The sequence below is a fragment of the Gossypium arboreum genome, chromosome 2 (genome assembly GCF_025698485.1).
Source record: "Gossypium arboreum isolate Shixiya-1 chromosome 2, ASM2569848v2, whole genome shotgun sequence".
Lineage (NCBI taxonomy): Eukaryota > Viridiplantae > Streptophyta > Magnoliopsida > Malvales > Malvaceae > Gossypium > Gossypium arboreum.
The window spans coordinates 86,109,178-86,181,266 of record NC_069071.1 but is presented as its reverse complement, the minus strand read 5'-3'; the positions used below and the strand labels follow the sequence as shown (position 1 = coordinate 86,181,266).

Below are 72,089 nucleotides of genomic sequence, written 5' to 3'. Positions count from 1 at the left end.
AAAAATCCATTTTAATTAGAACAAGAACAAAAACACAACAATTATTCATATTCATGATTACAACATAAACAAGAAATTTAAAGAGAAGGGGACTAGGAAGCAAATCTAGGATTTCTCTGAAGCTAGACTAGTGCACTCCTCTTCTTCTCTTATCGTTCTCTTGAACCGAAGCCTCCATGAAAAATTGAATGTTGCTATTCTAAGGTGGATGAAAGCTCTTTTTCAAGAGGGAAATCGGCAAGAGAATGGACAAGAAAAAGGGAAAACAAAGAAGGGAAATGAAAAGAGAAAATGAGTGTGAGAGAGAGAGATGTGTGAGAATGAATGGCCTATTGAATGAGAAGGGAAGAGGGGTATTTATAGGTGTGAATGGCTGCTAAAATTAGCAAATAAACTTCAACCATTAAATCTCCCTTGGCTGGCCACACATGGTGCAAAGTTTGAATGTTTCAGCTTTGTTATATTTAGCTTTGGGTAAAAAGATAAAGGCATAGAAAGTGGAGAGGTTTGAGTAGCATTTAAGAGCAGCTCATGGACTATTTTACAAGTAAGGAAATCAGCTAAAATCAGCTGATTGGATTAGTCATAGGGACAGTGTTGGGCTGCCAATGTGCTTGTTGGATTAGTCTTTTATACTTAGCATATTGGGCCACTTTCTCCTTCAAGTTTTATATTAATTTTTAACCCAATTAATTTTGGATAAAAATTAAATACAAAGTAAATAAAATAATCATTATTTGGACCATCTTTTGTAACAGTCCGATTTTGACCCTAGTCAGAATAGTGGTTTCGGGACCACAAATTCGAGTCTAAAAAAAAATTTAATATTATTTTCTGTGTCTGTGATATATGAATTTACATCTGCGAAATTTTTGTGATTAAATTTGTCTGTTTATGTGCCTAATTATGAAAAAAGATTAAATCGCGTAAAGTGTAAAAGTTGAGTGCTAAATGTTAAAGCACCTAATTGGCTTTGCTTTTAAAATATGGGTCCTTGCATGTCAAATTTACCATTTATGTTAATTGTGGACAAGTATGGACATGTTAGGTAAGCTTTAATGAATTATAACTAAAGGGTATTTTGGTTAATTGTAAATTAAACATATGTTAAATAATTATAACATAAAATGGTATTCATTTTTACCATTCTCTTGGCCGATTGAAGCAAGAAAATAGAATCAAATTGGGGTTTTGATATTTGGCTAGCTTAATCCTTGATTAAGGTATGAATTTTCTTACGTTTTTGATAATTTCTACGTTTCTGTGATTGTTGCTTCAAAGCCCATGTCTGAATTTCTGCTTCTATTAAAGATTTCATGAAATGCCATTGTTGATATCATGAGCGTTGTGATGTTTTTGAATGAATTATGAAGGCTTGGTAGATGGTTCATAAGTTTTGTCTTTGAGCTTTTGATGAAATCAAGCTATTTGGGTTAAATTTTGAAAATGAGGTTTTGAAGGACTAAATTGTGAATTGAACATGTTGTAGGGGCTTATATAGAAACCATGAAAATTCGGCTAGCCCTTGTTGTAAAGAAATTTTGCATATTGGTGATTTTGTGAAAAATGGACTAAATTGTCAAAGTGTAAAAATGTAAGTGCTAAAATGTAAAGTGCCCTAAATATGTGTATATGGATTAAATTGAATGAAATGAATGATTGAATGGTTGAATTTGTATTGTATTAGATCAAGAACAAAGAAAATCAGACTTAGATCTAGGAAACTCTAAAATAGTCGAATAGTCGACTCGTTCTATACGAAATCCGTCTGAGGTAAGTCAAATTACAATTACGTGTTAATTTGAATAAATTTTGCATATATAAACTGTAATCTATATTGGATAGCCTTGAGTGCCTGATGATTATCTTTGGAGTAAAGTATGATAATATGATAATATTTGAAAAGCTCTGTATGTTCCTAAGCAAAGTTGACATCTGTCTGAGACATCGTGTAAGATCGTGTCTGCGACACAGGCCTTGATTGAGATTTATGTATAAGATCATGTCTGGGACATCAGCATCATATCTGATTTTGTGTAAGACCCTATCTGGGACGAGGAATCGATATTGTACTACATGTAAAACCACGTCCAGGACGTCAGCATTGTACTTGTTTATGAGCATCTGTATCGTTTCTTACCCGTCTGATGATAGCGTACGAAATCTAATATTGAGTATATGAAATGTATAACCTATGCAGGCACGTTTGTATCGTACTAAATTTCTGAATATGAAAAACTCTGTCTCTATGAAATATGTTTAGAAATGAAGTATGAAATATATGCAAACAAAGGAGAATGATTAAGTTTATGAATTATTCTATGAAATGGTTATGAATATTTATGGTTGAATTGTACTTATATGCTTTAGCATTTAGACCAATTGTATGTGGCTTACTAAGCTCTTTGTAGCTTACTCTGTGTGTTTACTGTCTGTTTTACAGTTATATAGCTACTAAAGGCTTGGGGATAGTCGAGGACCGTCACGACACTATCGATCTCATTTGGTACTTTTGAAAGTGTACATATTTTAAAGTATGGCATGTATAGGCTAGAAGGTCTATGTACATAAGTTTTGATGTGTATATATTATGCCATAGGAGTTGGCTAGCAAATGAAATGTTGTATATAGTTTTGGTATTTGGTTGATGGTGCCAAATGATGTATGGTTGTAGTGTTTTATGAGCTAATATGTTTTTGTTATAATGAAGCACGTTTTGAGCATGGAATTGGTTGGAAATTTTGGTATGAATGTTGTATATTATTGGTTGTAGGATTGGACCCAAAAAGGGGTGGCATATTTGGCTTAAACCAAACCTGCTCGGTGCTACATGGTCAGGGGACACGGGCGTGCCTTGTGGCCGTGTAAGAAAAGCAGTATTCTCCTAAGAACCATACGGTCTTGACACACGGTCGTGTCATATAGCCGTGGGCTAAAGTCAGTAGCTAGCTAAGTATCATACAGCCATAGTACACGGGCGTGCCTATTGGCCATGTGAAAAAGTCAGTATAGGACCTATTTTTGGCACAGTTGGTTCACATGGGCGTGTCTAGTGCTCGTGTGTGACACATGGCCTAGTCGTATGGGCGTGTGACTTTAACAGTTTGAAAGAATTGGTTGAGTTCTGAAAATTCTAAATGTATTCATTTTAGTTCTGACCTTTCCTAAATGTATGTTTTAGGTCTCGTAAACCGTATTAATAAATGAATTGTTGATGAATGCCTCTGTATTAATGATATTTAATATATGTTATTTTGTATTGGTCTGAAATGTTCTGTCTGTCTGGTGATGCCTCGTAACCCTAATCCCATGTCGGTTACGGGTTAGAGGTGTTATATTTTATTGGTATCAGAGCTATGGTTTAGTTAGTTTTAGGACTACCATAGTGTATGTGAGTCTAGCTATACATGCTATATATCTGAATCTGCGATAGTCTGATGACTCCTGACATTGAAATGTGCTTTGATATAGCAAATGGATTCCGATAGAGCTGTAGCTGATGATGTAGAAAGTAATGCGCCTACTCCCGCGCAAGGGACGGTGCAAGCTGATTCTAGACCGATTACGAGTAGACGTGATGGTGAGGCTAAGCAAGCCTTCTATTAGATGATGAATGAATGGTTCACCTAATACATTAGAACTAATCCGACTGTACAACAACCTCCACCCCTGGTTAATCCTCCTCAAACTTCTGATATACCACGAGTGAATTTGGTACAGTTGAGTAGACCACCAGTTGATAAGATTAGAAAGTATGGGGCTAAAGAGTTCTGAGCTACAACAAATGATGATGCTGAAAGAGCCGAATTCTGGTTAGAGAATACAATACGAGTGTTTGATGAAATGTGTCTGTGTCCTGAGGAATGTGTTAAATGTGTTGTTTCACTTCTGAGAGATACGGCGCATAATTGGTGGAAAACTTTAATATCTGTAGTCCCGAGTGAACGAGTTACGTGGGATTTCTTTCAATCTAAATTTTGAAAGAAATATATTAGTCAGAGATTCATTGATCTGAAATGTAAAGAGTTTCTTGAGCTTAAACAGGGTCGTATGTCTGTTACTGAATACAAACGTGAATTTCTGAGATTGAGCCAGTATGTTCGGGAAAGTGTATCGAATGAAGCAATAATGTGAAAAAGATTTAAAGATGGACTAAACGAAGATATCTGTCTGTTAGTTGGGATTTTGGAAATTAAAGAAATGGTAGTGCTCGTTGAGCGAGCATGTAAAGCTGAAAAATTAAGTAAAGAGAAAAGAAAAGCTGATTCTGAAGCCAGAGATGTTAGAAAGAGATCTTCGAGTAGATCATTTCAGTCTGTGCCAAAGAAATTTCGAGATTATTATAGCCGCTCAAATGCTGATTTAGGACATTTGAATCGAGATCGAGCTAGTTCACATTCTAATTTCAGAACTCCTGCTACTTCTGTTGTAAGTTTCAGGAATGTCCGATCTGAGAGATTTGAATGTAAACACTGTGGTAAAAGACATCCAGGAAATTGTATATTGAATAACCGAGCCTATTTTTGATGTGGATCTTTGGATCATTTTGTAAGAGATTATTTCGAACCTGTTGAGCAAGTGAATGTATAGAATCCGAGACTGAGTAATACCTTAGCTAGAGGTAGACCTTCCAGAAATTCAAGAAATACAAGTGGTGGTCAAAGAGCTACTAGGGATATTGCTGTTAGATCTGAGGCCAGAGCACCTATCAAAGCCTATGCTATCTGAGCTCGTGATGAAGACTCGTCTCCCAACGTGATTACTGGTACTTTTAGTCTTTATGATACTTCTGTGTTTGCATTGATTGACCTTGGATCAACGCATTCTTATATTTGTATAAATTTGGTGCACAGTAAGACTTTGCCTATAGAGTCTACTGAATTCGTAATTAGAGTATCAAACCCCTTAGGCAAAAGTGTTTTGGTTGATAAAGTCTGCAAGAATTGCCTGTTTTTGATTCAAGATATCTGTTTTCCTTCTGATCTAATCCTTTTGCCTTTCGACGAATTTGATATAATTCTGGGAATGGACTGGTTGACTTTGTACGATGCTATTGTGAATTGCAAATGAAAAGTCATTGACTTAAGGTGTAGGAATGATGAGATAATTTGAATTGAGTCTAGTGTTCTGAATGGATTTCCAGCTGTGATATCTACAATGAAAGCACAAAGATATGTGAAGAAAGATTGCGAAGCCTACTTAGCTTATGTGTTAGATTCAAAAGTAAATGATAAGAAATTTGAATCAGTGCCTGTTGTCTGTGAATTCTCTGATGTGTTTCCTGAAGAACTACTAGGTTTGTCTTTGATTTGAGAAGTTGAGTTTGGCATTAAATTAGTACCTGGTACTACTCCGATTTCAATAGCTCCATATAGAATGGTTCCGACCGAGTTAAAGGAATTAAAATCTTAGTTGCAAGAATTGACTGATCGAGGGTTTGCTAGACCAAGTTTTTCACCATGGGGTGCTCCTGTACTATTTGTGAAAAAGAAAGATGGCACAATGATAATGTGTATTGATTATCGACAGCTTAATAAAGTGACTGTAAAGAACAAATACCCTCTGCCTAGAATTGATGATTTATTAGATCAGTTGAAAGGTGCTACTGTGTTTTCTAAGGTAGATCTGAGATCAGGTTACTACCAGTTTCGAGTAAAGGATTCTGATATTCTGAAAACTGCTTTTAGAACGAGGTACGGGTTTTATGAATTTTTAGTTATGCCTTTTGGTTTAACGAATGCACCTGTTGTATTTATGGATTTAATGAATAGAATTTTCAGACCGTAACTTGATCAATTTATTGTTGTATTCATTGATGACATATTGATTTATTCACGTGATGAATCTGAACATGCCACACATTTGAGAATAGTGCTACAAACTCTGCAAGATAAACAGTTGTATGCAAATTTGTAACACCCCGTACCCGAGACCGTTGCCGAAGTCGAACACGGGGTGCTAACAGACTTATTTCATTGTAAAACACAGTTCATTTAAAATTTCCAGACAAGCTGGCTAACTGCATCACTGTCACCTTAAAAATCATATCTCGAGTTCCAAAACTTGAAAACAAGTTCAGTAAATTTTTCCTGAAACTAGACTCATATGTCCATCTACAAATTTGTTTCTAGAATTTTTGGTTGGGCCAATTAGTACAGTTTATTAGTTAAAGTCTCCCCTATTTCAGGGTTTGACTGCTCTGACCTTCATGTATTACGACTTATATATCTCCCTGTACAGGGCTTCAATACTTCTTCCGTTTATTTCTAACGAAACTAGACTCAAAAAGGAATCTATAAATATATGGAATGACCTCTAATTATCTCTGGTTAATTTATAGTTAATTTCCAAAGTCAGATCAGGGGATCCAGAAATCGCTCTGGCCCTGTTGCACGAAAACTTAAATATCCCTTAAAATACAACTCATATGATCGTTTCGTTTCTTCCGTATGAAAGTAGATTCATCAAGGTTCGATTAAATAATTTATTCACTATTTAATTACATTCCCAATATTTTTAGTGATTTTTCAAATTTACGCCACTATCGCTGTCAAGATTCCGCTTTTAAGGTAGACTTTACCTATTTCATAGTTTCCATGATTCAACTAGCCCTTTAGCATATATAGCACAAATTATGATCATGATAAACCATTCCAATGGCCAATCATTGCCAAGCATATCCACACCTCTCAATAACCATATACATACAAAATGATTATAACACTATGCTTAAAATATATAAGCCATTTTCGCATGGCTATCCAAATATATATACAACACCAAAGTACTTGACTAATAACACAAGGGCAGTCCTATACATGCCATTTTCAGAGTTCAACCAAAAGTGTACCAAAAGGGCTTTGATAGTGTGGATGACTTCGACTTCGACAATCCCGAGTCCGATAGCTGACGAACCAAAATCTATAAAACAGAGAATCAAAGAAACGGAATAAGCATTTAATGCTTAGTAAGTTTTGAGCAATGAAATCATGCACAACTGAAGTATAGCATTCATACGACTAAACGAATAATTTCATATACACATATTCTCACAATCATACCTACTTCACATTTCCAACCCTTATATTCATACATAAGAAATCAACTTGACTAAAAGCCGGAAGCTTGTTAATCGATTGAGCAAATTCTATTTAGAAGGAATCAATTATCTCAATGCACATACGAAACATACCTCATCGTTGGGATTTTTCGAGCGTATTAATTGAAATTATTACAGCAAGATCGCTCATTCCCAAACCCAATTATCTTCGGGATTTAGCCGGATATAACCACTCGCACAAGGCCGTCGGGTCTTAGCCCGGATATGGTCACTAGCACAAATGCCTTCGGGACTTAGCCCGGATATAGTAACTCGCACAAATGCCTTCGGGACTTAGCCCGGAATTAGTAACTCGCACAAATGCCTTCGGGACTTAGCCCGGAATTAGTAACTCGCACAAATGCCTTCGGGACTTAGCCCGGAATTAATCACTAGCACAAATGTCTTCGGGACTTAACCCCGTTAGCATCCGAATATTCATGCACATATCAGTAAATCATGACACATCTTTATTTCATTTTCATAACTAGAATTCAAACACAAATCAATTATTAAGCATTCCCATTTTCGCTCAATAGCCACATACTGAACAAAGATGATTCGGTTTGCTTCATGACATGATTTCTATGCACATACGGCTACTCATCATACGTATAGACTAATTAACTCAACATATAATTCAAGTAGAATCATTATATCACCGTATATTTGTTATGATTATACGTCATGACTTAATCAAATCGTAAACTAAGTTTCATTACTCAAAACTTACCTCGGATGTTGTCGAACGATTTCGACTGACTATTCGATCACTTTTTCCTTCCCTTTATCGGATTTAGTTCCCCTTTGCTTTTGAGCTTAATTTAACAAATAAATTGATTTAATCATTTTGAACATCAAGGAGAAATTTAAGGTACTTAGCCCATGTATATTAGGCATTAGAGTCATATATGTACGAAATCATGAATCAAATCAACATATTAGCGCACACTCTCTTTTAGCCGATTATCTAAGCCAAGATAAAAGCATCAATATGCTTGCCTCTAACCGAATACATGCAACACCAATCTAACTCATGTGGCCGAATATGCATGTCTATGTTGAGGCCGATTATATGCTTAATACTTCCTACAAACATGGTTACTTGTATTGACTACATACGATTTTGTTTCAAGTTCAAAGCTCGGCTAAAACACATATATACACTAGTAATCAAATACTAACATTTGCACTTCACCTTAATAGCTAACTTAGCAACCCTTAATTTAACATATAATTGTTCATAACAAAATTAAAGCATCCTCTCCATTCCATCAATTCAAAACACATACATTACTCAATCATATTCAAAGTCACATTCGGCCTTAGCACACAACTTCTCTACTTCATCTAACATGAACAACAACTATATTTCTCTTCCACTTCCTACCATAGCCGAATGCTTCATGAAGTTGCTAAGACCTACCTTTTTCAAATTCCACACACACTCACATCCAATCCTTTTTGTTGAGTACTCAAACTCTATCATCTTCATACCTCATCAACACAACATCAAACACCAACCAAGAAGACAACACCCATGGCCGAGTATTATCTCCCTCACATAGCAAAGATTTAAACCATGGGCTAGGTAGAACTCAAGCTAACAACTAAAAATATACATGAACCTCATGGAGCAACATCAAACATACCTTAGCCTAGTTACATGCATGGCCGAACCTCTTCAACCTTTCTTCTTCCTTTCTCCTTAAAATTTTCGGCCAAAGATGTTAAAGGATGAACATTTTTTTTCTTTTCTTTGAATTTTCGGTCAAGAAGAACAAAAAGGATGAAGCCTCTTTTTTTTTTCTAGGTACGGCAAAGTGGGGGGAGCAAGGATGAAACAACTTTGGTTTCTCCTCCCACTCCCCTCATATTTTATTGTTCTTCCCACAACATGCTATCACAAATTGTTTATAATATGTTTTACCCATCACATTTTGTCTATCCTTAATGCTATGGCCGGCCATTACTAATTAGGTGGGGGAATTGACATGCAAGTCCACCCTTTTGATTTCATGCACTAATTGATCCTTATAGATTAACCTATCACATTTTAAAAGTGTCATACATAAGTCCTATTAGCTGAATTCACATGCAATCGACTACATCGAAGTTTAAAACTTTCACACATTCATATTCACATATTCTAGACAATAAATATCACATTCAAATACTTCGGTGACTCGGTTTAGCGGTCCCGAAACCACTTCCCGACTAGGGTCAATTTAGGGCTGTCACAAAAGTTTAGTAAATGTGAATTCTGGTTGTAAGAAGTTGGTTTTCTGGGTCATATTGTATCAGCTTCTGTTATCCGAGTTGATTTGAGTAAGATTTTAGCTATTCTGAATTGGAAACCTCTGAGGAATGTTTCTAAAGTTCGCAGTATTCTGGGACTTACTGGTTACTACAGATGATTTGTGAAAGATTTCTCTGCGATAGCAACTCCGTTGACAAAGTTACTTCAAACAGATGTAAAACTTGAATAGTCTGAAAAGTGTCAGAAAAGTTTTGATCGGTTAAAAACTCTGTTAACTGAAGCTCCGGTACTTGTGCAGCCTGAATCAGGTAAGGAATTCATTGTTTATAGTGATGCTTCATTGAATGGACTCGGTTGTGTTTTAATGCAAGAAGGAAAAGTTATACGGTATGCCTCGAGACAGCTGAAGCCGCATGAAAAAAATTATTCGACCCACGACTGTGAGTTAGCTGCTATTGTGTTTGCTTTGAAGATCTAGCGTCATTATCTGTTTGGTGAAAAATGTCACGTGTTTTCTGATCATAAAAGTCTAAAGTACTTAATGATGCAAAAAGACTTGAATCTGCGACAGATAAGATGGTTAGAACTGTTAAACGACTACGAACTTGTGATTGATTATCACCTAGGAAAAGCAAATGTGGTTGCTGATGCTTTGAGTCGAAAATCGTTATTTGCAATGAATGCTCCTTTAGTTCTATTTGATGATTGTTCAGTTTTAGCTGAATTAAAATCGAGACCTTTGTTTCTACAACAGATTATCGAAGCTCAGAAGATTGATAATGAGATTATGGCTAAACGAACTCAGTGTAATTCTGATTCTGATTCTAAATTTCGGATAGATGTTGATGACTGTTTGAGGTTCAGAAATAGACTTTGTGTTCCAAGAAATCCAGATTTGATTCAAATGATTTTGAGTGAAGCTCACAGTAGTAGATTTTCTTTACATCCGAGAAGTACGAAAATGTATAACGATTTGAAACAACTATATTGGTGGCCGAAAATGAAAAGAGATATTTCTGACTTTGTTTCAAGATGTTTGATCTATCAGCAAGTTAAAGCTGAGCATCAGGTGCCATCTGGGTTATTACAACCAATTATAATTCTGGAGTGAAAATGGGATCGTGTGACCATGGATTTTATTTCGGGTTTGCCCCTGTCTCCGAAAAAGAAAGACGCAATTTGGGTTGTAGTTGATCGTTTGATGAATCAGCTCATTTTATTCCGATTCGGTTTGATTATTCGCTTGATAAGCTAGCTGAGTTGTATATTTCTAATATTGAGATATTGCATGGTGTGCCATTGTCAATAGTGTCTGATAGAGACCCGAGATTTACTTCGCGATTCTAGAAGAAATTGCAAGATGCTATGGGTACTAAATTGCATTTTAGCACAGCTTTTCATCCACAAACGGATGGTCAATCTGAATGGATTATTTAGATACTTGAGGATATGTTGAGGTGTTGCATTCTCAAGTTTGAAGGTGTGTGGGAATAGTATCTACCTCTGATTGGATTTGCCTATAATAATAACTTTCAATCGAGTATGAAAATGGCACGGTACGAAGCCTTATACGGTAGAAAGTGTAGAGCTCTGTTATACTGGTCTGAGCTTAGTGAGAATAAGATTCACGGGGTTGATTTGATCAAAGAAACATAATAGAAAGTGAAAGTAATCCTAGATAGTTTGAAAGCTGCCTCTGATCGTCAGAAATCTTACGCAGATTTAAAACGAAAAGATATTGAATTTGAGATCGATGATAAAGTGTTTCTGAAAGTATCTCCGTGGAAGAAACTGATCCGATTTGGTAAAAAAGGGAAGTTGACTTCGAGGTTCATTGGACCGTATGAAATCACCGAGCGAGTTGGGCCGGTTGCTTATAGATTGAGGCTACCATCTGAGTTAGAAAAGATACATAATGTATTTCACGTATCGATACTTCGACGGTACAGATCTAATCCTTCGCATGTAATTTCTCCGTCTGATATTGAAATCTATTCTGATATGACTTATGAAGAAAAGCCGATTCGTATTCTATCTCATGAAATCAAAGAATTACATAATAAGAGAATTTCGTTAGTCTAAGTGCTGTGGCATAGACATGGAGTAGAAGAGGCTACATGAGAGCCTGAAGATTCAATGAGACAACAATATCCGAATCTGTTTAACGGTAAGATTTTTGGGGACGAAAATCCCTAAGGGGGGAGAATTGTAACAGTCCACTTTTGACCCTAGTCAGAATAGTGGTTTCGGGACCACAAATTCGAGTCTAAATGTAACACCCCGAATTTGGGCCTAGAAGTATTGGGCCTTGAGTGGGGGTCCGTAAGGAGGTTGTATATAGGTATTTAATTGTGCAATGAAATGAAACAATTAAATGTTTGCTATTAGTGGTTAATGGCTTTGAGAAGTGTTGGAGAAATCTTGGGTTCAAACTTGGGCTTTAGCAAAAATTTTGGTATTAAGTGAAAAAAAACCTGGATGCTTGGATGAGGGTTTTTAAATTATTGTGTTAAATAAATGACACAAGGAAGCTTGTAGTCTAGTGGTTGTGGTGTCATTAAGGTTGTATGGGAGCTTGGGTTCAAGCCTTGGCTCTTGCAATTTATTTTGTTTTTTTTTTTTAAAGGGAACCTGGACTTTGGCCTTTAGACCTTATAATTAATTGGAGATAAAATATGACACAAAAAGCCTTGTGGCTTAGTGGCAAGTAGCGTGTGGAGCATTTAAGAGGAGGCATAGGTTCGAATCCCATGGCAAGCAAGGAGCATTTATTTTGCTAACAGGGGGCGGCAAGAGTTGGTGTTGAATTTAAACTCTAATGTTGGAGGATCCCACATCGGGAAGCTAACATAAGAGTGGTTGTGAAGTCGGCTTTAAATAGAGGAACCATGAAGAGAGTAAATGTACCTTTCTTGGCTGATCCCTTTCATTGTATGGCGTGCTCGTTTGGGTTGGGCGTCACTAAGAGTGCTCTGAGTGTGGATTAACTCCAGGTCTCCTATCGGTGTGTATTTCTTACTACTCTAGTCAGTAGGATGGCTACTTGGTCGCGATGGGTCGAAAGGGTCATGTGGGCCTAATGGGCCTACAAGCCCAATTGGATAAGTTGTTTGATTGTGTAGTAAATTTGGGCTAGGCTAGGTGAATCTAATATTTGTGGCTAGATTTGGGCTAAAAGGGCCACACGAGCGTGTGGGCCCATTTAATGAGAATGGGCTTTAGAGCCATTAGTATTGTTATCCATGTTTAAAATACTTTGGTTTACAAAATTACCAAAATACCTGCTTTGTAAAATTACTAAAATACCCTTGGTTTATAAAATTACCAAAATACCCTAGTTTGTAAAATTACCAAAATACCCTAGTTTGTAAAATTATCAAAATACCCTAGTTTGTAAAATTACCAAAATACCCCTAATTTGTGAAATTACTGAAATACCTCGACACAGTAAAATTATTGAAATACCTCGACTTGTAAAATTACCAAAGTACCTCAATTTATTGAATTACCGCTTTTACCTCGATTTGTAAAATTACTGTTTTACCTCGATTTATAAATTCTTGTTTTACCCTCGGTTTACGTAATTACTATTTTACCATCGATTTATAGAATTATCGTTTTACCCTAATTTACATAATTACAATTTTACCCCAGATTTACATAATTATCGTTTTACCTCGATTTACGTAATTACTGCTTTTACCTCGATTTACGTAATTTCCATTTTACCCTCGATTTATAGAATTCTTGTTTTACCCTCGATTTACAAAATTACTGTTTTACCCTTGATTTACAAAATTACTATTTTACCCTCGATTTACAAAATTACTAAAATACCCTTGGTTTGTGAAATTACCGCAATACCCTCAATTTGTAAAACTACCAAAATACCTCGTATGGTAAAATGACGAATATGCCCCTATGTTCCGTATGACTGATGTGCTTAGGATTTACATATATTGATATTGGAATAGTTAAGTTTGAGTGATGGTGGTGGTTATCGAGGTGATTGATTATGGAAACGTTTCAACTTCAACCCGTAATGTGTGTACTAACCCTCGTAATAGCTTAGATTAATATTTCTTTGAAAAGTGAAAGCTTCATATTTTAGTGATTTGGGAATTAATATTTAGATCTATTTTCTCGCATGTTTAAGTTGGATTCACAGCGGATATGGGGTAGGAAGGTATTTGGAACGTTCTTCAACGAGTAGATCTCTTGGTAAGTATTCAACCTTCTTTCCATTTGTATCTTGTGGTTTAAGAAAAGTGAAAACCCTCTCATCGACTAAGGCTAAAAAGGTTTTTGGTGTTATTTGGTTTGTTGGTGCTAGTGAGGATTAAAGGCTACCGATCGAGGAGTGTGTGAAAAGCTTGGACCATCGGAGTGACTAAATCTAGTCATCAACTTCGGCAAAGGTATGAACCCAAGGGCCATTGTGGATGGTGGCAGAATGTGTAAGTGATGATAATAGGTAGTTTTCGGTTTGGTTTAATATTAACATGGTCTAATCTATAAGTGGTTGATTATAGGAGAAATCGCATAGGAGATCTCGTCAAGGAATATCGCAAATCAGGTGTGTAACGAACCCTTTTCATAGTTTAAAGCGATGAATGCCGAAAAGCCGAAATGCCGAAATTCTGGCATTTCGAGGACTTGTGAGCAAGCGAACGCTCACTAGTTAGTTAGAATTGATGAGATTATGATCGAAAACATTGGAAACGGTAAGAACGTGATTTTTGGCATTCACGGTAAGTTGGGCCTCGAGGGGCTGCAATAGGGCCCAATAGGCTTTCGGGCCCATTTGGGTAAAATTGGTAGAAAACGAAAATCTGTTAAATTGCATGATAAGACTGTTAAAACTGTTATGGAATATAGGCTAAGTGGGCCTAGACGACACCGTTATGGAATATAGGCTTAGTGGGCCTAGACGACAGAATTGGCTAAGTAGGGCCCATTAGGGGTTTTAGGCCCAATAACTCGATTTCGCTAAAAATGGGCCAGAATCACTGTTTGCACCCATGGATTGTTAGTAATCGTTAATGAACATAGAAACCCTAATTTTTGGTAAAATTACGAGATTACCCTTATAATATAAAATGACCGTTTTGCCCCTAGGTAAAATGACCATTATACCCCTAGGGTTTATGTATGATTTTAATACATGGGATTTTGATAAATATGGTATGTATGATATGCACATGAAATGTATGCTATGCACATGATATGTATGATATGCACATGAGGTAATCATAAATGCATTGGGTTGGGTTTTTATATGGATGGAGGAAGTGAAAAGGGCTTATGCCCTGATTATCAAAAGGGCTTATGCCCCAGCTTATCAAAAGGGCTTATACCCCGCTTATAAAAGGGCTTATGCCCTGATTATTGAAAGGGCTTTTGCCCGATTATTAAAAGAGGCTAGGCCTCGGTTATATGATAAAGCACTATCTTTGCCAAGGAGAGTTTGGCGGGGTGGGTCGAGTTAATCCCCACATGGTGTGTTGGTTGGTACGGTGGAGAGTAGCGGATGGTGGGTTGAGTAGTCTCCCAAATGGGTTGCATTCTTTCATTGAAATTATATGTGACATTGAAATGGGCCTAAGGGCCATACTGCTTTCTGATAAAGGCTTGACCAAGAATATGAAATATGAAAAGGCTTGCCCAAGAATATGAAATATGAAAAGGCTTGCCCAAGATTATGAAATATGAAATATGAAAAGGGCTACGCCCCAGTGCATGATTGAGATTGGATTTGGGCTTAGACCCAACAGTCGTTATTATTTTGGGCTCTGAAGGGCTTGTTGCACATCGAGTTTCCAAACTCACCCCCTTTCCTTAACCTTGCAGTGAGCCTTGATGTGGGGACTTGGGCGGGGGATTCAGAGTGGCCACGGTGATTGTCTTTGGACTTTTAAATAAGTGTTGCTTTTCATTTAATTTCCTTTAATTATTATTTATTTTTGGGTTGTAATAAGGCCAATTTTAACTTTCCTTTTATTTCTTTTGAATTATTTTAATTTTAATAACTTTAAAATTGGTTAATAATTATTCAAATGGGCTAGACTTAGGACGTGTTTTCAAAATTATACTTGTTTTCAAAATATCTCAACACCACGATTAATCAATTTATCAAAGACGTCCACTTAAACAAATTTAAACTCGATATAACAAAGTGTGGCTATGGTTGTGGGCATGTCTAGGATTGGATCCAATTAAAGAGCTTGGTACTTAAGCGACCTTCATGGCTCACCTCCTCTCTCTCGATACCTACCGGTGCCCGGCTTCCATACACTTTGTTAACTCAATAAAATGTATGGTTTTACAACACTAAAACGGAACGTGGGTTTTCAACTCCAATGTGGCACGTCAAATTCGGCCATAACGTCTGGGCCGGGTTTGGGGTGTTACACTAAAAAATATTTTAATATTATTTTTTGTGTTTGTGATATGTGAATTTACATCTGTGAAATTTTTGTGATTAAATTTGTCTGTTTCTGTGCTTAATTATGAAAAAGGATTAAATCGCATAAAGTGTAAAAGTAGAGTGCTAAATGTTAAAGCACCTAATTGGCTTGGCTTTTAAAATATGGGTCCTTGCATGTCAAATTTACCATTTATGTTAATGGTGGACAATTATGGGCATGTTAGGTAAGCTTTAATGAATTATAACTAAAGGGTATTTTGGTTAATTGTAAATTAAACATATGTTAAATAATTATAACATAAAATGGTATTCATCTTTACCATTCTCTTGGCCGATTGATGCAAGAAAAAAGAATCAAATTGGGTTTTGATATTCGGCTAGCTTAATCCTTGATTAAGGTATGAATTTTCGTCCGTTTTTGATAATTTCTACGTTTTTGTGATCGTTACTTCGTGTTCTTCAAAGCCTATGTCTGAATTTCTATTTCTGTTAAAGATTTCATGAAATGCCCATGTCTGAATTTCTATTTCTGTTAAAGATTTCATGAAATGCCATTGTTGATATCATGGGTGTTTTGATGTTTTTGAATGAATTATGAAGGCTTGGTAGATGGTTCATAAGTTTTGTCTTTAAGCTTTTGATGGAATTGAGCTATTTAGGTTAAATTTTGAAAATGAGGTTTTGAAAGACTAAATTGTGAATTGAACATGTTGTAGGGGCTTATATAGAAGCCATGAAAATTCGGCTAGCCCTTGTTGTAAAGAAATTTTGCATATTGGTGATTTTGTGAAAAATAGACTAAATTGTCAAAGTGTGAAAATGTAAGGGCTAAAATGTAAAGTTCCCTAAATATGTGTATATGGATTAAATTGAATGAAATGAATGATTGAATGGTTGAATTTGTATTGTATTAGATCAAGAACGAAGAAAATCGGACTTATATCGAGGAATGTCTAAAATAGTCGAATAGTCGACTCGTTCCGTACGAAATCCGTCTGAGGTAAGTCAAATTACAATTACGTGTTTATTTGAATAAATTTTGCATATATAAACTGTAATTTGTATTGGATGGCCTTGAGTGCTTGATGATTATCTTTGGAGTAAAGTATGATAATATGATAATATTTGAAAAGCTTTGTATGTTCCTAAGCAAACTTAACATCTATCTGAGACATCGTGTAAGACCGTGTCTGGGACACAGGCCTCGATTGAGATTTAAGTATAAGACCATGTCTGGGACATCGGCTTCGTATCTGATTTCGTGTAAGACCTTGTCTGGGACAGAGGCATTGATATTGTACTACATGTAAGACCACATCCGGGACATCGGCATTGTACTTGTTTATGAGCATCTGTATCATTTCTGACCTGTCTGATGATAGCGTACGAAATATGAGATTAAGTATATGAAATGTATAAATTATGCAGGTATGTTTGTATCGTACTAAATTTTTGAATATGAAAAACTTTGTCTTTATGAAATATGTATGGAAATGAAGTATAACATATATGCAAACAAAGGAGAATGATTAAGTTTATGAATTATTATGAAATGGTTATGAATCTATATGGTTGAATTGTACTTATATGCTTTAGCATTTAGACCAATTGTATTTGGCTTACTAAGCTCTTTGTAGCTTACTTTGTGTGTTTACTGTCTGTTTTACAGTTATCCTAGCTACTAAAGGCTCAGGGATAGTCGAGGATCGTCACCACACTATTGATCTCATTTTGGTACTTTTGAAAGTGTACATATTTTAAAGTATGGCATGTATAGGCTAGAAGGTCTGTGTATATAAGTTTTGATGTGTATATATTATGCCATAGGAGTTGGGTAGCAAATGAAATGTTGTATATAGTTTTGGTATTTGGTTGATGGTGTCAAATGATGTATGGTTGTAGTGTTTTATGAGCTAATATGTTTTTGTTATAATGAAGCACGTTTTGAGCATGGAATTGGTTGGAAATTTTGGTATGAATGTTGTATATTATTGCTTGTAGGATTGGACCTAAAAAGGGGTGATAAATTTGGCTTAAACCAAGCCTGCTTGGTGCCACACAGTCAGGGGACATGGGTGTGCCTTGTGGCCGTGTAAGAAAAGCAGTATTCTCCTAAGAACCACACGGTCTTGACACATGGGCATGTCATAGGGCCGTGGGCTAAAGTCAGTAGCTAGCTAAGTATTACACGATCATAGTACATGGGTATGCCTATTGGCTGTGTGAAAAAGTCAGTATAGGACCTATTTTTGGCGCAGCTAGTTTACATGGGCGTGTCTAGTGCCCGTGTGTGACACACGACCTAGTCGCACGGGCGTGTGACTTTAACAGTTTGAAAGAATTGATTAAGTTCTAAAAATTCTAGATGTATTCATTTTAGTTCCGACCTTTCTTAAATGTATGTTTTAGGCTTCATAGACCGTATTAATAAATGAATTGTTAATGAATGTCTCTGTATTAATGATATTTAACATATGATATTCTGTATTGGTCTGAAATGTTCTGTCTATCTGGTAATGTCTCGTAACCCTAATCCGATGTTGTTTACGGGTTAAGGGTGTTAAATCTTTGGCTGAAAAAAATTAATTATCCTTTCCCTTTGTGCCCTTGATGCAAAAATAACCCCAATGGTTCAAAACTTTCGAGGTGTCTGCTGAGCCAATTTTCACCTTTTGTGCAAAACTATTGAAAATAAACCAAATTTGTTAAAATTTATTATAAAAATAAATAAAATTAAATATTTTAATAATTTAAATGTAAATTAATTATTTTATAATTAAAGTATGAATTTAGACAAAAATTACTACGAAACTACATGAATTAGAGCTCAAAAGGTGCTAAAAAAATCTATATATTTTTATGTTTTTACACTCTCAAACTTAATTCATTGCTCGTCCCAAGTAATGCAAAAATTGAAAAGAGATATTGTTGGAAATCACCATTGAAAAATGTCTTTATAATCCATTTCCCCTACAATTATGAGTTTAGTGTAATTAGACTCAAGAACAAGAAATTTGAAATTATGCAACTCAAGTGTACATGTTAAAATTATTCTCAATCGTTATCATGATATCAAGAATAGACTAGATGCTTTCTCAATAAAGATATGCTCATTCTTACCAATTAATTTTTATTCCCTTTTTTGAGACTAAACTGCAATCATTAAGTTTCACTTATGTCTTCATATGTTGAACTTAGCAATTTCTCTCCACTAATGTAGGAAATATACAAATCTGAATCGAATTGTCTTTTAAATAGGTTGTAACATGATTGGGATAGGGGTAGGTAAAAGATAGATAAATTTAAGTTAAAAACCCTAGACTCATCTTGCATTGGACCTTCGGTACCTTCAATACACCAACTCATTTTTCTTTCACATGCTCTTTTGTACATCTATTTCTTTCGAGTACATATGCTTTCTTTTCAACTCCCTCAAACTTATTTTCAGATAATATTCTAGATAGATTGAGTCTAGTGTTTGGGAATATTTAGAGATAATTATAAGAGAAGTCATGGCTAAATATTGCAAATGTTCAAATAAAATTAGGCCATCTAGTCTCAAAGTTGTGTTTCAAGGGATAAATATTCATTAAGGTTGGCTTCAAAGGCTCAAACGATCCAAACAAAAGTTTGCCTAAGTCATTTTCAAAATTTCATGCTTCCTAGGATTTCGCCTCAAGAAATTACTAAGTCAATTCTAGAGACTTAAACTTTCATGCATGTCTAGCTCTACTAAAGAATTAAAAATTTTATTGTATTACTTACAAATTTCATTAAGAGTAACATTATGTCATAGTTCAGCTAACATAAAAATTATTGAGATAATAGAATTTTATATATATTAGAAGTTAGCATAATTAACAAAAATTTAAATTTGTGAACAAAATATAACTTAATCATAATTATAAGAATAATGTATCTTTGAAAAAAAATAATTTCAATTTTTGGGCCCCCTACTTAAGATGAACAATGTCCCCATTGTTAAAAATAATAGAGAGAATGAAAATATAGAAGTGAATAGATACTATACACTAGGTAGGACCCTAGCAAAAAGAGGTCAGTCAAGTTTGACTACTTAAATACCAAGCTTTTCCAAGGCAAATCCAATCCTAGACATGTACATATCTATTGTCACACTTCTTATTTTGCAATTTGTTCTATCTTATTAATGATTTTCACCTCTTATTTTATTATGCAAGAAATAAAATCCTAAAAGAACCTAATCCTAAAAACTTTATATATCCTAAGAAAGAAAATAAATTGAAGTAAAGATCTCCCCTTTTTATTTTTTTTGTAGATCCCTTAAAATTTGACAAATCTTTTGGTCCATCGTCCTTGTTTTTGCTTGAATCCCCTCGCTCCCTCTTCGATATTGGACTCCATGGTTAAAATATAAAATCTAAAAACTCAAGCACAAAAATAAGTGGGTCATGGAATATTTTCGTAAAAGCACTTCTCATTGAGTCATCCCGTATTGTTAAATATCTCCAAGAAACTTGTTGCTGCCACTGCATTTGTTGCATTAGATCCATCAACTTTGACAGCTCATCACAAAGATTTGAACGAGGCGAATGAGTTCTGAATGTTGAGGTCACCATGTCAGGTTCGATCATTTGTTTAGTTCTTTCTACCTTTTCTGGGATTTCAATTGACTGCATTGGTTCAATCTCTATGGGGTATTCTTCTTCTTCTTCGAAATCCTTGCTCGATTCAACTTGTTGCTGCAAAACAGAATCTCCAACTACTCAGTAGAGGTCCCAATCTGTGATTGTACCTTGGCTATAATCTGTTTTCTTCCCGTTTGCAAGGATTTTAGCTTTGAAGTACAAATTGTTATTGTAAAGGGAAAGTATACTAGTCCAGAACATCTAGCGGCACAATTTCGAATTTCCATTAGAATGATTTTTCCCACATCAATAGTCTTTGCTGTTAAAATTGAGTAACAATAGCATTCACTTTAATGAAATTTTGGTCCCATGTGAAATAGGCATAAGGCTAAACCAAATGAAATAAAACCATACCTTCGCTAGTGGTGTCAAATATTCTTTGTGACAAGTGTGAGTTCCATGCTTTGACCCAGGCCACACATGGTGCAAAGTTTGAATGTTTCAACTTTGTTATATTTAGCTTGGGGTAAAAAGATAAAGGCACAGAAAGTGAAGGGGTTTGAATAGCATTTAGGAGAAGCTCAAGGACTATTTTGCAAGTAGGAAAATCAGCTAAAATCGGCTGATTGGATCCACCATAAGGACGGTTTTGGGCTGCCAATTTGCTTGGTGGATCAGTCTTTTATACTTAGCATACTGAGCCACTTTCTCCTTCAGGTTTTATATTAATTTTTAACCCAGTTAATTTTGGATAAAATTAAATATAAAGTAAATAAAATAATCATTATTTGTACCGTCATTGGATGGACAATTTTAATTGGCCTTGGTCTTGGTGCACTTGATGCAAAAATTACCCTAACGGTCCAAGCTTTTCGAGGTGTCTACCGTGCCAATTTTCACATTTTGTGCAAAACTGTAGAAAATAAACCAAATTTGTTAAAAATTATTATAAAAATAAATAAAATTCAATATGTAATAATTTAAGTGCAAATTAATTATTTTATAATTAAAGTATGAATTTTGAAAAAAAATATTATGAAATTACATGAATTAGAGCTCAAAAGGTGCTGAACAATCTATATATTTTTGTGTTTCCATCAACAACGATGGTTTTTTAATTCATTTATGCCATCTTGGTTGCCCAGCAATGATGACCTATCACCCCAGGCTGCCCAAGGACAATGGCTTTGTCAAGTCTTGTCCATTCCTCTTCATATCTCTTATTGTATGGCTAAAGTCAATACCTCTTCATATCTCGATTTCTAGCTTCACAACGCTTCTGTCCAAATCCTACCCGACAGCAATATAATTCAACTTCATAGTTAGACATCTATTCATTTTGATACTTTCTCAATATTCAATTGTAATATCCAAAATAATTTCACTCGTCACCAGACAATTGACCATAGTAGTATACAATATGTAACATAATAAAAATATAAAAATTAAATAAGTGTTAGACCATTGAAACACTAACCAAAACTCGAGCTATTTATAGCTGATTTTTGCCTTCCCCATTCATTTTTATGTTCTCGTGTCATCTTTAGCTATGAATTCACATAAACATGAAAATTTAAGTAACTTTTATATTTTATTCAATTTAGTCGCTAAAATCGAAACAACTATATATTCACATTTCAGCTTCATTTTTCAAACCATTTTCAATTACACCCTTTTATAGCCCTCCAAACTAAGTAATTACAGAAATTTCAAGTTAATTTCAATTATTTTTCATTTTAGTCCCTAAACTTAAAACTAACAAATATCACTTTACAAGTTAGTCCTTATTTCATCTCCAAGCTTATAAACTAGCATATCAACACTAAAAGCTACAAAATTCATCAATCGTAACTTTTATAAACTTTAACAGTTTTGTGAAATAGTCCACGGGCTAGCTAAATCAAGCTCTTAGGATTCCAAAATCATAAAAATTACAAGAAAATGAGCAAATTGAACTAACCAATTGAAGCTTTGAAAATTAGAAGCCCTAGTCATGTGTTCTCACTTCTTCTTCTCTAATTTTCGGTTGAGAAAGATGAAAACAAAGGTGTGTTCTCTTTTTCCCCACTGTTTTTCTTCTATTTTATGTTTTTCATTTCAATTTTAATTTTTAAATTAAAATTTTCATACAAAATGCATAAAACCCATGCCACCACCATCCACTATTATTTACCTAGTGGTTTATTTACCATTTAGGTCCCTAGTACAAGTTGTACTTACAACTTAGTCCCTATACCTTAATTAACTAATACTTCACCAAATTTATTATACCAAAACACAATATATTTCTAGTTTAGATTCATAATTATTAAATAAAATATTCATAGATCTAGTTCACGAAATTGTAGTCTCAAAATCTCATTTTCTAACACCACTAACTTTCTGGCCGTTACATTTGTACAATTTCAGAATTGCCACAATCCTTCATTTCTATCGCTTGTGCTATAGGCTATAATGCAGAATGATTTTGCTTACCCATTTTCTTTGGTCTCCTAAAAGATGGATTTTTACCTCGTTGCCTACAAAACATAATCATATTACCTTAGAAATTATTATAATTGTGGACTAACATATGGCGGATTGATTCTAGAAAACTCATGCATGGAGATTCACACTTGGCGAGCTTTTACATATGATTTACACATAAAGTCTTACCTAAGCGAACTTGACCTTGGCGAGTACATACTTGGAGACCATACTTGAGAACCTTTTCATGTGAAATCATATTCACAGATTTATATATGCGGGTTCTTGTGAACTCATTCTTAAATAATAGTCACTACCAGACTTTTTGTTTGGCGCAAAGTCATGTAGACTCTCAATTTAAACATAGTCCTCGGTGGACTCCTAGTAAAAGAAGATCCCTGCAGAATTTGACTTGTGAAAATATTTTATATGAACTCTCATGTCTTGAACATAAGGACGATCCCATGCGATCAGTTACTTGGATACTAGCCATATTGACTATTGTGAAAGATAGTCTTCTTGAATTCTTAAGCTTGAAACATGAATATTTGATCAACAGACTGTCATAGCTTGAATTATAAAGATAAATTCTGTAGACTATCATACATATAGGTTCATATAGAAGATTCATGGATACGAACTCATATATACAAACTCGTAGAAGATGATTCATAGATATGGTGGACTCATGTATGCGGATTCCTAAAAGAAACTTCATAAATGTGGCAGATTCATACATTTGGATACATGTGAATTCATCTCACGGACTTTACATGGTGAGATTTCACATATAACTTTGACGTAAAACTTAAAGAAAAAGTTTGACGGACTTTCATAACTTACATATGTCATGCCATGGACTTGCTGACACATATCTGAAGTAGAAATAATTATTTTATGATTCTTGTGAGGTCTATGATATGACTGCATGCTTGTGTGAAAGTTTCATGAAGAAATTCTATTGATTAAGTGTTCAATTTGATATCTAGGACTAAATTGAGAAAGTTGCAAAATGTGAGTTCTAGAAGCTTTAAGCATGAAATTACCATGGATTTTTAATTAGAGGTCCTTAATTAGCAATTTTCCCAATTTCTATTTTTATGGACAAAAAAGGGCATGGATAGAAAAAATTGGTTAACAAAAGAATACAAAGGGAAAAATAAGTCAAAATTGTGTCCATCTTCCTCCCTCCTTAGCCAAAATTCTCAAGGAGCCATAGCTAGGGTTTTGTTCATCCTTTCAAGCTCGATTGTAAGTACACCCTAGCCCCGTTTTTAATGTTCTTTATGTTTTTGAGATCTTTGAAGAATGATCTAGCTATTTCTACCATTGTTTTGAGATAAGGTTCACGTTCAAAAACTTACCCATGTGTGATATGCATGTATTTTGGTGTTTAATGGAGGAATATGAAAGTTTGATGCATGATAAACATCTTTTACTAAGTGGTTTTTCATGAAAACACCTAAAAAGGACCTTTTTGTAAAAGTTGTAAAATGGGTGGTTAAAAATCTGATTTTAAAGAAAATGTGGGCTGATATGAGTATGATATAAGTTCGGCTAGGCTTCGGTATTAAAGAAATGAACACATTTCTTTCTACGAGCCTAGGGGCTAAGTTGTAATTATGTGAAAGTTTAGGGGCAAAATTATAATTTTTCTAAAGTATGATTTATGGACTATTTTGAACAATGTGATAATTAAATAAGCGAAATTTGCTATTATAGATCAAGAAAAATGGAGTCTGAACCTAAACCGAGAAAAGAACGAGGTTGTGGACTAAATCAAATAGTAGCCATATTTTGGGTATCAAGGTAAGTTTGTGTGTAAATAATGTAATGTTACATTGTTATGTATTTAATGCTTTAAAATTGCATGAATTTTATAATTGTCCTTATGGATCTAATTAATGATGACTTGATGACGATTCGAAAAATTAATACCTCGAAATCCCGGTTGAACCTTAGGAATAGTTAGGATACAAATGTCATGACATTAGGGTTATGTGCGATCCCATGTAAGACCATGTCTAGGACATGGCTTTGGCATCGGTATGTAATTTCATGTAAGACCATAGCGAGGCTATCGACATCGATATGTGATCCCATGTAAGACCATGTCTGGGACATGGCATTGGCATCGACCTACGATCCCATGTAAGACCGTTTCTAGGACATGGCATTGGCATTGATATGTGATCCCATGTAAGATCATATCCGGGATATGGCATTGGCATCCTACCATGTGTATGAGAGTTCTCGAGTATCCTTTAGTATTCCAAGTGGTTCAACGGGTAATGCAATGACTATGTCAAAGAGATGACAAGGTATGATCATGTTGAAAGGATACAGGTACGTGCACAAAGCTCATAAACATTGAGATTATGAATCGATGAAACCTCAAAAGAAGTGAATGAATGAACTATGATCATGAGTTTTATTGTACGTTATGTAAATGACATGACTTAAAATGTACTATGATACTCGATGAAATTATGATAAATATATTATTGAGTTATGCGTATAATATTGCTTGGTTAATGTTGTTAATTATTTACATGCAAACTTACTAACCTTTATGCTTACTCCCTTTCCTTTTCCATTTCCTTATAGTGTCGCCAAGCTAGCTCAAGGATCAAAGGACGTCGGAGCTCGATTCACACTATCAAATTAACCTTTTGGGTATAATGAATTTAAGTATTTTGAGTATGGAATGTATAGGGACATGGTCTTTTTGTTATATGTCATATTGGTTTAGCCAAGTGTGTTGGCCTATAATGATTTGATGATTCATTTTGTATATGGCCGTGAGATATGGCTCATATTAATTATGGGGATGTAATCCTATTCATATATGCATGCATGTGCTAAAATCACTCTTGATGTGGTTAAATTCATTTAGCATGGATGAATGGTGGATGTGACCATAGATGTTGGGTGATGGAGTTGTGAGTAAATGGCATAATAACAACTAAGGCATAAATGTGTAAAATGGAAGCAAATTGAGGTTATCTCTATACATGTAATGTATGTGATTTGGTAAGCTTAGCCTAAATAAAATATGAAGCCGTAAGCTAGTATAAATTGATAAGAAGTTGACATGCATGAGTCATGTTTATGAATGTGTAAGTGCTCATTTATGCCATATAAGATGTCATTAAGATGAACGAGTCTGCATGTGTTATTGAGGGTGACAAAGGCTTGGAAAATAGCTTCTAAGTTGTCCACACAAGTAGACATAAGGGCGCGTGTCTAGACCGTGTGTGACATACAGTCTGCCCCATGGGCATGTGATCCAGCCATGTATCCCCTGCACCCTATTGAATGCAAAACAGAATGCTCAGTAGTAAACACACGGGCAGAGGCACAACCATGTGTCTCAGCCGTGTGAAGAACACGGCCGCAGGACTTAGGGGTGTGCCCAGGCTGTGTGATGTTGATAAACCATAAATTAGACATATTTTTACCCCATGTTTAATGGATTTTATGGATGATTTCTCATTAGAATTGGTGAATTCGATGCCCCTAATGCTTTAATTTCATGTTTTATACTGAGGAGAGCATAGGAGAGCAAAAGGAACGAAAAATAGGCCAAAAACTGAGAAAATAGGCCAAAGTACGAAATCAACACGGCCTGGACCTCCTCACACGGGCAGACCACACGGCCGTGTCAACCTGGCAAAATTGGAGCATGTAACACCCCTTACCCGTATCCGAGGCCGGGCTAAGGTACGAGGCGTTACCAGACAAACATACAAACATTAAACTAAAATACGAGCCATAAAATTTTATTCATATTTCAAAGCGTTTATTCTCTTACACATAGTCCCTTATTTGAGTCTACGGAGCCCAAAACATACTTTAGAAAGGGTTTGGGACTAAACCGAGAACTTACAAAAATCTTGGAAATTTCATGCTTTAAGGCTCCACACGCCCGTGTCCCAAAGTCGTGTTCCATACATGGCTGAGACACATGGTCGTGTCTCTGCCTGTGTGGAATATACCTAGGCTATTTTCCAAGCTTTGGTCAACCTTGATCTCTTACACACTTATACAAAATCAAAAGCATATAACATGGTATTCATTTAATGATTAAACATCCTCAATTAAACCACAGACATAGCATTTGTATGTCATCATACATGTGTCTCTCATACTCATTTTACCTTGTTTATTATAGTACCACTTATACATTTATACCAAGATTATCATCTTACCAAATATCTTCACTTAATCATCAAGCATTCATATTTAAAGCTAGATCATATCTTTATAAAATACCATGATTCAGATCATGAGAATAACATGTTTGCTGAAACATTTCAATTCAATTCCATACCCAACAAGCATTACATTGAGACTAGTCATATATATATATATATATATATATATACATGTCATGATACATAACATCCTCTTTTTGTTTTCTTATAAACACATATCATTTATTTCATTATATCAATATTTCATATACCATAGTTTCCATGTATTCCACATATCTTTATTTTCCTCCTCCTCCTCTCCATTCCACATCCTTAATGTATATAGCATTCTTGTAAGTACGATTTCACAATTTACTAATAAATGTTCACACCAAACTTTTCACACGAGTCATAGTCACTTAATTATTTATAATTCGAGCTACAGAGCTCCAAATTAAGATCCGTAAATTTCCCCTAAAATTAGACTCACATATCATTCCACCATAAAATTTTCATAATTTTTGGTTTAGCCAATTAGTACAGTTTATTCATTAAAATTTCAGCTATTTCACTTTCTGACAGTTCTGACCTCTCTTCACTAAAAAATAATTATATCACAGTACAGAACTCGGATAATGTTCTTGTTGATTTAAATTTAGAATAGACTCATTATGGATTTTAAAAATATAATTTTGAGCCTCTAATTATTTTTCTCCAAATTTTTGTGATTTTCCAAAGTCAGAACAGGGGATCACGTAATCATTCTAAATCAGTCTCACGAAAACATAAATATCTCAAAATATAGAGCTCCTTTGCTTTCTATGTTTCTTTTATATGAAAATAGACTCATTAATATTTAATTTTATATCTCATTCAGTCTCTGATTCAATTTATAATATTTTTGGTTATTTTTCAAAATCACGTCACTACTACTGTCCAAAACAGTTTTATTGCTAATTCACTCTTTCACACTTTCTTTGTATTAACCTTATTTTAACATACATAGCACAAATCATTTTCACCACATTTCATACATCACAAGTATAGGCCCATGATCACAAGGTCACCATAAAATCATCCTCATGTATAACTTACTTGTTTATAACCTTACCACATCCTGGTCACTTAATGAACACATCATTCACATAACCAAGTTCTTGCACATATTCATCACAAAACTCACAAAGCAATACATAGAGAGTCTCCCGTTGAACACTTCGAATCAATCCTCGATACTTGGTGGTTTCAGCACATAGCTCCACCCATCATATAGTTCGGCTCTCTTGTACACATGGTGAACACTTAGTACCACCCATGTGACCTAGCCAGTTTATCTTGTAGCTCTCTTGTCTACATGGTGTCCTTCACTTGGAACCACGCATGCGACCTAGCTACATATATCCCATAGCTCTCTTGTCTACATGGTGTACACATAGTATCACCCATGCGACCTAGCTACATCATAATGTCTTGTAGCTCTCTTGTACACATGATGTGCACTCAGCACTATACATGTGACCTAGCTATATACCATTTGTATCATCCAGTCTTTCCGAAGGTTCAACCGGGATTTCTCTCTCTTTTCCAACAATTTCACCAATCAAGTAATTATCCACAAATATATTTCCAATATTTTTATAAAATATCATAATACAAGTAATAGTGATGTATTACTTACATATAAGCTTACATCTCATTTAATATCAACGCAATAACATTAAATTACACATTGTCTTATTAAAATCATATGAACTTACAATTTCCCATAATATCCATAATCATAGAAATCACATTTATGTATAATAATTCAATGCACTTCATGTACCATAGACATATTTTTAAATCAATTCATAAACTTGGCACCATAATCATTTAATTCACTAAATTTAACTTTCAAATATAATTACAAACATTATTGTTGTTTTATTATCATACCAACTTACATACTTTCAACACTTCAGAGATCATAGTAAATATATCAATTTTACATTGAAACATGCATAAATTAATGCTTATTATACATATGAACTTACCTTGATATTAAAACGGCCATTTTACCAACTTTCCCAATTTTCGATTTTTCTCTCATTATAGGTTCAAATCTCGTTTTCCGGGATCTAAAACATCATATTTTACTTATTTAATTAATGTAGTATTCAAAACAGTCCTTAACTCAAACTTTGGAAAAATTACAATTTTGCCCCTAAATTTTTGCATATTTACACTTTTACCCCTAGGCTCGGGAATTAAAATACATCCCTTATTCTTATGTTTTATGACATGATAATCACTTTTCCCTTCTATGGCAACATCAAAGTCTCACTCTAACATATACTTATGACTATTAGGTATTTTTACCGATTAAGCCCTTTTGCTCGTTTTCACTTAAAACCGAGTAGCACAAGTTGTCTAACATAATTTAAAACCTCATATTGTATCATAAAACAGCAGAATACACAAATTTTACCTATGGGTATTTTTCCAAATATGAACCCTAGGTTGAATTATTGCTAGCATAAGCTAAATCAAGTTACCGGGACTCCAAAAACGTAAAAAACTTGAAAAACGGGGTTAGAACGGACTTACAATTGAGGTTGGGAAGCTTGAAAACCCTAGCCATGGATTCTCCCTTGGTATACACGTCCATGGCGAAGAAGATGAATAAAATTGGCTTTTAATTTTGTATTTTAATTCATTTTACCCCTAAATGACCAAAATACCCTTACTACTAAACTTTCCAAAAATTCCATCCATGTCCAATTTTTGTCCATAACTTAGAAATTGGTCAAATTGCTATTTAAGACCTCCTAATTAATATTTCAAATCAATTTCATACTAGAAACTTCTAGAATGCAAGTTTTGCAACTTCTTCAATTTAGTCCCTAACTTTGAATTAAACACTTTATGCATAGAATTTCTTCACGAAATTTTCACACAATCATGCAATCATATCATAGACCTCAAAATAATCATAAAATAATTATTTATATCTCAGATTTTGTGGTCCTGAAACCTCTGTTCCAACTAGACCCAATTTGGGGCTATTACAGGAGCACAACTCACATGGGTATATCACACGCCCGTGCCATTCTAACAGGCTCGAACACGGCCTGAAGTAATCGTACACAGGCGTGTCACACGGGCATGTCCCTGTCGAGCCCAAGTTAAGTCCAATTTGGAAAAGGCCACTTTTGAGGGCTTCTAGGCATTCCAAAGCCTATAAATACACCCTAGAAGAGGAGAAAAATGGAGATGAAGAATAAGGGGTAAGGAATTACTCCAAGGAAGCCGATTGATCCATTTCAGAAGCCGGATTCATCATCAAGACTGAAGATCTCTCCTCAATTTCCCTTCCCTTCAGGAGTTTTGGGTTTTCTTTATGTTTTGTATTCTATATTCTTCTGAGATGTTTTCTTATTTAGTGATGAACTAAAACCCCTAAATACCTAAGGGGAATGAAACCTAAGACGAATCTTGTTATTATTTTCTGAATCGTATGATAAATATTTAACTTGTTCTTAATTATGTGTTCTTAATTCTTGTTTTGATATCCCAAGATACTGATTCAAGATACGCTCTTATTCAGAGGAGGAATAGACCCTGGCTAAGAGCACATTTATCATAATTAAGCAGAGTTGATTGCCGCCTAGAAATAGGGTGACAAGATTTTGCCAGATTAGGGTGAAACCTAATAAGGGGATCCATAGATTGAGTTAGTGCAACCTTAGAGTGTTAATTAGAGAAAAGTCTCGATTATTCAATCTAGGGATTAGACATTATTAGTCTTGAATAGGGATAATAACATAACTTAGGGATTGTAACACCCCTAACTCGTGACCGACGCCGGTGTCGGACACGAGGGGTTAACGGCCAAACCCTCTCAAGATACCAACCAATTTGACATTTCCAGTCAGGCTGGAAAACTGCGTCACCGTCGCCTTAAAAATCATATCTCGAGTTTCAAAACTCGTAAACTGGTTTCGTAAATTTTACCTGAATTTAGACTCATATACCCATCCATGGATTTATTTTTAGAATTTTTGGTTGGGCCAATTGGTACAGTTTATTAGTTAAATTCACCCATGTTACAGGGACCGACTGCTCTGACCTTCGCGCGTTACAACTTGAATATCTCCCTGTACAGGGATTTAATACTGGTTCCGTTTGTTTCTAATGAAACTAGACTCAAAATGGAATCTTTACATATAAGGCATGACTCCTAATTCTTTCTGGATAATTTATGGTAAATTTTCAAAGTCGCGACAGGGGACCCAGAAACCGTTCTGGCCCTGTCTCACAAGAACCTTAATATTTCTCAGTATACCGCTCATATGGTCGTTTCGTTTCGTCCATATAAAAATAGATTCATCAAGGTTCAGTTCCATAATTTACTCACTATTTAATTCTACTTCTACTATATTTAGTGATTTTTCAATCTCATCTCACTGCTGCTGTCCGCAACAGTTACTGCAGTAGACTATGCCAATTTCATGAATTTTTCCTTGGCCTTAATCATCCATCATACATGACACAAATTATGGCCACCTTATCAAGATTTGAGTTTCTAAGACTCGTGGCTATAGGTTCTAGCATCCCACTCGACGACCACATAGGCCATTTTCACATGGCTTAAAGTTTACAACCCACAATTCGACAAAATATAATAGCCTATACATGCCAAATGTTCTTCAACAACAAAAACAATACCACAAGATTTCAGCCGGTGTGATGACTTCAACGACGGTTCCGAGCACGCAACAATACGAGTCCAAGAGACCTAAAATGGGTGACAAGAAAACACCGAGTGAGTTTACAACTCAGTAAGTCATAAGCATTCGTCAATCCACTGATAAAGTTACTACTACATGTACAACAAATGAGGCTAGGTACTCGTCCATATCGAATCTATACCATAATACCTCGAACCTTTCGGTCCACTCTCGTACCAATTCATACATCCACATTTCATATTCTACACAACAAGATAATCGAAGCATTTTTACACATTAACTCAATTTCCAGCACAACCATACAATTTCAATCATCACATAGATTTAAGGCTTACCAAATTCAACCCCGAGCATGAACATATTTTCTATTCACAAGAGCTCGAGGTACTTACCCGATCCGCTGTCCGGATTAGCTCGATAATGTCACACACTCAGTGCCAATTGTAATGCAAGAACATATAGTGAATCCGCACACTTAGTGCTATATGTATTCAACTCGCACACTTAGTGCTATATAATCAAACTCGCACACTTAGTGCTGTACAATTTTAAACCCGCACACTTAGTGCCAATCTTGTCACCGTGTCCATTTATACCCGCACACTTAGTGCCGAGACCAATACCTTATGTATTTTGCTGCCTTTATACATTCAACAATGGCATCATTCCATACACATACATTTCCATTTACACACCAACTCATTTAAACACATTTGCATATATATATTGATCATTTAAATCAACACCAAATATACGCTTAATGACTTACCTTGTGTTGGGTAAAACAGTCCAAGTCGGATACTCGATGACCTTCGTCTTTCCCTTGCTTGATTCTCCTTCTTTAACTCCTTGAGCTTAATCAATAAATCAACTAGTTTAACCCTCTTGCTAAACATTCATAATTCAATTACACATGCATATGTATGTTTGTATATTCGCAACCATCCTCACTTATTACCCATTTGGTCAACAATCTAAGCCAAGATAAGGCTTCAATATGGTTGCCTCTAACCGAATACATGCACACCAATCTACTTCCTTTGGCCGAATATGCATGTCTATGTGGAGGCTAACTTTACACTTAATACTACACAAAAAAACAGCATACATTTTCCTAATTAACGATTACATATTGTAGTTCTATACACATCTCTCATTTATTTCATAACCAAACAACATCACAAGAAAATAGACACCTTAAAATAGTATACATGTCATACCAATTCATCATGTGCAAACATATATTCATGTAGGTGCAATGGCCGAATTCTCAAGTGGCTTATATCCAAATATACACACATATCCAAAGCTTAAATCTTACTTACCATGCAACATGCATGAATCATACTTATGGATACAACATGGCCGAATACCACAACACCATACCGTTTCAATTTGGTCATGGTTAAACAAAGAACTTAGTATCTCATTCAAAATGCTAAAAGAAAATCTAAGAATCCTCAATCTACCATCACATGAATCATTATCAAGCTTGATATTTAGCATGCAATGGCATTAACACCATATTCACTTTGGCCGAATTTCATTCCCATGACATAACAAAGATTTGAACCATGGGCTAACAAGAACATCAAGCTAGCAACTAAAATATACATGAATCTCATGGCAAAACATCAAACTTACCTTAATCTAGGTACAAGTATGGCCAAACCTCCTCCTAAACCTCTTCCAAACCAACATGAAACAAGAATTCCTTCCTTCCTCCTTAGAATTTTCAGCCCAAAGGAAATGAAAATGATGAACAAAAATTCTTCTTTCTTTCTCCACACTCACGGCAACAAGGGCATCCAAGCTCATCTTTCTCTTTTTTTTCATTTTTTATGCTTATTTTTATTATAATACTTCCTACATAACTCACTAGCCAAACATGTTGGAAACATGTTTTCCTTGCCCATCATGCCCACCTTGGCCGCCACTATAGTCAAATTTGGGGAATTTGACATGCAAGGACAACATTTCCTAGTGTGCATCAATAGACCACTTCCACATTTGCCTATCTCAATTCTAAATTTTCTCACACAAGTCCTTTCTAGTGAAATTCACCTTTATAACACTAAATCAATCATCATAAAATGTCATACATGAGCACACATATTATAGGCATCAAAATAAATTTTTAATTATTTTTATGCCTCGGTTTTGTGGTCCCGAAACCACATTCCGACTAGGGTCAATTTTGGGTGTTACAACTCTCCCCACTTAAGAAATTTTCGTCCCGAAAATCTTACCGTAAATAGGTTTGGATATCGTTCTTTCATAGAGTTCTCGGTCTCCCAAGTAGCTTCTTCTATCCCGTGCTTGAGCCATAACACTTTCACTAGCGGAACCCGCTTGTTTCGCAACTCTTTCACTTCTCGTGATAGGATACGAATCGGTTCTTCCTCATAACTCATATTAGCTTGAATTTCAATTTCTGATGGACTAATCACGTGCGATGGATCGGATCTATAGCGTCGAAGCATCGAAACATGGAAGACGTTGTGAATCCTTTCAAGTTCGGGGCAAAATCAAACGATACGCGATCGACCGACTCGTTCAGATATTTCATATGGCCCGATGAACCTCGGGCTCAATTTTCCTTACGGCCAAATCTAAGCACCTTCTTCCAAGGTGAAACTTTGAGAAAGACCTTGTCTCCAACCCGATATTCAATATCTTTTCTTTTCAAATCCGCATACGACTTTTGGCTATCCGGCAAGACTTTCAAACTTTCACGAATTACTCAAACTCTTTGCTCGGCATCCTTAACCAAATCAACCTCAAGAATTTACCTTCACTAAGTTCATCCGAATAATGGGGTACGGCATTTACGAATCGTATAAAGCCTCGTAAGGCGCCATCTTAATACTTGATTGAAAGCTATTGTTGTAAGCGAATTCAATCAAAGGCAGATACCGTTCCCATGAACCACTAAACTCAAGGATACAACATCTCAACATATCCTCGAGTATTTGAATTATCCGTTCGGATTGACCATCGGTTTGGGGGTGAAAGGCGGTGCTGAAATGCAACTTGGTACCCAAAGCTTCTTGAAATTTCTTCCAAAATCGCGAGGTAAATCTCGGATCTCTATCCGACACAATAGAAATCGGTACCCCGTGTAATCTCACAATCTGAGAAACGTACAATTGGCTAGTTTATCCAATGAAAATCCGTCACGCACGGGATAAAGTGAGCCGACTTAGTCGATCTATCAACAACAACCCAAATCGCATCCTTCTTACTAGTCGACAATGGCGGCCGGACACAAAGTCCATTGTGACTCGATCCCATTTCCACTCGGGTATCGTGATCGGCTGAAGCAATCCTGAAGGCACTTGATGTTCCGCTTTCACTTGTTGACATATTAAACATCTCGAAACAAAGTCGGAGATGTCCCGTTTCATACCATGCCACCAAAACCGACGTTTCAAATCGTTGTACATCTTCGTACTCCCCGGGTGGATTGCCATTCGGCTACAATGGGCTTCGTTCAAAATTATTGGAATAAGTTCAATTCTTTGGGACACACAGACGACTTCAACCTCAAACAATCGTCATCATCGATTTGAAATTCGAGTCCTTGTTCGAACACACTCATCCCATTTTGCAACCAACTCATCGTCGACTTTCGAGCTTCACGAATTTGACGATCAATAATGGTTTGGCTTTCAATTCAGCTACTAACACATTGTCGGGTAGGATAGACAAGTGTACATTCATCGCTCATAAAGCAAATAGTGATTTCGGCTTAAGGCATCCGCAACCACATTAGCCCTTCCCGGTGATAATCAATGACGAGCTCATAATCTTTTAACAACTCGAGCCATCGCCTTTGTCGCAGATTTAAGTCTCTTTGGGTCATCAAATATTTGAGACTTTTGTGATCCGAATACACATGGCACTTCTCACCAAATAAGTAATGTCGCCATATCTTTAAGGCGAATACGATGGCAGCCAATTCGAGATCATGGGTCGAATAATTTTTCTCATGTGGCTTTAATTGCCTCGACGCATAGGCCACATCTCGCCCTTCTTGCATCAATACGCAACCCAACCCAAGTAGGGATGCGTCACTATAAATGACAAACTCTTTGCCCGATTCGTGTTGCACTAGAATTGGGGCTTCAGTCAAATAAGCTTTCAGTTGATCGAAACTTTTCTGACATTTCTCCGTCCATTCGAACTTAACAACCTTTTGGAGTAGCCGTCATTGGCGTGGCTATCGTCGAGAAACCTTTACAAATCGTCGGTAATAACCGCAAGCCCCAAAAAGCTCCTAACTTCGGTAACATTCCTTGGTGGTTTCCAATCGACTATGGCGAAATTTTGTTCGGGTCCACCTCGACACCGATCACGGACACCACGTGCCCCAAAAAGCTAACCTCTTTCAACCAAAATTCACATTTATTGAACTTTGCGTATAATCGCTTATCTCGTAAGATTTGCAACACTAGCCTCGGTGTTCAAGATGCTCGGTTTCATCTCGAATAGACCAAAATGTCATCGATAAATACAACTACGAACCGATCCAAGTATGGCCTGAAAATTCTATTCATTAAATCCATAAACACTGCAGGGCATTAGTGAGCCCAAACGGCATCACCAAGAATTCAGAGTGACCGTACCTCGTTCTAAAAGCGGTTTTGGGTATGTCCGATTCTCGGACCCTCAACCGATAGTACCCGACCTCAAATCTATCTTTGAAAACACCGAGGCTCCTTTAATTGATCAAACAAATCGTCAATTCGTGGCAATGGATATTTATTCTTTATCGTCACTTTATTGAGTTGACGATAGTCGATGCACAACCTCATGGTTCCGTCCTTCTTCTTCACAAACAATACAAAGTGCGCCCCATGGAGAAAAACTCATCGAGCGAAACCTCTATCCGTCAATTCTTGCAATTGAACCTTCAATTCCTTTAATTCCGTTAATGCCATACGATACGGGCTATTGAAATCGGCGTAGTACCGGTACAACCGATGCGAATTCCACTTCTCGAACCGGTGGCAATCCGGTAACTCCTCGGAAAAACATCTGAATACTCACAAACCACTGGTACCGATTCGAGTTTCCTTTCCGTCTCTTTACTTCCAAACACATACGCAAGGTATGTTTCACACCCCTTTTTCACATACCTCCGATGTTTCACACCCCTTTTTCACATACCTCCGAGCGGTCATAGAAGATATTATCGCTGGCGCTCCTTTTAAATCAGTAGACTCGACTCGGACTACCTCATTATTTGCACTCCTCAAATCAATGGTTTTCCCTTTGCAGTCCACCACTGCATCATGTACGGTCACCAATCCATACCAAGAATAACATCGAATTCATTAAATGGTAGAAGCATCGATCGGTAGGAAAAGCAGGATTCTCGAATTGTTAGGGGCATCTCTTGCACACTTTATCAACGAGCACGTATTGACCCAAAGGGTTTGACACTCGAATTACGAACTCGAAGAGACTCAACAGTAGAGTCTTCTTTGGATGCTAAGGTTTCACATACATATGAGTGAGTAGAGCCGGGTCAATCAATGCAATCACAATAGTATCAAAGAGAGTAAAAGTACCAATGATAACGTCAGGGAGGATGCCTCCTCTCGTGCGCGGATGGCATATGCTCTAGCAGGAGTACGGGTCTCGGATCGGACAGCCGTATTAGAGGCTCCTCTCTGATTACCACCCCTACCTCCAGAGATTCTCGGGGCCTACCTCCACCGTCGTTCCACTAGGTCTTGCACCTTGCGTCTTATTCCTCTCATCTAGCTCCGTGCAATCTCTAATGAAGTGGTCCTTGAACCGCATCCATAACAGCCCTATTAATGAGACTTACCCCAACATTCACCTAGGTGTCGTCTTCCACATTGGGGCATTCAGGTCTCTCTTGACGATTATTGCCCACACTAGCTATCAAGTAGCTCAGAGTCCGTCGATGGTCGGGCTCTAATGGAAATTCCATGATCGTCCTCGACTTCTTCGGTGTCCTCCACGAACCTCTTTACAGCCGAGAACGGAGCTTTACTCGTCGATCTTTTACGGTAATCTCTTGCTTCAAATTCAGCCTTCTTCTTCTCCTTCCCAAGTTCTTCCGCCTTGCGTGCTCGTTCGACTAGTGTCACGAACTCCTTTATCTCCAAAATTCCCACTAGTAACTTTAACTCTTCATTCAATCCTTCTTCAAATCTTTTGCACATCGCAACCTCATCAGCCACACACTCCGAGCATACCGACTAAGTCTTACGAACTCATGTTCAGATTCGAGATCTGATCATCCGCCTTGCTTGAGTTCCAAGAATTCCTTACGCTTCGATCGATGAACCGTTGACTAATGTATTTCTTTCAAATTGGATTGGAAGAAATCCCAAGTAACTCGTTCATTTGGGACTATGGAAATTAAAGTCCTCCACCAATAGTAAGTGAGTCTCATAACAAGGATATAGCACACTTAAGACATTCGTCGGTGTGCATGATGATCATCTAACACTCTAATGGTGTTATCGAACCGAACTTCGGCCTTTTCGGCATCATCAAGAACTATGGCCTTGAACTCCTCGCCCCACGCTTTCTAATCAAGTCCACGGTGGTTTACTCAGCCTCACAGGATCAATGAATGGAGGCATTGCGGCTCTTGGGGTGGAGTATTTAAATTCGGAATGGTTGGACAGCCGGGTTGGTTCGGGCATATTGCGCGACCCACTCATTCATCATGGTGAAGAAGGCTTGTTTCGCCCCTTCATTTTGATTATTCGCGGATGATCGAGGCTCAACGGGCGGTGTCCCTTGCGCAAGAGCAGCCGCTAAACTTTCAACGTCATCTCGCCAAGGGTCTCTACCCCGGGTTCCATTGCTAATCAAAACAAAAATTCCAACCGTCAGAAGTCATCACATTATTAAGCGCTAACAATTTGGCATGTATAGCTAGACTCACACGCGCTATGGTAGTCCTAGAACCGACTAAACCATGGCTCTGATACCAATAAAATTGTAACACCCTAACTCGTGACCGACGCCGTTAGTCGGACACGAGGGTTAACGCCAAACCTCTCAAGATACCAACCAATTTGACATTTCCAGTCAGGCTGGAAAACTGCGTCACCGTCGCCTTAAAATCATATCTCGAGTTTCAAAACTCGGAAACTGGTTTCGTAAATTTTCCTGAATTTAGACTCATATACCCATCCATGGATTTATTTTTAGAATTTTGGTTGGGCCAATTGGTACAGTTTATTAGTTAAAGTCACCCATGTTACAGGGACCGACTGCTCTGACCTTCGCGCGTTACAACTTGAATATCTCCCTGTACAGGGCTTTAATACTGGTGCCGTTTGTTTCTAATGAAACTAGACTCAAAATGGAATCTTTACATATAAGGAATGACTCCTAATTCTTTCTGGATAATTTATGGTAAATTTTCAAAGTCGCAACAGGGGACCCAGAAACCGTTCTGGCCCTGTCTCACGAGAAACTTAATATTTCTCAGTATACCGCTCATATGGTCGTTTCGTTTCGTCCATATAAAAATAGATTCATCAAGGTTCAGTTCCATAATTTACTCACTATTTAATTCTACTTCTAATATTTTTAGTGATTTTTCAATCTCATCTCACTGCTGCTGTCCGCAACAGTTACTGCAGTAGACTATGCCAATTTCATGAATTTTTCCTTGGCCTTAATCATCCATCATACATGACACAAATTATGGCCACCTTATCAAGATTTGAGTTTCTAAGACTCGTGGCTATAGGTTCTAGCATCCCACTCGACGACCACATAGGCCATTTTCACATGGCTTAAAGTTTACAACCCACAATTCGACAAAATATAATAGCCTATACATGCCAAATGTTCTTCAACAACAAAAACAATACCACAAGATTTCAGCCGTGTGATGACTTCAACGACGGTTCCGAGCACGCAAACAATACGAGTCCAAGAGACCTAAAATGGGTGACAAGAAAACACCGAGTGAGTTTACAACTCAGAAGTCATAAGCATTCGTCAATCCACTGATAAAGTTACTACTACATGTACAACAAATGAGGCTAGGTACTCGTCCATATCGAATCTATACCATAATACCTCGAACCTTTCGGTCCACTCTCGTACCAATTCATACATCCACATTTCATATTCTACACAACAAGATAATCAAGCATTTTTACACATTAACTCAATTTCCAGCACAACCATACAATTTCAATCATCACATAGATTTAAGGCTTACCAAATTCAACCCCGAGTATGAACATATTTTCTATTCGTCAAGAGCTCGAGGTACTTACCCGATCCGCTGTCCGGGATTAGCTCGATAATGTCGCACACTCAGTGCCAATTGTAATGCAAGAACATATAGTGAATCCGCACACTTAGTGCTATATGTATTCAACTCGCACACTTAGTGCTATATAATCAAACTCGCACACTTAGTGCTGTACAATTTTAAACCCGCACACTTAGTGCCAATCTTGTCACCGTGTCCATTTATACCCGCACACTTAGTGCCGAGACCAATACCTTATGTATTTTGCTGCCTTTATACATTCAACAATGGCATCATTCCATACACATACATTTCCATTTACACACCAACTCATTTAAACACATTTGCATATATATATTGATCATTTAAATCAACACCAAATATACGCTTAATGACTTACCTTGTGTTGGGTAAAACAGTCCAAGTCGGCTACTCGATGACCTTCGTCTTTCCCTTGCTTGATTCTCCTTCTTTAACTCCTTGAGCTTAATCAATAAATCAACTAGTTTAACCCTCTTGCTAAACATTCATAATTCAATTACACATGCATATGTATGTTTGTATATTCGCAACCATCCTCACTTATTACCCATTTGGTCAACAATCTAAGCCAAGATAAGGCTTCAATATGGTTGCCTCTAACCGAATACATGCACACCAATCTACTTCCTTTGGCGAATATGCATGTCTATGTGGAGGCTAACTTTACACTTAATACTACACAAAAAAACAGCATACATTTTCCTAATTAACGCATTACATATTGTAGTTCTATACACATCTCTCATTTATTTCATAACCAAAACAACATCACAAGCAAATAGACACCTTAAAATAGTATACATGTCATACCAATTCATTATGTGCAAACATATATTCATGTAGGTGCAATGGCGAATTCTCAAGTGGCTTATATCCAAATATACACACATATCCAAAGCTTAAATCTTACTTACCATGCAACATGCATGAATCATACTTATGGATACAACATGGCGAATACCACAACACCATACCGTTTCAATTTGGTCATGGTTAAACAAAGAACTTAGTATCTCATTCAAAATGCTAAAAGAAAATCTAAGAATCCTCAATCTACCATCACATGAATCATTATCAAGCTTGATATTTAGCATGCAATGGCATTAACACCATATTCACTTTGGCGAATTTCATTCCCATGACATAACAAAGATTTGAACCATGGGCTAACAAGAACATCAAGCTAGCAACTAAAATATACATGAATCTCATGGCAAAACATCAAACTTACCTTAATCTAGGTACAAGTATGGCCAAACCTCCTCCTAAACCTCTTCCAAACCAACATGAAACAAGAATTCCTTCCTTCCTCCTTAGAATTTTCAGCCCAAAGGAAATGAAAATGATGAACAAAAATTCTTCTTTCTTTCTCCACACTCACGGCAACAAGGGCATCCAAGCTCATCTTTCTCTTTTTTTTCATTTTTTATGCTTATTTTTATTATAATACTTCCTACATAACTCACTAGCCAAACATGTTGGAAACATGTTTTCCTTGCCCATCATGCCCACCTTGGCGGCCACTATAGTCAAATTTGGGGAATTTGACATGCAAGGACAACATTTCCTAGTGTGCATCAATAGACCACTTCCACATTTGCCTATCTCAATTCTAAATTTTCTCACACAAGTCCTTTCTAGTGAAATTCACCTTTATAACACTAAATCAATCATCATAAAATGTCATACATGAGCACACACATATTATAGGCATCAAAATAAATTTTTAATTATTTTTATGCCTCGGTTTTGTGGTCCCGAAACCACATTCCGACTAGGGTCAATTTTGGGCTGTTACAGGGATCTTTACGGAGCAAGTTGAATGAATAAATCGTCCGATTCAGAGCCAGAATAACAAGTAAAGTCTAGGTGGATTTTTTCTTAGGTATTGTCTTAAGTCAATCGATCTTCCCCAAAAGCAATTCCCCAATTCTTTTCTCTGTGCATTCTCAGTTTAGATAATTAGTTAATTAAATCAAAACCTCTTTATTCTTAGGCTAGATAATAAAAAGACAGTCATTACTAGTACTTTTAGTTCCTTCGGGTTCGACAATCTAGTCTTGCAAAAACTATACTACTGTTCGATAGGTACACTTGCCTACATCGCGATAATAGTTAGTTCAAGAACGAGTAATTATAAATATTTAAAACCTATCATGAAACCTTGCAATAAAGTTTTTGGCACAGTTGCCGGGGAGCTAAAATATTAGGAACACTCAATTTTTATTACTTTGGCCATTTATTTTTCTTGCAATTTAATTTAATTTAATTTTTATTATTACTAATTAATTTACTTTTTCTTTCTTTTGACAGGTTTTTATAGTTTATGACTAGAAGAAACCAATTGAGACCATTACTTTTTTACGAAGAAATCGATCGCACAGTTCGTAAAAACCGAAGAGAAATAAGGCGAAAGTTAAGATATAAGAAGAACGAGCAAGAAGACGATATCAACCCCTAACAGAAGAGATGGCTGAAAACCAAGGCAATCAGCTACCTCCTGCAATTGTGGTTGATTGAAATCCTGCTCTACGTACTATGTATGACTAAGCTAAACCTTCTTTATAGGAACTGAGTCAAGTATAGTCAAACCTGCTATTGCTGCGAATAATTTCGAACTGAAACCTAACACAATTCAGATGATACAGCAGTTTGTTCAGTTTGATGGTTTGCAGGATGAGGATCCCAACAGTCACGTTGTGACAGCCCAAAATTGACCCTAGTCGGAATGTGGTTTCGGGACCACAAAATCGAGGCATAAAAATAATTTAAAATTTATTTTGATGCCTATAATATGTGTGTGCTCATGTGTGACATTTTTTGATGATTGATTTAGTGTTATAAAGGTGAATTTCACTAGAAGGGACTTAGTAGTGAATTTTGAAAGTACGATAGGGAAATGTGTGATGACTAATTAAAGCATGCATGCAAAACAATGGACTTGCATGTCAAATTCCCTTTTATAGGTGGTGGCGGCCATGGCAAGGAATTATGGGCAAAGAAAACATGTTATGACATGTTTTGTTAATGCATGATGTATTAAGTGATAAAATAATTAGATGTGGGAAGAGAAACAAAAAAAATGTGTGTGTGAGTGTAGCATCCTTTCCCCATTGTCGTGCAAGTGAAAGAAAAACAAAAAAATTGTTCATCTTTGTTCTCTCCTTTTGGCCGAAAATACTAAGGAAGAAGATAGGATTTTGCTCCATTTTTGGTTTAGAAGAGATCTAGAAGGAGATTTGGCTAAACTTGCATCAAGATTAAGGTATGTATGAGGTTGTGTCATGAGATTCATGCATGTTTTAGTTGCTAACTTGATGTTCATGTTAGCCATGGTTCAAATCCTTGTTATGCCATGGAAATGGTGTTTGACCAAAGTTGTTATTGTGTTAAAGCCATTGCATGCTAAATGTGAAGCTTGCTAATGATGCATGCAATGATGGATTGTCTACTCTTGAAATTTCTTTGTAGCAATCTTGAGTAAGACATTGAGTTTTTTTTTGTTTAACCATGACCGAAGTTGAAAGGGCATGATTGTGATGTATTCGCCATGAAGCATTCATGAGCATGGTTTATGCTTCTTGCATGTTAGTTAAAATTTGTGTTTTGGATGGTTATGGACACCTTGAAATTCGGGCTTGCACATATATGTGTATATATGTTTGCACATGATATTTTGGTTATGAAGAAAGTGATAAATATGTTTGTTTAAAGAAGAAATTTGTTGAAGAATGTTGTGAAATTTGCATGTACATTCGCCTAGTACATGTATAGTGTGAAAAACCTTGAAATTATTTTTGATTTTGTGTATTTATGACCATGTATAATCGGCCACATGAGTAATTTGAGCACTTGATGTTATGTTAAAATTCTTGAGCTTAAATATATGGATGTATGTATATGTGGCCATATAATGGCGTTTTGGTTCAAAGGTTGAATGATAAATTATAATAAAGTGAGATGATATGAGATGCCGAATGTGATTGACTAGTGAACATTATTGAGAAAATATTGAATACTTCTACTTGTATTCGTTAACCTCAAGAGCAAAGGGAGCTAAATCCGATAAAGGGAAGGAAAAGTGATCGAATAGCCGTTGAAGCCGTTCGACAACATCCGAGGTAAGTCCTCAAGAAATGACCCTACTCAATTATGTGAAATGAAATATGGATGTGTAATGATTATTGAATTATGTGTGTATGAGTATTTGAATGATACCCGGGCTAAGTCCCAAGGCGATTACGCTAGTGATATATTTGTGTTTGAGCCTTAGTAACGAAAATGAAACATGGATGTGTAATGATTATTGATGTATGTGTGTGCATGAGCAATTGAATGATATCCGGCTAAGTCCCAAGACATTTATGCTGGTAATTATATCCGGTTAAGACCAAGGCAATTGTGCTAGTGACTACATCCGGCTAAGACCCAAAGGCTTTCGTGCGAGTTGTTAAATCCGGGCTAATACCAAGGCATTTGTGCAAGTCGTTCTATCCGGCTAAGACCAAGGCATTCGTGCATGTGGTTATATCCGGTCAGATTCAAGAAGCTTGGGCTAGAGGTGAGCGTTGGTTGCTGTAATAAATTTAATTAGTACGCTCGAAAAGCCCAAAGGATAAGGTATGTTTATATGTGCATTGGAAAAGTCGATATGTTTGAGTAACGTTCGCTCAATCGACTAACGAGTTTTCAGCTATTGAATTGGTTGATATCTTGTGAAAGTATATAATGATGAAGTGTGAAGTAAGTATGATTATGTGGATGTGTATTAATGAAATGATTCATTTGGCTATGTGAATGTAATGCTTTAGTTAAAGCTGATTTTATTTCTTGAGACTTACTAAGCATAAAAATGCTTACCTCGTTGCTTTGGCTCTCTGTTTTATAGATTTTGCTCGTTAGCGATCGGATTCGGGATCATTAAAGTCGAAGTCATCTACACTATGAAAGCCTCCATTTTGGTATAATTTTGGTTGAACTTTGAAATGGCATGTATAGGACTACCCTATTGTTGAAGGTCATGTACCTTTCGGTTTTGTGTAAGCTTGGATAGCCATGCGAAAATGGCTTATATACGTTTTTAGTATGATTCTATAATCGTTTGTATGATGATCATTATGGGGTATGGAATTGTTTTGAAAAGATTAGCCATTGGAATGGTTAATCATGATCACACTTTGTGCTATGTATGCAAAAAGGGCCAATTGAATCGTGGAAATCATGAAATAGGTAAAGGTTACCTTGAAAACAGATGCTGGCAGCAGCAGTGGTGTGGTTTTGAAAAATCACCAAAATTTGTAGGAATGGTATTAAATAGTGAATAAGTTATGTAATTGAACCTTGATGAGTCTACTTTCATATGGAAGAAACGAAATGGTTATAGAAGTTACATGTTAAGAGATATTAAAGTTATTGTGAGACAGGGCCAGAACGGTTTCTGGGTCCCCTGTCGCGACTTTAAAAATTTACTATAAATTATCCAGAAATAATTAGAAGTCATGCCTTATATGTAAAGATTTCATTTTGAGTCTAGTTTCATTAGAAACAAACAGCACCAGTATTAAATCCCTGTACAGAGAGATATTCAAGTTGTAACGCGTAAAGATCAGAGCAGTCGATCCCTGTAACATGGGTGACTTTAACTAATAAACTGTACCAATTGGCCTGACCAAAAATTCTAGAAATAAATCCATGGAAGGATATATGAGTCTAAATTCAGGGAAAATTTACGGAATCAGTTTCCGAGTTTTTGAAACTCGAGATATGATTTTTAAGGCGACAGTGACGCAGTTTTCCAGCCTGTCTGGAAATGCCAAATTGGTCGGTGCTTTAAGAGGATTTAGCTCGTTAACCCCTCGCGTCCGACACCGGCGATGGTCTCGGGTTCGGGGTGTTACACACTTGGCGAATTTTCTGGCATTTTGCGACACTTTCAAAATTAATGGCGTTTCTGATGATGCCATTCGCCTTCGATTATTCCCTTTTTCACTGAGAAACAAAGTTAAACAGTGGTTGAACTTGTTACCACAAGGGTCCATCACTACTTGGGAACAAATGACTGAAAAATTTCTATTAAAATATTTTTTGCCGACTAAAACGACTAATTTACGTAATGATATCTCTTTTTTTGTGCAGATGGACTTAGAAACACTTTACGATGCATGTGAAAGGTACAAGGATCTGTTGCGAAGGTGCCCTCATCACGAGTTACCTCTATGGCTGCAAGTTCAAACGTTCTACAATGGTGTGAATCCCTCGACAAGATAGATGATTGATGCAACTGCTGAAGGAACCATCAACAACAAAACACCTGAAGAGGCTTATGAATTCATTGAAGAAATGTCACTGAATAACTATCAGTGGCAAGTCATGAGGACTAAGCCAACAAAAATAGCCAACGTTTATAACGTTGACTCAGTTACTATGGTGTCAAATCAGGTAGAACTTCTCAATAAAAAGATTGATGGTTTACTTGGTTCTATGCAGGCACATCCAATAATGAGGTGTGACTCAAGTGGAGGAGGTGTGCATACAGAATATCAATCCTTCAATCCTACAACTGAAGAGGAACACGTTAACTATATGGGTAACAATAACTTTAGATCTAAAAATAACCCATACAGTAAGACTTATAATGCAGGTTGGAGGAACCATCCAAATTTCTCCTGGGGTGGTCAAGGGAATCCAAAGCCACAAAATCCTCAGGTTTTCAACAGCCACCTTATCAACATGAGAAGAAATCGAACCTTGAGGAGACGCTGTCTAAATTCATCTCTGTGTCAGAAACCCGTTTCCAAAATACTGAGACAGCACTTAAGAATCAACAAGCATCAATCCAAGGGCTTGAAACTCAGATAGGCCAGCTATCCAAACTAATCTCCGAACAACCACGAGGTAGCTTACCAAGTAATATTGAACCTAATCCAAGGGAACAACTCATCATAATTAGTAATCAAGATAAGGAAGGATTCCTTGCGCCTGAGCCAAAATTGATGCAAGAAACTGTGGTGAGCAAAGGTAAAAGTGAGGTAAGTCATAAAAAAATGGTGAATGAAGAATATAGACCTCGTGCCCCATACACTAGCCGACAAGGAAAGACCGCTCAGACGAACAATTTGGTAAATTCCTCAAACTTTTGAAAACATTACATATTAACTTACCCTTTATTGAAGCTCTATCGCAGATGCCGAATGCAATGAAATTTTTAAAAGAGCTTTTAGTAAATAAGCGAAAGTTGGACGAAGAGTCGCATGTGGAGCTAAACGTAGTCTGCTCAGCTATTCTACAGAATAAGCTATCCCACAAATTGAAAGATCTAGAGAGTTTTACAATTCCTTACTTAATTGGTAGTTTAGATATAAATCATGCATTAGCTGATTTAGGGGCTAGTATTAATGTCATGCCTTACAAAATGTTTAAGCAACTAGGTCTTGGGAAACCTAAACAAACTAAGATGAGCATTCAATTGGCAGATAAAACTATTAGATTTCCTAGGGGTATTATTAAAGATGTACTAGTGAAAGTGGATAAGTTCATATTTCCTATTGATTTCGTTGTTCTAGACATAAAAGAGGATAATAACACCCCTTTGATTTTAGGGAGGCCCTTTTTAAAAACTACTAAAATAATTATTGATGTTGGCACAGGTGAGATTTCACTTCGTGTGGGAGACGGAACGATCACCCTTCAAGCTCGTAATTCTAGCATCAAATCGAACATTGAAGGTAATGGTCCACACCAGTCTACTAAAACTGACAATATGACACAACATACTTTGCAGAAATTGAGTTTCAAAGAAGTTCACGAGCCATGTTCCAGCAATGATAGAGGACACATTCATGAAGAACGAAGGGTACGAATAGAGGAGCTAGACGAATAGCAAACGCACAAACCAGGAACACCCGACAAACTAAAACTACACCAAAACAAGCCCGATACCTCTCCAAATCAACTTAAGGTTGGTGATAAGGTCTTATTAGATGCCGCCGATCCCCACATTGTCACTACCACACCGAATGAGGAAATCCCTCTCACGGTAATCCGTATTTTTCCATTTGCTACGGTAGAGGTGAGTCATCCTAAGTACTGCACTTTTAAGGTAAACAACACCCGATTAAAACCTTATTTTGATGAGATTGATAGCAGGAATGAGGAGTATAAACTCCTCAAACCATCATTACCATTCACTGAAAAGGTAAGTCGAGCTTATACTATAAATAAGTGCTTCTCGGGAGGTAACCCGAGCACTAACATTATTAATTTCTTTAAATTTTGGTATTTAACTCTTAACCTACTAATAGAGGCCTTGAATACAAGTGTTTCCAAAGAGACACGGCCAAGCACACGGGCGTGCTTAAGGCCGTGTGAAAATAGGGCAAAAGATTTCCCCAACATGGGCTATGATAAAATGCCACGGCCATGGTCGAGCCTACCAAAACAACACGGGCGTGTGACACGCTCGTGTGGAAAACTCGCGGTTGAAACTGAGAAACTAGCACGGGCATGTGACACGCTCGTGGCTAAAACCCATGGACGAACCTGTTAAATTAACACGGGCGTAGGGCTTGAACACACGGGCGTGGGAGAAGCGAACTAAGCTAGACACGGCCGTGTGAACCCACACGCCCAAGGAACACGGGCTTGTACGAAATGTCAGACGGGCCTAAATTTGAAATTCGCGAATCACACGAGCTGAAATTGGGGGACACGGACGTGTACCATGGCCGTGTGCCCCAAAATCTATAAATACCCTGCACTATTCACTTTCTTCCCCATTCAAAAACCCTAACCCTAGCCGCTGCAACTCCACATGGCCCCCTGCCACGCCCGTGCCCCGCCTTCAACTTCATTTTTGATGCCCGATCTCTCTCCCTTAGCGTTTGTTTACTCTTTTCACTTCTATTTTACTTATTACTAATGCTTATTATTACAATAATTTCCATTTAGTTTGAACTATCTTCAATTTTTGTTCATTACTTTATCATTTAGTTTGCATTTTTAGTTAGTTATTATACATTGCATGTTAAATCAAGTTATTAGGAAACTTCATACCCGTGATTTTACCATACTCATTCTCATGATTTCCCATGCCAACATCTCTCATAGAATTTGCATTGTTCAATTATTTTTTATACATTTCATGCTGTTAGGAAAGCTTTATTCTTTTACACGTGCCATTACTACATACAATGACAAAGTCACGAAATTACTGTATTAGTTATGTTTGGTTGTGGCTAAAAGTCTACTTTTTAGTTGGAAATTGTATCCCTTTTACTTCGACCACTGATCAAAATGACTTGATGATTCTAATCGCAGGTACTATGTCATCGTCAAGAGGAAAGAAAACCACCGTACCTGCTTCGAAGAAGAGGAAGGGAGCGTCTTTTTTCGCGGTCCCAACCGCAAAAATCCGTTACCCTCTCCTACAGTTTCCCCAAGGGCCCTAGGAAGAACTGTTCCAAATACTTGGGGCCCGAACCTTAATTGAAGGCCGCTGCATCGATTGGGCTACCATAGAACAAGTCCAGATGGCCAATGCTATTCGGGCTCTCTTAACCACCGACCCGTGGGAGTTTTTCTTCAGGATTATAAAGTCGACATACCTCGAGCTCACGATGGAACTCTGCTCAACGTTCCATCTCCAGACTGTTATGACAAGGTATGATGATCCCTGCACTGTCCAGTTTCGTTTAGGTAGATTAATCTGCCAGCTAAGTGTCCTAGAGTTTGGTGCTGCACTAGGCCTATTTATGGAGTAGTTCAGGGAGGAGAATGAACTACATACTCTCAGTCGCCACATACATGTCTCTCCCTCGAAGTGCTGGCACACGTTAGCCCCTAGCTCGCCCTCTTATAATCCTAGCAGCTCCATGGCATCAGTTCTCCCACCATCCTTGAGGTATTTACACATGATTTTAGCTTACGCAATCACAGGGAGGCGAGAGAGCATTGGCGTCGTCAACACCCACAGCGTCTACTTCTTATGGTGCATGTCACAAGGGCACGTCATCGACCTTGCCTATTTTATCGCCCTTACGATTCAGCACTAGACAGAGTGGCATTGGAAGGGGGTCATCTCCATTGGCCCCTACGTGACAAGGCTTGTGCGACACTTCGCGCTCCTCAACACCACGGCCCAAGAATCATCCTTCACCCTCATCGGCCAGATGTCTCCACAAGGCATCTCGAGCATGCTTAGCATGAGGATGATCGAGAGGCGCCAAGGAACCTACCCTCCCTAGTATCATCTCGCACAATCTACCAAGGAGGAGGCCTACGAGGGCATTCCTGATGATGTCCCCCCACAGCACGAGGACCCACTGACTCAGCCACCACCATCTTCTCGTCCAGTTCTTGCGGCGGCTTCATATGCTGACATCTCTGAGCGCCTCACCCGATTTGACAACATTGATGCTACTCTACAATAGATTTGTCAGCACCTCCACATCTCATCGCCAGTCCCACCTCGCGAACCATCCAACAATGAAGATGTTTAGAAATATTTATTGATTATTTTATGTTTTTAATTTTTAGTGAAACTACTCTTTATTTTTGTTATATTTTTAGGATTTTATTTTTAATTATTAATTTCGGTTATTTCTTTTCGAATAATTATTCTTCCTAATATCCCCTAGAAAGTCCCTGGTTTTGTCACAGTTACATAGAGCTCTTAAGCTCATCATCACATAGGAACTAAAAACTCCACCGAGAAAGGTTCTCTACGACTGCAATGTCCTGCTCGACCACGACCATAGCTACCACTAGATATAATATTCTTTTGGCGCAGGACTTATGGCCTAATAAACCTCTACGACCGCCTGAGTATCCTCCTCCACTCTCGAACCAATTCCTCTCCAGAACTCCAGTTCGAGGATTTCATCATATAGGAAGTTTCACCTCTCTCACTATCTTATTTTTATACTCTAAAATCTATCTTTGTACATTGAGGGAAATGTACATCTTAAGTATGGGGGGTATTTATTTCATTATTAGAAAAATCCCTGAATAATTACCTGGTTCTCTTGAAAAGCTCTCATATCATATTTAGGATAAATTTTGATTGGTTTATGATTTTGATTGATATATCTTGAATTAAAACATATGGATTTATGCATTGATTATTTAAACTTTAAGACATTAGAGAGTAAAGCATGATAAGTTGATTTTTAAGAATTTAAAGTTATAGGTTATTTCCCCAAGTCTAGGTATTACCTTGAATTGGAATTCACGAGTCTAAACATCAAAAAGCCATAATTAATGTGAGATTTTTGAGCCTTTTGAGCATCTATTAATTCTTTCTTGCTCACTTTTATTATTACTTTGAGTGCGTCAGTGTTGAATTGTTATTCTAGAACTTGCTTGATTATGCATGTCGAGACCACACCATTTGATTTGATATATCAAAATGATTAAGGCACTTAGGATTAACCCACTCATGCCATGAAAAGCCTACCTCCACGATTAACCCTTAGTAAACCCCCTTGAGTATAACAAGCCATTTCTTGTATTAACCTTAATATTAACCCTTAACCCATTATTGTTGAAATCCCCTAAATTAATCCCTATTTTTTTTGAGATTTGAATTGAATAAATTGTTTAGCTATGTCTTTTTCTTAATAGTTAGTCTATGTTATGTAATTAGTCTATGTTATGTAACTTGTTTAGCTATGTATGTAATTTCATATTCTGAGAGAAGCTCTATTGTACGTAAGTGAAAATTAACTCTTTTTCTAGTTAGGAAATTTTTCAATTCAATCTCGATTCTAACCTTTCTTTCAGCTTGTGACCACACCCCTTTAACCAAGCCTCACTACAACCCTCTAAAGACCTTCTGATTGATGTATCATCTTGAATTATAGTGGTGGAGATTTGATTTTCATGCAAGCCTATGGTAATGACTTTTCATTATTGACTATTGAGTGATTCGTTTATTGTCCTTAAACACCTCAGTGATTTGAGTGAATCTTTAGTGAGGATGTGAAACTCTGTGGTATTCCGAATGAACGGTAATTACTTATGCAGAGAGACACCTATGTTTGCATGATTAAATACTCAACTTGGAATGTTTGAAACTTTTATGTTCTTTTAGTTGAATTCTCAATGTATGATTACTTATGAATTAATGTGAGATATTATCAAAAGAAATTATAAGCTGAGAAGAATTTATTTTGATTATGAATTGAGAATTTTGCTTGAGGACAAGCAAATGCTTAAGTGTGGGGGTATTTGATAAACAATAAATTAGACATATTTTTACCCCATGTTTAATGCATTTTATGGATGATTTCTCATTAGAATTGGTGAATTAGATGCTCCTAATGCTTTAATTTCATGTTTTATACTTAGGAGAGCATAAGAGAGCAAAAGGAATGAAAAACGGGCCAAAAATAGAGAAAATGGGTCAAAGTACGAAATCAACACGGCCTGGACCTCCTCACACGGGCAGGCCACACGACTGTGTCAATCTAGAAAAATTGGAGCACGACTCACACGGGTATATCACACTAATAGGCTCGAACACGGCTTGAAGCAATCGCACACGGGCGTGTCACACGGACGTGTCCCTGCCGAGCCCAAGTTAAGTCTAATTTGGAAAAGGCCACTTTTGAGGGCTTCTAGGCATTCCAAAGCCTATAAATACACCCTAGAAGAGGAGAAAAAGGGAGACAGAGAATAGGGCGTAAGGAATTACTCCGAGTAAGCCGATTAATCCATCTCAGAAGCCGATTGATCCATCTTAAAAGCCGGATTCATCATCAAGACTGAAGATCTCTCCTCAATTTTCCTTCAGGAGTTTTGGCTTTTCTTTATGTTTTCTATTCTATATTCTTCTGAGATGTTTTCTTATTTAGTCATGAACTAAAACCCCTAAATACCTAAGGGGAATAAAACCTAAGACAAATCTTATTATTTTCTGAATCGTATGATAAATATTTAACTTGTTCTTAGTTATGTGTTCTTAATTCTTGTTTTGATATCCTTGGGTGCTGATTCAAGATACGCTCTTATTCAGAGGAGGAATAGACCCTGGCTAAGAGTACATTTATCATAATTAAGTGGAGTTGATTGCGCGCCTAGAAATAGGGTGACAAGATTTTGCCGGATTAGGGTGAAACCTAATAAGGGGATCCATAGATCGAGTTAATGCAACCCTAGAGTGTTAATTAGAGAAAAGTCTCAGTTAGTCAATCTAGGGATTAGACGTTATTAGTCTTGAACAGGGATAATAACATAACTTAGGGATCTCTACGGAGCAAGTTGAATGAATAAATCGTTCGATTCAGAGACAGAATAACAAGTAAAGTCTAGGTGGAATTTTCCTTCGGTATCGTCTTAAGTCAATCGATTTTCCCCAAAAGTAATTCCCCAATTCTTTTATCTATGCATTCTCAATTTAGATAATTAGTTAATTAAAACAAAACCTCTTTATTCTTAGGCTAGATAATAAAAAGACAATCATTACTAGTACTTTTAGTTCCTTCGGGTTCGACAATCCAGTCTTGCTAAAACTATACTACTGTTCGATAGGTACATTTGCCTACATCACGATAATAGTTAGTTCAAGAACGAGTAATTATAAATATTTAAAACCTATCACAAAACCTCTCGATCAGAAGTCTGCACTTAATTTTTGGAATTTAGTTTGCTATACGGCCTAAGCACACAGGCGTGTGACTTGGCTGTGTGACCCTAATTGTGTTGATGATGTCATAAATAGAGAGTTACATGGGCTGAGGACATGGGCATGTCCCAAGCCACACGGGCGTGTGACCCTGTTTCATGAAAAATTTCTATGTTTTCCCAAAGTTTTCTAAAGCTCTTGGTTTAGTCCCGAACCTCATCTGATGTATGTTTTGGGCCTTGTAGGCCCATATAAGAGACAATTTACATATGCATGAATGAATTTAATTTGAACGACACTTTGTGGCCCGGTTTTGGTATGTTTTCTTATGTTTAAGGTCGATAATGCCTCATACCCTGTCCTAGTGTTGAACACGGGTAAGGGGTGTTACATTAAGCCTTGGAGTCCTTAGAGTCTCATACTTAAGAGAACCCGCATAGGGTCATCATATATATGTGCGCATATATCCCTATGCAATCTAATTGAGCCTCTGCAAAACCAAATATCATGCATATACATTCTCCATACAATCTACCCAAACATCCACAAAACCAATATCATGTGGTGAAGAATGTGCAACATTTCATTTCCTCTTCTTTCGTCTATTAATATGTCCCTTCACGCTCCACATGTGCCGTATCCCAAATTTAGCAGGTCCAAGGTTAAGGTGTGTTGTAGTGAAATAATTTTTTTGGTGAGGTGTATTCCATTATATTACTAGTTTCGGCGAATACATGTAGGTGTATAGTAATCCTTGTATAAGTAACTAAAGGGTCTATTTCAGATTATTCTATTATTTGAGAAAAATATTATGTTAAGTAAAAAGGGAATTATGGTATGAGTTAAAGCTAAAGGTATAGTATGTCCTTTTTGTCTAAAGTACTATGCTAGTTAGGTTTTAAAGTAACCTGGTTAGGAACCAACTAGATAGACTGGTCTGATATCTATAATGTAGGATTCTCATTTATGTCTCTCTCAAAACCTATATGCCATTAAGAATGACAAATTTTGAAATATGTAACACTTGTTAAATTCCTCTAAGTAGGATGGGTCATATTATATGTTTGAGAAGAGTTCTGTAAACAAGTTCTTTCCTCTTTAATATGATACTCTCGGATTCTTTTTCTTTAGTCCCATGGAATTTTTTCCTCCTTAAGTTGGAAACTAAGTTTCTTGGTTTAATTAGTGGTCACTCCATCTTCGGGTAAGTATTACAGCTCTACATGTTGGGTGTTTTGAAAGAGTAAGTCTATATATGGTATATGAACAGTAAAGCTTTAAGTACAAAGATTTGCATAAGGTTGATAGTGATTGAGATGATAAGTAAACTATATGTATAAGAGTTGTATTAGTGAATGTGATACGAACTTGTTCTTGTGATTTGATTTGAGACGTTTGTTTACCCATCGTAAAATTAAGAAGTATGAATTAACGTTTTTGAAGTAGGTTGTAAAAGAGCAAGTTGGATAGAAAACAAGAAAATAGTTTTAAGTGTTTAAAGATATAAGAAAAGTTTTAGTTTCAAGGCTAAAGATAGAACCAATATTATAGACAATATTGACCCAAATCTTATTGTAGCTCGAAATTGAGTTGATAGCTAATCGTGGCCCACTATCTATGGAAGAAAGGAACCAATGATATAAGGTTGAACGCCACACTTTGGAGAAGTGATAAGTATAGAAAATGACAAGATTTACGCCACAAGAAAGTCTTGATAAGCCAATGGAGTCAAGAGAGAACAAAGGGAGTTGAACACTCACTAATATCATATAATTCATAAAATGATCAAAAGTTTTCTAACCAAAATAATATCTTCTTACAATCTATTTATAGGAACTATTATGACTATTCGAATGCCTATTTGTGACCGTTCACATTTCAGCAATTAACAAGGTTATTACAAGCTTTAATTTCATTTTTAACTCATGTAGGAAATCCAATGGTCATGTCTCTTCATTTGATCCTGGTGTAGATGAAAAGGCATGACTCTATCCATTAATGAAGACTTAATGTGTTCTTATTGTGCTTAGTTGATGTCCCTTCAGCTCCATTGTAACCGAATCATAAAGCTTGTGTAACTTTCTCTTTTAATGGCGTCATAATGAAGGATAAGAACTCTAAAAACTAATCAGACTTGAAGAGTCACTCTTGTTCCATCTGAAAAGTCACCATAATGAGCTTTGAGTGCTTCGATATCCACCAAAAATATTCCCTTAATGCACCAGAAAATAAGTGACCAAATGCACACTCTTTTATGCCAAAACTGAATAGCCATTTGAATGTGATAGCATTTGATTCTTCTTGGCAAACAAACAGCCCTATTGTAGCTTTAAAATATATGACCAGCCTTTTGGACTTTTCTACAACAAACTATTAAACACATAATTAATTTATTTAAGAAAAGTTAAACACACTATAACTTATGCATTAAAAAGTAATAACCAAATTAAATAACATACTTATATAAACGAACTCAAACAACTAAGATGCTTAAATGCGTGGTTTAAGATGTAAACTAAATGAACAAATGAGTTACTTTATACATAACTTAATTTAATGATGCAAACTTTAACTAACATGGGAGTTACATAGTGCATGTCATAATTTATGATGCAAACTTAACTAACATGATGTCTTAATCTGGACACATTAAAATGTTGTACTAAATAACACACAGTAATAGACTTAAAACACATTAAAGACTCAAACTATAATTAACTAAAATAAATTATTGTTCTAATTCCAGCAACCAAACATAGTAAAGTTAAAACTAAAATTCAGATTTGAGCAAACTGCATGGAACGCATAAAGAAGTAGCCAATGACTGATCGATGAGGCCTGCAACTTTTTCTCCCTAAATTCGATCAATATAGTACGAGATGGCTTCTTTGAATTTCTTGGCTCATGCACGAGTGATCGGCCCTAGAGGAAGCTCAATAGGTTCGACAGCAGCAGTCTTGGTCATGATCACATCAGAATGTATGTTCTTTTAGCAGTTGTTGTTATTGGTTCAAGAATGATTTCTGAGTCTAGAACTTCAAACTATAGTAGGTGAGTAACAGGTGAGTCTCTACCCTAACTCTCTTATGTATGCTTTTCAAGTAGAAGTATACATGTATAAAAAGGATGATGATGTCTATAATAATTGTTAAGTATATGAGTATAATAAATAGGAGATAAGTGCTATGATAATATGTATAAAGTTCTGTTGAAAACAATGTTGATTGGTAAGCATGTAGGTAAAGTTTGAGATACAAAAAGTATGAGTCAATCAAGAACACAAACAAATCTGGGTCAATAAATGCTGAGCAATGTCCTTTTGTAAAGCCTCTGGTAGGGCAGTCATAATGCTAACTAGATGGGCAAATCACAATTTGATATCAAGCGTAAGGCCATGAGGTTGAGACCCATGACTCCGTATGATATGAAACACTCATGGTGTAGCCTCTAGTAAGATGAAGACTGAAATGGCAGATCACGATAGATGAATGTATGTAAGGCCATGTGGTCGAGACCCACTATAAGATATATTTGTATGTATGTTTATGTTTTAGCCTTTGATAATTTGTGATTGAATTGGTAGATCATGGTACATGAAATTATGTATAAGTCCATGAGGAGGAACCTTCTGTAAAAGTCCATCAGGACAGTAAACACGTGATTTCGTATGATGTCTTTATGGCATATTCTATTTGGCCCTTTTGGATTGCTCTAGTAAGTTTTTCAAGTAAAATATGCTTATCTTCCCTTATGGTAAGTTATGGATAAATTCTAATTATTTTGTGATAAATAATGCTATGATAAGGTTTTGAAACATCTAAGGTTAATTCAGTTGAATTAGATAAAGGAAGTTTTGAAAAGAATTACGTATCTGTATGTTAAATGGGTATCCACCATGGTAATCTGTTAGTTTTAAAACTGCGCGTATTTGTAGTTATGAAAGACATAAGAAATTGTCAAATTGAATTTGTTTGCATTATAGTGTTGAAATCAGAGTATTCAATATCTGCCTTATCTGAATAAAGTCATGTCTTTTTCTGACATCTCATGAAATCTGAGTCTTCATAGTTTTGGGTATCCTGGGTTCTGTAATAAAGTGGTGAAGAATTCATCTAAATGATTGGTGTAATACATGATTAGTATGAGATGGTATGGTATCGAACAAGGGTATGATTTGAGTAGTAGATTGATGGTATTCAAATCTACGTAAGTATCCACCAAGTATGAATGTATCCTCTAGTGATTAATATCTATGAACAACTATTCTAGAATAAATGTGTGTGTGTGTGTGTGTGTGTGTGTGTGTGTGTGTGTGTGTGTGTGTGTGAAGAGATGTTCTGTGGGCTCTGAAGGTATATTATTTGAAAAAGTACTTTGTCGGTTAAATGATAGAAGAGATTGATGAAATGTCTAGAAGGATCCTATGTTGGTTAGTTAAGAAAGAATTGGTAAGTTAAGTGTATGGTAGTTGGCGAGTACGAGTAAGTTGAAACTGTAATAGTATCCGCCTAATACAAAAGTAAGTGGGTATGAAGGATAGCTGACACATAGAAGTTCTTCAGATATTATAAAAGTATATGCCAAGGTATTCTATTTTAACTCTCACTAAGTTATTTTAAACTTACAAGTGTTATGTTTATGTTTCAAGTAGTGTGGTACAAGATTGCGCAAAGTGGGACAATGCCAGGAACACACCATGTAACACCTCTTACCCATGTCTGACGCCGAGACAGAATACGAGGCATTACTGAACTTAAACACAAGCAAACATACAAAACCAGCCACAAAATTTCATTCAAATCAAATTCATTCATACATATGCAAATTGTCCCTTACATGGGCCTACGAGGCCCAAATCATACATTAGGAATGGATCGGGACTAAACCGAGAACTTTTAGAACCTTTTGGACACCTAGAAAATTTTCTTGTTTTGGAGAGTCACATGCCCATGTGGGTAGGTCAGGTAGTCTCACACGCCCATGTGGCTTGGGACACGCCCGTTTCCTCAGCCTGTGTAACTCTCTAACTATGACGTCATCAACCAAATAAGGTCACATGGCCAATCACACTCACATGTGATTAGGCCGTGTGGCGAATTAAATTCAAAAAAATTAAGTGCAGACTTCACACGGCTTGGGCACACGCCGATGTCTTGAGGTCGTGTCCTTCACACAGGCAGAGACACGGGGTTGTGTCTCTGCCTGTGTGTTTACTACTGGGCATTTTGTTTTACAAAATTAGGGTGCAGGGAACAAATGGCTGGATCACATGTCCATAAGGTAGACCGTGTGTCACACACGGCCTGACACATGCCCGTGTGTTTACTGGAAACACAAAAATTTACACACTTTTTAATACCCTTTTTAACTTAAATTCATGCGAATTCGGTTAAATTATTATCGAAAAATAATTAATTTTTATAAAATAATTAAAGTGCACTTAAAATATGAACATGTTGAAATTTAGTTAATTTTATAATTATATTTGATGAATTTTTTATATTTTCAACAGATTTATACAGAGGGCGAAAAATGGCTTGGTAGACACTGCCAGAAGCAAAAAGTCGAGAAGCAATTTAAAGTATCGAGGCAAATTAATTTCCAGCCAAAGATGGTCCAAAATTATGTGTATTAATTCATAATCTAATTAATTTTAATTTATATCCAATTTAATTTGGGTTAATAAATTATTATTAATTAATTATGAAAAAATGGTTTGATTGAACCGAATCTAGTGAATTGAACCGGCGAAGGAGAGGACAGCACAAAACCATCCAAGTGCTGACCCAATTCAGCTCATTAGCTGATTATTTTAGCTGCAAAGAAGCCCTTGAAGACTTGTTCAAATTGCAAATTAGCCCCTCCACAATTTATGGCTTTGAAGATTTGCCCCAAGCCAAATTTAGCAAAGTTGAAGCCATCAACTTTGCCACATAGATGGCCGCCCAAGGGGTGGATTTTTGGCTGCTATTTTTATCAAATTTTAGCTGCCACATTCAGCTATAAAAACCCCCCTTGGCTAATCATTCAAGGCATCCCTCATTCATTCACATCTCTTCTCTCCTCTCTCACTTTCTCCTCTCATTTTCTCATTCCAAGTCCCTTGCTCTTGTGCCGATTTCTCCCCTTGAGAAAGGGTTCTTCTTCAGCCATTTTGGAGCAGCAATTGAGTGTTCATAGAAGCCTTGATTGGCGAGGACAACAAAAGAGGAAGAACGGAGCAACCTAGTCAAGCCACAGAGAAACACCGAATTTGATTCTTATTCCTTATCTCTTTAATTTTTGTTGTTGTTATGATGAACATATCTATGAATATTTATGTTGTTGGAATGGTTAATTTAATCAGCTTAGCTTGAATTTAATTCGCGTTGGTTTGATTGCATTTCATCTACTTAAATTATTAAAATTGTGTTTATGCTATTATAGGCCTCGGTAAAATGCTTGATTAAGTAAAATCATGTCTAAGTTATTCTTGCATTACAATTGTGAGGTAGCTAATGAATTAATTATTTAAACGGATTGAAATTGTAATTAATTGACACAATACTTAATCAGTGCATGTTTATTCTTCTAAGGTAGCTAAAAGTTAAATTAGCAATGTATCTGGCGATACACTTGACTTGCATAACTTGCAAGATTATTGTGATTAAACTGTTTCAAGGTAAGGATACCTTATTACCTCACATAGTCTTTTATGTGCTTATTAGATTTAATTAATCATTTGAATTGACATAGGGATATGTAAGAGGTTAGTTCAATTTAATGAGTATGTATGTGCCATAACATGTTTGCTTATTAAAATCTGTTTAATCATTTGAATCAACATAGTGATGTGTTAAGAGATGAATGGATTTGTGTAGGTGAATATGTTCATAAGTTAGCAAATTACCGAGTTGCCATGAATTTATTCGTAACAACATAGACATGAGTTTAATAATTCTAAGTTAAAGAAATGTAAGTAAATCAACGCAATTATGTCATCTTGATTAAATCATATTTTGAAATCATACATTAGAACTTTTATTTTTGTTTAGTTTAAAATCTTATTTTTCTTAATCACCCTTTTCAAAACAAAATATTTTTATTCACCAAAGTTTTTTAAATTGCATTCATAAATAATCCTTTTCACAGTCCCTGTGGGTACGATGACTCAACATTTACTTGTCACTTTATTACTTGTTGCGATTGTGTACACTTGCACATTCCCGTCGTTCCAAGTTTTTGGCGCCGTTACCGGGGACTGTTTTAAATAGTCATTATTTGTGAATTTTTTAGTTTTTCATTTTGGTTTAATTTTCTATTTAGTTTCTAACTTAATTAATTTTTCTGTTATCATTTTAAGGTGTTTATGAGTATTGATCGAATTATTGACCTATCCTTGTAGACCCTGAGATTGAACGAACTTTTCGACAGCGAAGAAGACAAGCTAATCAGAGAAGGACCAAAGAGATGAACTTCGAAAATTCGATCCAAGGAAATGGAGCAAACCTTGCTCAAAATCCTATCCTTATTGCTGATGATAGGGATAGAGCTTTACGACAGTATGCCATGCCAGTGTTTCATGATCTTAATTCAGGTATTAAGAGACCCGAAACTGAGGCATAATAGTTCGAGATAAAGCCAGTCATGTTTCAGAAGCTTCAGACAGTGGGCTAATTCAGTTGAATGCCTACCGAAGATCCTCACCTACACTTAAGACTATTTATGGAGGAGAGCGATTCTTTCAAGTTAGCTGGAGTACCCGAAGATGTATTACGATTGAAGCTATTCCCACATTCACTGAGGGATAGATCTCGAGCTTGGTTGAACTCATTGCCACCGAACTCAATTTCCACATGGCAAGAGTTAGTAAAAAGATTCCTTATGAAGTATTTACCGCCTAGCAAGAATGCTAAGTTAAGGAACGAGATCACTGTTTTCCAACAAATGGATGATGAGTCCTTGTATGAGGCATGGGAAAGGTACAAAGAATTACTACGAAAGTGACCTCTTCATGGAATCCCACATTGCATCCAACTTGAGACATTTTATAATGGTCTCAATGCTCACACGAGGATGGTAGTGGATGCTTCTACTAACAGTGCTCTCATTTCTAAGTCTTATAATGAGGCTTATGAAATCATTGAGAGGATTGCCAGCAACAACTATTAATGGCCAACCAATCGAGCAGTGTTAGGAAGATGAGTTACTGGAATACATGAAGTAGATGCTCTAACTTCACTCGCATCTCAAGTATCATCAATATCCTCAATGCTTAAAAATCTTACTACTAATGGGTCTAACAGTTTTGCAGCACAGCTACCAAACCAATTTGAAAATATAGCCTGTGTCTATTGTGGGGAAGGACATTTGTTCGAAGAATGTCCATCAAACCCAGAATCCATGAACAACATAGGTAACCAGAACCAAAATCGAGGAAGGCAAGGACTGCAATCCAATTTCTATAACCCATCATGGCGAAACCACCTGAACTTTTCCTGAAGTAACCAAGGGGTTGGAACCAGTAATACTTACGCCCAACCTAGATCGACCCCGCCACATAGTTTTCCCCAACAAGTTTAGAAACCAATCCAAGCTTAACCATCCAATGGCTTAGAAAATTTGTTGAAGTCATAATGGCCAAGAATGATGCCTTAATCCAAAGCCAAGCAGCTACGTTGAAAAACCTGGAAAACCAAATGGGCCAGCTTGCAACTACACTCAGAAATCAACCACAAGGTACTTTACCTAGTGATATGGAGAATCCGATGAATCTGGTGAAGGAACATTGCAAAGCGTTCATATTGAGAAGTGGAAAGACAGTAGAGCCCAACATCGTCGAAGCTGAAAAGGAGTAAGCTGACGCTCAAGATTCAGATGAAGTTCAATCGAGTGTTGAAATTACAGTTTCACAAGATCCAGAATCTGCAAAACCCAACAAGGTAATTTCAGAACCAGTTAATTCTAATAAACTAACAATTCCGTTAAATGCAGAATTGCCACAGAAGACGAATTAACCAGTTTCAATAAAGAAGCCACCACCAGCCTACCCTCAAAGACTTCAAAAGCAGAAGTAGGAGATTCAATTCAAGAAGTTCCTAGACGTACTCAAACAACTTCATATCAACATCCCGTTAGTTGAAGCACTTGAGCAAATGCCAAGCTACGTCAAATTCATGAAGGATATCTTCAAAACAAACTACCCCCAAAGTTGAAGGATCCTAGATGTTTTACCATACCTTGAAACATTGGAGCAACGTATTGTGGTAAGACATTATGTGACTTAGGTACGAGTATTAACTTGATGCCTATGTTAATATTTAGAAAGTTAGGGATAGGTGAAGTTAGACCTACTACGGTTACACTTCAATTAGCGGATCGATCTTTAGTGCATCCAGAAGGAAAAATCGAGGATGTATTGGTACGTGTAGATAAATTTATCTTCCCTACTGATTTTGTTATTCCAGACTTTGAAGTAGACAAAGAAGTGTCAATTATCTTAGGAAGACCGTTCTTAGCAACCAGAAGGACCCTTATTGATGTACAAAAGGATGAGCTTACTATGCGTGTTCAGGATGATCAGGTAACATTTAACATTTTTAAGTCTATGCGATTTCCTGACAGAATTAATGATTGTTTTGCAATATCTAATTTAGAGGATTTAATAGTGGAGAAAGAGCTCAACTATGTTGAGAATCCGTTGGAACAAATTTTGACATTAGATCCTCTGAATGATGAAGAGAAGGATGAATACTTAGGTTGTTAGAAGCTAATCAAAAGGGATTTAATCCACAATCCCGTTTTGAATCTTTGGAATTAGAGAAAAGGGATTATGCCCAACCAAAAGCATCAATCGAGGAGCCACCTAAATTAGAACTCAAGGTACTACCCTCACATTTGAAATATGTTTATTTAGGTAACGCTTCTACTCTGCTTGTGATTGTTTCAACAGAATTAACTAGTGAGCAAGAAGAGAAACTCATCCTGGTATTGAAACAATTCAAGAAGGCTACCGGATGGACCATAGTCGATATTTTCGAAATTAGTTCATCTATATGCATGCACAAGATTATCTTTGAAGATGGCGAAAAAGGGACAATTGATAGACAACGAAGACTGAACCCCATCATGAAGGACGTAGTCAAGAAAGAAATCATCAAGTGGTTAGATAAAGGTATAATCTACCCCATCTCAGATAGTTCATGGGTAAGTCTGATCTAGTGCGTGCCAAAGAAAAGAGGTATCACAGTCATTAAAAATGAGAATAACGAGTTGATACCAACTAGAACGGTCACGGGATGGAGAATTTTCATCAATTATAGGAAGCTCAACAAGGCGACTAGGAAAGATCACATTCTTTTGCCATTTTTGGACCAGATGCTGGATAGACTCGCGGGGCAAGACTATTACTGTTTTCTTGATGGATACTTGGGGTATAATCAAATTATAGTAGCACCAGAATATCAACACAAGACAACATTCACCTAACGGTATGGTACATTCGAATTAAGACGCATGCCATTTGGTTTATATAATGCACCTGCTACATTTCAAAGATGTATGATGTCTATTTTCACTGACATGATTGAGAAGTATTTGGAGATACTTATGATGATTGCTTAGCCAATCTAGCGAAGGTACTAAGGCGATGCGAAGAAACAAACCTGGTACTCAACTGGGAAAAGTTCTATTTCATGGTATGATAAGGTATTGTTCTGGGGCATCAAATAACGAGACATGGAATACAGGTTGATAAAGAAAAGGTAGATGTTATTTAGAAACTCTCACCTCCAACATCTGTAAAGGGTGTTAGAAGCTTTTTGGTCCACGCTGGTTTCTATCGAAGATTCATCAAGGACTTCTCCAAAATTGCTAAACCCTTATGCAACTTATTAGAGAAGGACACGGCATTCAGATTTGATGAAGCATGCTTAAGAGCTTTCAAAGATTTGAACAGTCGGTTAGTTATGACACCCATAATCGTAACATCAAACTAGGATTTGATATTTGAGTTGATGTGTGAAGCAAGTGACTTTGCGATAGGAGCAGTCTTGGGTCAGCGAAGGAACAACGTTTTTCATCCCATCTACTATGCAAGTCAAACTCTGACAGGAGCTCAACTAAATTATACAGTAACAAAAAAAGAGTTACTTGCTATTGTGTTTGCTTTTGACAAGTTTCGATCTTATCTTGTAAGTACCAAAGTGACTGTTTATACGGACCACTCAAAAATTATGTACTTACTTTCCAAGAAAGACGCTAAGCCAAGGTTGATCCAATGGGTACTTCTACTTTAAGAGTTCGATCTAGAAATTCAAGATTGAAAGGGAGTAGAAAATCAAGTAGTAGATCACTTGTCCAGATTAGAGCCGTAAGAAGGGAACTCTTCTCTTATACCAATTCCAGAGACATTTTTAGATGAACACATACTGAAGGTAAATCATGTCCATAATACCCTATGGTTTGCTGATATTGCTAACTATTTAACTTGTGGTTTGATGCTGATTGATAAGACATATCATCAAAGAAAAAAGTTTCTTCACGATGTGAAGTACTATTTCTGGAAAGAGTCATATTTGTTTAAAAAGTGCACAAATCAAATGATCAAAAAATGTGTGCAAGAAGAAGAAGTACAAAAGATTTTACACCATTGTCACTCAGCTCCGAGTGGGGGACACTTTGAAGGTACTCGTACTACAGCCAAAGTATTACAAGCCAGAGTCTTTTGGCTAACATTATTCAAGGACGCATATGCTTACGTAAAGAGTTGTGATCGATGTCAAAGGGTTGGAATTGTCACCAATAGAAATGAGATGCCTCGAACAAATATCATTGAGGTAGAATTATTCGATGTTTGGGGTATTGATTTTCTTGGTCCTTTTCCACCTCTTTTGGTCACAAGTACATATTAGTAGTAGTAGACTATGTGGCTAAGTGGCTCGAGGCTGAAGCTTATCCGAAAAATGATACTAAGGTTATGATGAAGTTTTTGCAGAAACACGTGTTCAAAAGGTTTGGAACCCCATGAGCTATTATCAGTGATGAAGGGTCCCATTTTATGAACAAGTGGTTGAAATGATTATTAGATAAACATGGAGTGAAACACAAGTTCGCTTTAGCTTACCATCTGCAGACGAATGGGCAAGCTGAACTGGTGAACAAGGAGATCAAGGCATACTTGAGAAGGTAGTTTGCCCGGACCGACGAGATTGGTCCAAAAGACTGGATGATGCTTTATGGGCTTACAGGACAGCATACAAGACACCTTTAGGGATGTCACCCTACAGGTTGGTCTTTGGGAAAGCCTGTCATCTGCCTTTGGAGTTAGAGTACAAAGCTTACTGGGCCCTTCGACAACTCAATTTGGATCTTAAGCTTCCTAAAGAGAAACAGATGCTCCAACTTAATGAGCTAGAGGAATTCTGAATGTTCTCGTATGAAAATGCCAAATTACTCAAGGAGAGACTTAAGAATTGGCATGACAAGCACATTCGAGTTCGAGAATTTCAAGCAGGTCAGTAGGTCTTGTTATTTAATTCCAGATTAAGGTTCTTTCGAGGTAAATTAAAACCACATTGGTCCAGTCCAGCGATGATTCATCGCGTCTATCCATACGAAGTAGTTGAACTCCAAGGTAAGGGAGGTAATTTTCAAGTTAATGCTCAGCGTCTGAAACATTACTGGGGAGATAAGACTAAACGAAATCAAATTTCGTTCATTTTATCAGATGTTTAAATTTTCTTATTTTCCTTTTTAATAAATGATTTAGGGTATATTTTCGAGATAAGTATGTTTAAATAAATTCTGTCTAGAAGATTGGAACTTAAGCAGGACCGGTTGTAACCCCTCCAACCTTTCTTGGGGATTGATTTTAACATAATTTTCAGAGAAATTATTCCTTAAATAAAATTAAATTTCTGGCTTTTCAAATAAAAGGGTCAATTTTGATCCATGTTTTAAATGGCAACTCAATTTCAAATTTTCATTAAGTCTAAGGACTTAATTGAACTATTTTTAAAATTTGGTTGCTCTTTTTGTAAATAATAACAATTAGATGCCTCTTTTGTAAATATTTTCAAAAGGCTTCTAGAATAAATGTTTTATTTTAATAAAAAGATGATAATTATTAATATATAATTATATCCATTATAATATATATTAATTATTATCAACTTTATATAGAGTTAGGATTAGTCTTAATTTAATCATATTTTATTTGATAAGTTTTTTTCAAATAATAATAAGATGATAATCTTTAATATATAACTATATCTATTATAATTTTATATATTAATTTTTATCAATTTAGCATAGAATTAAGATTAGTTTTAATCATATTTCATTTTTGTTTAAATAAATTAATAGCATTAATAATTTAATATGCATATATTTAATTATTAATTGTTGTTAACTTTGTATAGGATTAGAACTTATAATTCTATATTGATTAAATTGTTCTAAGAATTCTACTCTAATTCCCATTCCTTCCTCTATAAATTCCACCCATCTTCCCATTCATCCATCACTCAAACCCCCAAAACACCAAGTACCGCGAGCTCCCAGTCGCACATTGCTCAGCGAACAGCCCCATCTCCATTGTACACCGCACGTCCAAGTCCTAGCAGCTGCTCCTAGGCGCCTCACCTATGTACGTCTAGCTTCAGCCTACGCTAGGCCTGCTTGCCGAAGGTCCTGCTTGCTACTTGTGCATTGCTGCTAGCTCCCAGCTCAGCTTGCGCGCTGCTGCCTGCTCCTATGTCCATTCGTCCGCACACCCCAACAACCCTCCAGCACTTGTGTGGCACACACCCACACCAAGCCCTTTAGCTGAAATCTTCCAACCCATCCTAAATTGACATCTTTTGTTCATTAATTATTTTTAGGAGTTCTTAATTTTTATAGAAAGGGTGGTTAATCATGCCTTGCAAGAGAACTCGTGCTTGCACCTAAATTGATGAAACAAAAAACAAGTTCCATTGTGAAGAAGCCAAAGCAACATACGAGATTATGTAACATCCCATCCCCGATACCGTCGCCGGAGTCGGACACGAGGGGTTCTAAGACCAACTCTCATGTGTCACACAGACTATTTTTCACATTTCCAGCCTAGCTGGCAAACTGCGTCACCGTCGCCTTAAAAATCATATCTCGAGTTTCAAAACTCGGAAACTGGTTTCGTAAATTTTCCCTGAATTTAGACTCATATACCCATCCATGGATTTATTTTTAGAATGTTTGGTTGGGCCAATTGGTACAGTTTATTAGTTAAAGTCACCCATGTTACAGGGATCGACTGCTCTGACCTTTGCGCATTACAACTTGGATATCTCTCTGTACAGGGCTTTAATACTGGTCCCGTTTGTTTCTAATGAAACTAGACTCAAAATGGAATCTGTACATATAAGGAATGACTCCTAATTCTTTCTGGATAATTTATGGTAAATTTTCAAAGTCGCGACAGGGGACCCAGAAACCGTTCTGGCCCTGTCTCACGAGAACTTTAATATTTCTCAGTATACTGCTCATATGGTCGTTTCGTTTCGTCCATATAAAAATAGATTCATCAAGGTTCAGTTACATAATTTACTCACTATTTAATTCTACTTCTACTATTTTTAGTGATTTTTCAATCTCATCTCACTGCTGCTGTCCGCAACAGTTACTGCAGTAGACTATGCCAATTTCATGAATTTTCCCTTGGCCTTAATCATCCATCATACATGACACAAATTATGGCCACCTTATCAAAATTAGAGTTTCTAAGACTCGTGGCTATAGGTTCTAGCATCCCACTCGACGACCACATAGGCCATTTTCACATGGCTTAAAGTTTACAACCCACAATTCGACAAAATATAATAGCCTATACATGCCAAATGTTCTTCAACAACAAAAACAATACCACAAGATTTCAGCCGTTGTGATGACTTCAGCGACGGTCCCGATCACGCAAACAATACGAGTCCGAGAGACCTAAAATGGGTGACAAGAAAAACACCGAGTGAGTTTACAACTCAGTAAGTCATAAGCATTCATCAATCCACTGATAAAGTTACTACAACATGTACAACAAACGAGGCTAGGTACTCATCCATATCGAATCTATACCATAATACCTCGGACCTTTCGGTCCAATCTCGCACCAAGTCATACATCCACATTTCATATTCTACACAACAAGATAATCGAAACATTTTTACACATTAACTCATTTTCCAGCACAACCATACAATTTCAATCATCACATAGATTTAAGGCTTACCAAATTCAACCCCAAGCATGAACGTATTCTCTATTCGTCATGAGCTCGAGGTACTTACCCAATCCGCTGTCCATACTCAACTCGATGGAGACACAACCTCCATATATATAGAGTACGCACACACGGTGCTTAATACTCGATTTTGCACACTTAGTGCCACGCATTTTAAGCCCGCACACACAAGCCATACCTTCCGAGCTCGCACACCCAAGGTCAGTATTTTTCCAGCTTGCACACATAGTGTCATATTTTTCCAGCATGCACACTTAGTGCCTTATATTTCCAGCACGCACACTTAGTGCCAATCTCGTCACCATACACACGTATTGCCCGCACACACAGTGCCGGAAGCAAACTTTCTACACATTCCACTATTTCTTTTACATTCAACAATTATCCTCACTCCATACACATACAATTTCATTTATACATATATAGCATTCCATTAAACACAATTTCATAGATTTTCCAATCATTTAAGCAATATCAAACATATGTGCTTAATGACTTACCTAGTGTTGGGCAAATAATTCCAAGTCGGCTACTCGTTGACCTTCGATTTCCCTTTGTTGGACGCTCTCCTTTAGGATCTTGAGCTTAAACAAATAAATCAACTCATTCAATCGCTTGGGTACATATGTTGGTATCCACATTCTAATGATAATATAACATGCGGAACGACATGGTAAAATTTTTATCTTGCTACCTTATGTTCTTGGCTATTCGGCCAATAGCCTTATGCAATTTACTATTCTATCAATAATCCAATCGTACTTACACGTATACATATTCGTATATTAGATAACCATCCTTACTAACCACCCATTTTAGTTGATTTCATACAATCAAAGGCAATATCATAATTGGGTATACTTATATAGCGAATGTGCTAAAATTGGTCCAACATCACCTATACCCTTGATTGAATGGCGAATACTTATACTAGCAATTATAGTATCGATTTTATTCTTTCAAACACATAGTCCCATTCGGCCCTAACCATTTACTTAACGTATGTGTACAAATTCCATCTCAAGATTAGGAGTTGCAACTACAACTAGGTTACAACAATGCTCATCAATGACCGAATGCCTAAGCACAACTCTACTAAAAATTTATCCAACATCATTAACTTTGCCTTTCACTATTTTTTTTTTCTAAACATCAAATACAAAGTAACTTACATGTATATATTAAACCAACCTTGCTAGCACAATATCCCTTAACCGAATATCATAAACCCAAGCCACATATATAGTTCATCAAGGCCTTTCATTGGCCACATTCGGCACCCTCCCCATGAACAACCAAATTTCAACCTCCATTTAAAAGTATATGTACCAAGAGCTTCAACTACTTGGCCAAATACCAAGCCTCCAAACACCCAAATTTAATCCATGGGATGAATAGAACTTGAACTAATCACCTCGTTTATATCTAAATTTCCAAGGATTTCAAAGTGCTTACCTCTTCCTAAGCATCAACCAAGCCGAATCATGCACAAAAGAAATCCCTTCTTCTTCCTCCTTCAAGTCACGGCAATGGAGAATAGAATGAGCAAAAATTTTCTTTTTTTTTTTGTTTTCCTTGTTCAATACACGGCAATGGGGAGGGGTAACCACACACACACTTTTTTTTGTTTCTCTTCCTACAACACCAATATAATAACAATTCTAACATCAACCATTAGCAAAACATGTTGGAAACATGTTCCCTTGCCCATAACCTTGTCATGGCCGGCCACTCACCTTAGGGAGTGGGTTATTTGACATGCAAGGACAACTATTTTCCCACATGTATTAATAGGCCACCTTACAATTGCCTAGCACATTTCTAAATTTTTTTCACACAAGTCCTTTCTAGTGAAATTCACCTTTATAACACTAAATCAAATCATCAAAAATGTCACACACAATTTAACACATATCATAGGCATCAAAATAAATTTTAAATTATTTTTATGCCTCGGTTTTGTGGTCCCAAACCACATCTAGTCTAGGGTCAATTTTGGGCTGTCACAACTCTCCCCACTTAAGAAATTTTCGTCCCCAAAATCTTACCAGTAAATAGGCTCGGTATCGCTCTTTCATAGAGTCCTCAAGCTCCCAAGTGGCTTCTTCCATTCGTGTTTATGCCACAACACCTTCACTAACGGTATTTTCCTATTGCGCAACTCTTTTACTTCACGCCTCATAATGCGAACCGGTTCCTCTTCATAGCTCAAATTAGGTGAATCTCAATCTCGAGACGGAGCAATTACGTGCGATGGATCAGACCTATATCGTCAAGCATCGAGACATGAAAACATTGTGAATCTTTTCGAGCTCGGGGAAAAATCAAACGATACGCGATCGGACCGACTCGTTCGGATATCTCATATGGACCGATGAACCTCGGACTCAATTTGCCCTTACGGCCAAATCTAAGCACTTTCTTCCGTGGTGAGACTTTGAGAAATACCTTGTCTCCAACCCGATATTCAATATCTTTTCTTTTCAAATCCGCATACGACTTTTGGCGATCCGGCGACTTTCAAACTTTCACGAATTACTCGAACTTTTGCTCGGCATCCTTAACCAAATCAACCTCAAGATTTTTCCTTCGCTAAGTTCATCCAGAATAATGGGGTACGGCATTTACGATCGTATAAAGCCTCGTAAGGCGCCATCTTGATACTTGATTGAAAGCTATTGTTGTGGCGAATTCAACCAAAGGTAAATACCGCTCCCATGCACCACTAAACTCAAGGATGCAACATCTCAACATATCCTCGAGTATTTGAATTATCCGTTCGGATTGACCATCGGTTTAGGGGTGAAAGCAGTGCTAAAATGCGTTTGGTACCCAAAGCCTCTTGCAATTTCTTCCAAAACCGCGACGTAAATCTTGGGTCTCTATCCGACACGATAGAAATAGGTACCCCATGCAATCGAACAATTTGGGAGACGATAATTACGCCAACTTATCGAGCGAAAAATCCGTGCGGACAGGGATAAAATGAGCAGACTTGGTCAGTCTATCAACAATGACCCAAACCGAGTCTTTCTTATTCTGAGTCAATGGTAACCCAGACACAAAGTCCATTGTTACTCAATCCCATTTCCATTCGGGTATCATGATCGGCTAAAGTAATC

At 36.7% G+C, this 72,089-nt stretch overlaps 2 non-coding genes across 2 annotated transcripts; both read right to left on the bottom strand.

Annotated features, from left to right (window-relative positions):
* Nucleotides 1-46,196: 46,196 nt before the first annotated feature.
* On the bottom strand, nt 46,197-46,302 carry LOC128289988 (small nucleolar RNA R71). Its single transcript, XR_008279627.1, has one exon. It is a non-coding gene; the product is annotated as a small nucleolar RNA R71 (small nucleolar RNA).
* A 15,305-nt stretch (nt 46,303-61,607) lies between these two features.
* LOC128289647 (small nucleolar RNA R71) lies at nt 61,608-61,714 on the bottom strand. The gene has a single exon (XR_008279291.1). It is a non-coding gene; the product is annotated as a small nucleolar RNA R71 (small nucleolar RNA).
* Between the last annotated feature and the right edge of the window lie 10,375 nt (nt 61,715-72,089).